The 72,089-nt window shown below is 42.6% G+C and overlaps 2 protein-coding genes across 2 annotated transcripts; both read right to left on the bottom strand.

The window, feature by feature from the left end:
• Positions 1–18,916: 18,916 nt before the first annotated feature.
• Positions 18,917–20,409, bottom strand: adirf (adipogenesis regulatory factor; the record flags this gene model as incomplete). Its single annotated transcript, XM_080773336.1, has 3 exons — positions 18,917–19,020; positions 19,749–19,811; positions 20,331–20,409. The coding sequence occupies 3 exons, from the start codon at positions 20,407–20,409 to the stop codon at positions 18,917–18,919; spliced, it is 246 nt and encodes an 81-aa protein (XP_080629462.1).
• Positions 20,410–21,313: 904 nt separating this feature from the next.
• On the bottom strand, positions 21,314–41,832 carry sncb (synuclein, beta). The gene is made up of 6 exons (XM_080773623.1): positions 41,803–41,832; positions 40,411–40,541; positions 33,835–33,864; positions 33,369–33,454; positions 26,655–26,741; positions 21,314–22,042 (listed from the first exon to the last, which is right to left on the bottom strand). The coding sequence occupies exons 2-6, from the start codon at positions 40,529–40,531 to the stop codon at positions 22,016–22,018; spliced, it is 351 nt and encodes a 116-aa protein (XP_080629749.1). The 5' UTR covers positions 40,532–40,541; positions 41,803–41,832; the 3' UTR covers positions 21,314–22,015.
• Between the last annotated feature and the right edge of the window lie 30,257 nt (positions 41,833–72,089).

Below are 72,089 nucleotides of genomic sequence, written 5' to 3'. Positions count from 1 at the left end.
TATATATACTGTATATATATAAAAAATGTATATTATAAGAGATGTGGTATATATATTTTTTTTTTAATCATTTGAATAGACCGTCAAAAGTATGGTAAAATTAAGTAATAAAGTACAAAATGATGGCAAGCCACACACACACACACACACACACACACACACAGGACGGTGGGCTATAGCCCATATCGTACGGCATACTATAGCGCGCAGTTTTTCATCATTTTTGAAGATTTGAAAAAAATGACGAAATGACAAAAACGATGGGTTATAGCCCATGTTTTTTGAAATTTTGAAAAAAAAAATTAGCCTTGTTTCTCATCATTTTGGACGGTGGGCTACCGCCCATATCGTACGGCATACTATAGCGCGCAGTTTTTCATCATTTTTGAAGATTTGAAAAAAATGACGAAATGACAAAAACGATGGGTTATAGCCCATGTTTTTTGAAATTTTGAAAAAAAAAGTTAGCCTTGTTTCTCATCATTTTGGACGGTGGGCTATAGCCCATATCGTACGGCATACTATAGCGCGCAGTTTTTCATCATTTTTGAAGATTTGAAAAAAATGACGAAATGACAAAAACGATGGGTTATAGCCCATGTTTTTTGAAATTTTGAAAAAAAAAGTTAGCCTTGTTTCTCATCATTTTGGACGGTGGGCTATAGCCCATATCGGGAGTTCAAATGTAAACTCACCCTAGTAAGGGGCGAATCCTTCTCGGACATGTCGATGTTGTAGTCCAGAGAGTTGAGGCTTGATGGGGAAAGAACAAAATGTGTTACCGTTACTCTTACTGAAGCTTTTCTCAGGGAGCCTATATGTAGTGTTTCATGTCAGGACTCCAAAATGTATACGTATAATATTGACCCCCCCATCTGAAAACATTGTGCCATTTTCTTACTAATAAAAGTATTCAACCAAACAATCAATCAATGACTACAGTAAAGTGGACACCATTATGCGTATTAAAGTAGGGAGCAGTCAGTGTTCCATCATCACAACACAGGTATCATGCTGTATAGTCGAGTGAAACCACTCGGACATAAATATCGCGTAGCTTGTCGTGGAGAGCGACGTCTCCACCACTCTGTCACTTTGCATCAGCACGATGGCTGTGGAGAACGCTGCGGAAGGGTCGTTGGTATACCTGACTTTGTCTGCGTTAGAGTTTTCCTCATCGAATCCCAGGTCTGTGGCCGTGTCGATGTTGAGGTTGAGCACCGGGTTAGCCCTGTCAGTGCACACACAAAAGCGCACGCACGCACAGACAGAATTAAATATAGATCATATCTACACATTTGAGATGGATAGGATATATATACTGTATATATATAAAAAATTTATATTATAAGAGATGTGGTATATATATTTTTTTTTTAATCATTTGAATAGACCGTCAAAAGTATGGTAAAATTAAGTAATAAAGTACAAAATGATGGCAAGCCACACACACACACACACACACACACACAGGACGGTGGGCTATAGCCCATATCGTACGGCATACTATAGCGCGCAGTTTTTCATCATTTTTGAAGATTTGAAAAAAATGACGAAATGACAAAAACGATGGGTTATAGCCCATGTTTTTTTAAATTTTGAAAAAAAAAGTTAGCCTTGTTTCTCATCATTTTGGACGGTGGGCTATAGCCCATATCGTACGGCATACTATAGCGCGCAGTTTTTCATCATTTTTGAAGATTTGAAAAAAATGACGAAATGACAAAAACGATGGGTTATAGCCCATGTTTTTTGAAATTTTGAAAAAAAAAGTTAGCCTTGTTTCTCATCATTTTGGACGGTGGGCTATAGCCCATATCGTACGGCATACTATAGCGCGCAGTTTTTCATCATTTTTGAAGATTTGAAAAAAATGACGAAATGACAAAAACGATGGGTTATAGCCCATGTTTTTTGAAATTTTGAAAAAAAAAAGTTAGCCTTGTTTCTCATCATTTTGGACGGTGGGCTATAGCCCATATCGTACGGCATACTATAGCGCGCAGTTTTTCATCATTTTTGAAGATTTGAAAATAATGACGAAATGACAAAAAACTATGGGTTATAGCCCATGTTTTTTGAAATTTTGAAAAAAAAAGTTAGCCTTGTTTCTCATCATTTTGGACGGTGGGCTATAGCCCATATCGTATGGCATACTATAGCGCGCAGTTTTTCATCATTTTTGAAGATTTGAAAAAAATGACGAAATGACAAAAACGATGGGTTATAGCCCATGTTTTTTGAAATTTTGAAAAAAAAAAGTTAGCCTTGTTTCTCATCATTTTGGACGGTGGGCTATAGCCCATATCGTACGGCATACTATAGCGCGCAGTTTTTCATCATTTTTGAAGATTTGAAAATAATGACGAAATGACAAAAAACTATGGGTTATAGCCCATGTTTTTTGAAATTTTGAAAAAAAAAGTTAGCCTTGTTTCTCATCATTTTGGACGGTGGGCTATAGCCCATATCGTACGGCATACTATAGCGCGCAGTTTTTCATCATTTTTGCGCAGCCTTGTTTCTCATCATTTTGGACGGTGGGCTATAGCCCATATCGTACGGCATACTATAGCGCGCAGTTTTTCATCATTTTTGAAGATTTGAAAAAAATGACGAAATGACAAAAACGATGGGTTATAGCCCATGTTTTTTGAAATTTTGAAAAAAAAAGTTAGCCTTGTTTCTCATCATTTTGGACGGTGGGCTATAGCCCATATCGTACGGCATACTATAGCGCGCAGTTTTTCATCATTTTTGAAGATTTGAAAAAAATGACGAAATGACAAAAACGATGGGTTATAGCCCATGTTTTTTGAAATTTTGAAAAAAAAAGTTAGCCTTGTTTCTCATCATTTTGGACGGTGGGCTATAGCCCATATCGTACGGCATACTATAGCGCGCAGTTTTTCATCATTTTTGAAGATTTGAAAAAAATGACGAAATGACAAAAACGATGGGTTATAGCCCATGTTTTTTGAAAATTTGAAAAAAAAATTAGCCTTGTTTCTCATCAGTAGGCATTTCACCTCTGCTTTGCACTCCCTCGCCAGGTGAGTGTTAGAGGCGCAACACCTGAAGCAGATTCCATTTTCTCTAAGGAAGGTGATGCGCTCGTTGTGTGACATGATCCGGAAACCTCTACACTTTTTAAGCGCATGTGGCTTCCTGTGAAGGGGGCAGTGATGGTTTATGTCCCTTATTTCATCTGACTCAGGAGCAGAGTGGTTGTTTTCTACCTCTGCCTTGTAAGTGGAGATGTGGGTTTTGACATTCCCAGGTCTACTTACTGCTTCTGGCTTTGATGAACCTGTGATGGGTCTGTAGGAGCTGCTTGGACCCGTAGAGGCTGTTGAGAGGGTGAAACTTGGGTCATTCCTTCTGCGTGCCTCACTGCAGACAAAGGTTGTGAAATATGAAAATGGTGGAAACTGGACATGGTGCATTTCCTTGTACTGAGAGCCTTGAACCATCCACCTCTCCTGTAGGTTGAAAGGTAATTTTTCAACGATAGGCTGGATGCCCCTAGCGCTGTCCAGACATGCAAGTCCTGTCAAGTAGCCATCTCTTTTTGCAGCATTCAGCTCTCTCAGTAGGTCTCCCAGTTCCCTGAGCGTTTGTGGATCCTTTTGATTTATTTTAGGCATCCTATCCAACCTCTCAAAGAGAGCCCTTTCAATCACCTCAGAGGCGCCGTAACATTCTTCAAGGCGATCCCAGGCCATTTCTAACCCGGCGGCAGGGTCGTTTACGTTCACAGAATGGATTCTCATGACATGTTCAGAAGACTCGCTCCCCAGCCATTTAGACAAGAGATCGAGCTCTTCGCTTGCAGATAAGTCCAGTCCTCCTGTGGCATTCCTGAATGAGGACTTCCACGCCCAGTAGTTTTCTGGGCGATCGTTGAACTTGATGAGCCCCGTGTTCACAAGCTCCCGGCGCACCAAGTACCTTGCAATGTCACTCAGACAAGACCTGTCATCCATAGCTCTGTGTTGGGAAGCATGTGAATTAGGGGAGGGGGCCTGAGCAGAAGAGGAATGATTCTGAATGTGTATGAAGACTCTAGACTGCTGTACATCTTTGGGTGAGTGATGTGTGTAATGCGAGGCACGAGGGTCAGGGAAGGTGGGCGTTGCAAACGAGGGACGGCTTGCATGCCGCCCCACATCTGGGAGGACGTTGCTCGCGGTGGCCTGTCGGTGAGATGCGGGTGGTGGCACGCTCAGCTGCTGAGCCGTATTGACACCATGACCGTTGCTGTCCCGATCCGCTCTGGAGTCGACATGTTGTATCTGTCTGCTTGGAGATGCATGCCGCCCCACATCTGGGAGGACGTTGCTCGCGGTGGCCTGTCGGTGAGATGCGGGTGGTGGCACGCTCAGCTGCTGAGTCACATTGACACCATGACCGTTGCTGTCCCGATCCGCTCTGGAGTCGTGGTCTCCATTTGAATGGGAGTCTACAATGGGATTAATGAAAGGAAGTGATGGCGTGTAAGGTTGGAGCTGCGGGGGTTCCTCCCCACTAGGAGACTGAGGATGTTCTGTGTGACTAGGAGGCTGCTGAGAGTGACGTTGGACATAAGCTTGTATGCGTTCTATGGCAGCTTGGGTTGTGTCCTCCATGTCCTCTTCGCTTTCAGCGTCCGCTGCCGCCTCTAGAACCTCAGCCTCTGCTTCAGCTGCTGCAGCATCTCGTTCAAGCTGTAATGTAGATAAATCAGCAGCTACAGCAGCTATACGAGCCGTCATTTCAGCTTCTTGAACCTTCAAATCCTTCTCTCTCTGAAAGAAGGCAACACGTGCTTTGGCACCCTCAGCCTTAGCTCGTGCCTTGGCGGCTGCTGCACTGGCAGTGGAAGATTTGCTTCCTTTGGAAGAGGAGCGCTCACTAGCATGGGAAGGTGTGCGTTCCTTGACTGGGTATCCTGTAGTTGACAAGGTGAATGCCTCTCGGGGGTGGTTGTTAGACGATGTAGGTCAGAGCGATGCTGTAGTATCCTGTTTGTCTTTGTAGTCATGCCGGCCGGGAAGACGTCTTTTTACTGTTCTGTTCTCAATGTGTGTGGAGGGTACACAAATAAACAGACAGCTAACACTTGACTTGAGAGATGGTCAGAGGCAGAGTAAAGTTTTGAAGGGGGTTTTACTTCTCCAAACCATGTTGTAGGTATCAAGGCAAATTTGTAAAACTGAAAACATAAGGACACAAAAGAAGCACTAATTAAATAATGCCTAATTGTACAAACATTCAAAGAAATAATAACAGCATAAAAACATACAGCTACAAAGTCTACAAGCATTATGCATTACAGAGACAGTAGACTATCACTTTTAAATGACATGAAATGACTATAGAAAATGTAAATAGCTTGTAGGTATATGTAAATAGTTTATAACCTGTTTTTACAACACTACACATTACTGTGAAATTAATTACAATATTACTGTCGATAGGAATTGAACCATGAAATATAAACAGTATTAGAATTGTTATGAACTGTATCATTGCTGTACTATGTATGAATTGACAAGAAGTCAGAAAGGCTCTCTAGAGCTTGCATAAAGCTACTAAAGCTGACAAAACAGTGAAACTGTCACATCATAGCAATGCACGGAGAAACACCGAAACCAGTATTAGCTTAGAAACCTGTATGCTAGCGTAGTCTCAGCACCAAACACAACTTGCAAAGAAGAAATGAAGATAAATCAAATGGCTACAAACTCAAACATGTCAGAAATGGTTGCAATCATGTTACTTACAGACGATTCTTTCCAAGACATGAACAGAAAGTTAGAAGGAATAGAGCAACAGTTACAAAGACCGCAGGGTCTGACGTTTAGCTTTGGAATGAATTTGGTTGCAAGTGAACCCAATCTTAAGTAGTGTCCAGCAGAGGGCGCAAAAACACAGAAAAGTTTGGTGTGTTCTGGAATAGAACATGACAACTACATTGCATTCGCCAAAAATGTCTTATTTACTGTTTAAATATTACTTTTCTGACCTAATAGACAGGGGGTACATGAGCACATGGCCGTTCATTCATGCTCTATCTCCGACCAAACCACACTTCCACCACACATCTCTCTATGCAAAATAAAACCTGCACACTCCCACAAAACATATAGACTACATTGCATTGGCCAAAAATGTCTTATTTACTGTTTAAATATTACTTTTCTGACCTAATAGACAGGGGGTACATGAGCACATGGCCGTTCATTCGTGCTCTATCTCCGACCAAACCACACTTCCACCACACATCTCTCTATGCAAAATAAAACCTGCACACTCCCACAAAACATATAGACTACATTGCATTCGCCAAAAATGTCTTATTTACTGTTTAAATATTACTTTTCTGACCTAATAGACAGGGGGTACATGAGCACATGGCCGTTCATTCGTGCTCTATCTCCGACCAAACCACACTTCCACCACACATCTCTCTATGCAAAATAAAACCTGCACACTCCCACAAAACATATAGACTACATTGCATTCGCCAAAAATGTCTTATTTATTGTTTAAATATTACTTTTCTGACCTAATAGTAGCCTGTGGAACCTAACCCCAACCCTAACCCGGCTATAATCCATGGTCAAAAATGATGAAGTGATTTTGTCTTTTTTACAAATCCCCGTTTTTCCAGGCCATGGTCTCGGAGTGATTTTCGTCTTTTTTTCAAATCCTCAAAAATGATGAAAAACGGCATGCTACAGTACCGTAACCCTAACACTAACCCGGCTATAATCCATGGTCAAAAATGATGAAGTGATTTTGTCTTTTTTACAAATCCACAAAAATGATGAAAAACGGCATGCTAACCTAACCCTAACCCGGCTATAATCCATGGTCAAAAACGATGAAAAACGAGGATTTGAAAAAAAGACAAAATCACTTCCAGACCATGGGCTATATAGTCCATGGTGTTGGAGTGATTTTCGTCATTCTTTTCAAATCCTCAAAAATGATGAAAAACGGCATGCTACAGTACCCTAACCCTAACCCTTGATCGTAGGAGATATTAATGTAGGACTCTACAGATCAAGTGCTATCCAGTCATAAAGTTGGTCATAAAGAACAGTCATAAAGAACACTTGAAGAAACTACTACAGAAAACTGGAAACACTGCATCCTATCTGTAGGAATGAACAATCGACAGCAGGGGACAACAGAAACAGGACGGAAGACAATGAGGGCGGACACAAGTGTGGCCTAATTCGCCCAGCTGGTACCCACTTAAGGCCCAATCAGATCCCAGTTCAAACCCAGGCAAACACAGGTGGCACACACATGGTTCTGAAATAAAATGGCCCATTTGGACCCACTTAGAAACCCATCCACACCCACTCTCTGGCCAGACATATATTACATCGGCAGTGAGATTAGGACAGCGCCACGGCCCATCCACACCCACTCTGTGGCCAGACAAATATTACATCGGCAGTGAGATTAGGACAGCGCCACGGCCCATCCACACCCACTCTGTGCCATGGCCAGACATATATTACATCGGTAGCGAAGTTTAGGACAGCGCCACGGCCCGTCCGCACCCACGTTGCGGCCGGAAAGGGTACTGCGCCCGTAGTGAATTTTCACTACCATAGAGAATGCATTGGGAGCCGTTGTGTGATCAAGCCCGCATCAACGCGTCTGCGGCTGCGCCGTATTTGAGGGGGGGAGTCACTTCCTTCCGGTCTGAGGCTCCGCCCACAAGTTTTTCCCACGAGAGCTGTTGTAGTCATTTGTAGTCCTACTATGTTACGTCCGGGTCCTAGTAGGAAGTAGGAACCAGCTCCCGTCCGCTTCATTGTAAATACTAGCAACGCGTGAATCTTTTTACAATGACGTTATTTTTTCAGAAAGGAAGGGTTGGTTGAGGGTTAAAATGGGTCTTAATGCTTCCAACCCTAACCCATGACAAAAAATATATACAGTAGGTCTAAATGCAGACAGGTCACATGAATCAGACTTAATTATCCCCCTTTTTGAAACTAGCTCCTTAATTGCCACTCGCCCTACACACTTCCACTTGGTTTGAGCAGAGACGGCACTGGATGGGAGGGGAATCCTGGTGCCGTCTCCATTATTTACATATCTATACTCAAACCGAGTGGAAGTGTGTAGGGTGAGTGGCGAAGAGCTAGTTTCAAAAAGGGCCATATGGGAAGTAGCACCAATAGGTAGCACCTTGCTGGCAAGATGGCTGCGGTCTGAATAAAGACAATACCATAACAGAAACGGCTTCACATTTACAGTAAGAAAATACTTCACTGTACCATGTACAGTATGAAAATCTCAACCTACTGTACCACCTCAAGAAGACAGCAGCACTGGCTGCAGTTCATCTTTAAATGTCTTCACTTCAATTAGCTTAATGGAACCCTACACTTCTACACATCAACTTAACACATTGTTCACAGGTTTACTTTTAATAAAACACCTAAATCAATAATTTATGATTAAAGCTCCTTCTGACTGGAACAATACCTGTCCATATTCGTTCAACAACATATTTTCAATATATATATTTTTATCCCACGATTTTGTAACCCATTTTTCACCCCTGTGCCAATCATCTACTGTGATCCTGGACTCTACACACCCTCCGCCAACCTGGGGAGAGCAACGGACTTAACTCATGCTCCCTTCATGCCTGAGTGTCCAAGTTGCTCCTTTACACCTGACAGGGGGGAGTTTCCCTGGTTGGACGTAGCGCGTGGAAGGAACACGTTATTCCAACCAGTTCCTTTCCCCTCCATCAGGCGCCCCGGCTGGCCAGGGGGAGGAAACAACATATTTTCACTTGTTTAAAACTGCGCTGTCCTCTTGCAGTTGTGTTTTGGTATATTTTGTTTTGTCTTGTTAGTCTGGTTGATGTTGTTTGAATTGTCTGTAAAAATATTTTGTCTCAAGTAAGAAGTGTATTTTGTAATTTGCAGGCCCAGGTTACTCCAATTTAAGACATTTCAGACTTTTTGGGATGTTTCTGATCATCAACCTTTCGGCGGTCCGTGTCATTAAATAAAATAAAAAAGAACAATAAAGCCACTCCCTAAAAACAAAGTGCTATATGCTGATGTCAAAATCCCTCTGAGAAGTCTGCACACTGGATCATGCTCCAAAGCTTACATAATATTGTCATATTTATTGTATATTCAAAATGTTACGTTTCGACCCTATACCAGCTCTTCATCAGACTCACAGACTGATGTCTTTACTCGTCATACATTAGATTGTGGAGAAAGCAAACAAAACACACGATTCTTGCACACATGAATCACTTTATTTCTCAAAAGGTATAATGCAAATGTTTGAAAATTGTTTTAAATCACATCATTATGCCTGCATTGTGGCATTGTGAAAAATATTAATATTACAGACTGTGACAAGATGAACGGAACCATTCATTTTCTCACAATGTTATTCAAAATGTTTCACTTTCTCTGCCCGACTTAGACTGAGATATTCCATTAGTGAAATAAAACCTAAAGCAACATGACTTTCTTTTTGCTACCATGTGGTGTGGGGAATCTGGCGGTTGGCTGAACATTTTACTGAATGATTCAATGCAAATTGCCATGTGAATGTACTGTACTGCAAGTGCAACATTAAATAAGCAAATATGCTTTTTCTCTTGAGCTCATGAGGTGAATGAGTGAACATAAACATCAATGACACAGTTATATAACCTTGGAACTGAACATACAAAATAGTTTCATCACACAAATTTACAATTGAATCACTAATCATGGTTTTTGACTTAAATTGTTATGATTAAATACCCTTATATTGTGAATTATTACTATTCTTATTGACATTGATTGCACGGTTGTCATAAGTACATGTTAATCAATTTCACAATACAAGGTACATTTTAAGACATATTGAACACAAAAACATATACAGAATAAAATACTTACACCCAAAGGAACACAATAATAGTAGCAATCTCTCATACAGATCAGAAATGTTCAGCACTGATTGTAGATCAATATACATTGCTATTACAATACTACTGTCATTCCTTCCTGCACAACACTGCCTGAATCTATCAGATTGAACCGTGCAACTGCCATACTGTAAATCACACCGTTGAAACCGTCAAAGTGGGCTTATAGCCGTTAGTACAGGTATCTATACTGTATCTCTGTAACCAGGAAATGGCGTATCTGGCGTGTGAAACGGGGAAAAAAGGAAAAAATAAAGAAAAAGGTGACAAACATATTACACCTATTTCCATAAATACAAGACGTTCCACTTAGATGCCTAGATGCTGTGCACTAGTCATCACACTAACTAAGTCACATGAAATAGTTTAAAAAACAAATCACTGCAAAAGAAAATCATGTAGCCTACAGCAAATCTTCAGCAATAACTGGAAGTTTCTGTTACAAATTGGTTATGAAATGTTGTCAGTGGTGCTTTAGCCACTCCTATAGACAGCAATGTGTGTCTGTCCCTGTGTCCGTCCGAGTACCGTCTGTATGTCTTAGTACGGAAATAGCGTTTGTTGACCACCAAGTGTCACTGTTGTCACTGCAGCCCCACACTCACGCACGCACGCACACGCACGCACGCACACACGCACGCACGCACACACACACACACACACACACACACACACACACACACACGCACACGCACACGCCAGGGAGGAGAGCTTGTATACAGTACAGGCACGAGTACAGTACCACTAAGTTCAGACGGGTCTGATTTATTTAATTTTAAAGAGAAACCTTGACAGAAAAAGAAACAGGAAAATGAAATACTCAGAGCGTCACTGTTCGGCTCCTTTTGTTATTGTTATATTCCACAATGTCAAAAAAAAGAAAAAAGAAAAAAAGAGACTGTGATGCAGTTAGGGAACACCACATGTGATCAGTTGGAAGAGAAGCTCATTGTTTCCCTGCTGTCTGCAGGTGTAAAACTGGACAGTAGTGCCATCTGTCACTCTGCTGCATGGGCTCTGGAACAGCAAATTGGCTGCTGCATGTGTCGCAGCAGCAAGCGGAAGGGATTCTGCCTGCGTCGGCCCAGCTTCCCGTCACGCTTTCCCTTTTTCGACCTCCTCTTGCCAGACGCCGAGGCCGGTGGAGAAGCAGAGGTCAGCGGGACGGCTGTGGGCATGAGGGGAGGAGGGGGAGGCATGGAGGGCTGATTTCGGTGTTTCTTCACCTGCTTCTCTAGGTGCTTCTGGATGGCCGAGCCCAGCACAGCCACTTCCACCACGGCGCCGTACACCTCCCAAGTCATCCCCTTCTCATCCCAGTTCACCTTCTGCACTGGCTCCTCGCATTTCTCCTCGCATTTCTCTTTGCCAACGGTCGCCGTCTGTTTTTCCGCAGCAGTCTCCACTTTTTGATCCTCCTCCACCTTCACTTTATCCTCCGCCACTGTCTCCGTGCAGCTCATTGACTCCTTCTCATCTTTATCCTGCTCCTCCTCCGCTGTCCTCTCTTCCACGCTCTTTTCCAGCACGATCTCTTGGAAACTGGAGGGTGCAGTGGGTGTTCTCGGTGTCATGGGCCCTGTGGCAACAGAGCGGAACTCTACCTGCCGATCCACCGGCAGCTCGTGGTCTTTAGTCTCTGGTCCCGTGGCCCCGGATGGCCCAGAGGAGGTCGGGAAGAAGACGAAGGCATTATCCCCCTGAGGAGGCGTCATGGGACTGGTGGCCACAGAGTGGCACTGGACCACCTCAAGGCTGACCTGGGTCTGAATGTGCTGAAACCCTGCAGTTCGTACAGGATCTGGCGCCATGGAGGACTCTGGTTGGCAGATTTTCTCCAGCTGCTCCGAAAAAGATTTGTCTTCTGTTGCTTTGACCCCTGATTTAGTAGACGTCTTATCTTTGGCCACGTGCTCTTTTTCTGTTGGAGGGGGTTCACTTATTGTTGTTGGTGCTTCCTCTTCATGGTCTGAATCAAAGTTATTTCCTTCATTGTTTGCTGTGGGGACTTCATCCATGGGAGTTTCCTTTTTCTGATGTCTTTCAGAGTTCATGGCTTTCCCCTTTTCCTCAGTTCTCGGTACATCAATCTCATTGCACTCATCTATCTTCACTTCTTGCTCAATGGAACAGAGGGATGAATTAGTATGCAACCCCCCCTCTTCAGACTCTGCCATAGTGCCATGGTGTGTCACTAGGATCGTGATCTCTTGATCCATACTCCCCATTTTGTGTGTGCGCTGCTTGGATTGTTTCCTGCTGCCGTGTAGTGTTGCCTGTGAATCCGCTGACCCAATAGGAGGGCCGTCGACAGAGCTCTTTGGAGATGCGGTTGTTGAGACGCAGCTTGTTGCTTCAGGCACATCCGTCTCTGTGGTATCCTTCACCGCAGGGGTCCACTCCAACTCATCACCCGTCTCAGAATCAGCGGCGCTTTTAATCACAGTACCATCATGTGGCACATGGCCAGTCCAGCCCTGCAGCTCCATGCCCCCTCTCGTATTCTCCCCCATTTGCTCCGTCTCTTTCCCGCAGATCTCTGGAAAGGTTGCGGAGGTGGGTGTTCTGGGGGTCATGGGCGCTGTGGCGACAGAGCGGTACTCTACCTGCCGACCCACCTGCAGCTCAGCATCTTTAGTCTCTGTGGCCCCAGAGTGCCCAGAGGGGGTCGGGAAGACGAAGGCATTATCCCCCTGAGGAGGCGTCATTGGACTGGTGGCCACAGAGTGACACTGGACCACCTCGAGGCTGACCTGGGTCCGGATGTGCTGAAACCCTGAGGGAGCTGGAGAACTCGGTACGGGATTTGGCGTCATGGGAGGCTCTTGCTCGGAAACGTTCTCCAGCTCCTCGCCAAAAGATTCCTCTGCGGTTGCTTTGACCTCTGAATGTGTAGATTGTTTATCTTTGGCTGTCTGATGAGGCTCACTCATCGGTAGGGAGGAGCTCACATGCTTTATTTTGATTTGTGTTTCTGTTGTTGTTGTTGCTTCCTGGCCAGAGTCAAAGTTCTTTCCTTCATTGGTGTTTGCTGCGGGGACTTCATCCGTGGGAGATTCCTTTTTCTGATGTCTTTCAGTGTTCATAGCTTCCCCCTTTTCCTCAGTACTCGGTGCATTCATCTCATTGCACTCATCTATCTTCACTTCTAGCTCAATGGAACAGAGGGACGAATCAGTATGCAACCCCCCCTCTTCAGACTCTGCCAAAGTGCCTTCATGGTGTGTGACCAGGATCGTGATATCTTGATCCATACTCCCCATTTTCTGTGTGTGCTGCTTGGAATGTTTCCCGTTGCCGTGCGGTGGTGTGGCATCCTTCACAGGAGGCGTCCACTCTAACTTAGAACGCGTATCCACGCCCCCTCTTGTATTCTCCTCCGTTAGCTCTGGAAAGGTTGCAGGTGTGGGCGTTTTGGGGGTCATGGGCGCTGTGGCGACCGAACGGTACTCCACCTGCCGACCCACCTGCAGCTCAGCATCATTCGTGGCCTCAGCCGACCGCCCAGAGGAGTTCGGGAAGAAGAAGGCATTATCCCCCTGAGGAGGCGTCATAGGGCTGGTCGCGACTGAGTGACACTGGACCACCTCAAGGCTGACCTGGGTCCGGATGTGGTGCTGTCCGGAAGGTGCCGGGGAACACGGGTCAGAGGAGAACTGAGCAGAGGACTCTGGCAAAATGTTCTCTGTACCCTTGTCCATTTCTTTGCTCTCCGCTTCATCACACGCTGATAGATCACTGAGGACATCGCTGCTGGCACTTGATTGTAGTGGGATCGTTACTTCATTCTGTATGAGTCGTGATTGAGTGACCACTTGGTTTGGACTGGGGCTCATCGGAGGCTCCTCAGTGGCAAGGCAGCCACCGGTGGCACCAGCTGGGTGCTCTTCATCCTCTGTCATTTCACAGCGCAGGCTGCCCTCTGCAGGATGGCTGGTGGTCTCATCCTTGACGCTTCCCATTCTCTCGCGCCGCACAGAAGTCTCTCAACAGTCACCTATATACGAGACACAGAGCATCAACATTATTTTAATTCCACATCACCTGAATGAATCAGCAACAGCAACAACGTGATGAAACAAACAATCCAATATTTCCTGTTGATGCATATCCTTGTGAAACAGAGGATGACTATGAAAATGCATTGAATAATTTACACAGCTACAGTACCATAAATGTAAGCAGCTAACCCTAAGTACATTTACAAGGCTATTGGTTTCCTAATATACCAGTAATCATATTTAAAATAAGGAATATTGAATATTACTGAATATGCATATTTAATCTAATATGCTTAATCATATCACCATCAGCAAATTATCATAACATTCGATTCCGTTTTCCATTTCAGTTATCAACATTTTGGCAGTTACTCTAACTGTATAGCACTGCATGCCAGTGGAGCAGAGATCAAGCTGTGTGATTCAATACAATCACAAGAAGAACACATTATACATATAGAATCCACAACAGTTTAAAAAACAGAACTGCACATTTGTGCAGTTCTGTCAGAAAAATGACGGAGATTGGATAAGGACTCAAAGGTTACATACCTCAACAGTTGAAGTCAGACTGAGGTCTGTCCATTGCTCTCGCTCATATCCATGTCCAATACCGTCATATCTCACTGTTAATAAAAACTCACGGCTGCTATCTGTACTGTATCTCTCTCTCTCTCTTGTCGATGGATAATGATTGCTGTGGCTACAGGTTTGCCTCTAGAAGAATCTATCTTAGGCACTCCTTGGGCTTTAGCTGTGTCTGTGTCTATCGAAAAGATTCACATTCCCAGTTTCCACGGAAACCACAGTAGGGATCTGGCAATGAGTGGTAATATAATGACATAATCTCTGTTCGGCTCTCTAATCATTGGCAAATCATTGTAATTAACTCCAGCTGCTCATAGCAACACGTACAGTGGCAACAGTATGCAAAAGGGTCATTGGACACGGATCATCATGCTGATAATGATTTTATGTAATCACAGGTTTGCCCCACCCCCCCTGAACTTGGAAATAATTCGTCACGATTATTGACTAATTGTCAATAATCATCACTGCCTCACCTGGCCACAATCCTTTAACACAATAATAAAAAAGAGAGAACATTGAACAACAAGAAGCCGGAAAGTAATCTGAAAGAAAAATGGCTTTAGCAACGAATTCCAAAATGTGTGGAGTGTATATTTAAAAAAATAATTATCGCTCAGAATGATAATTCTGTTTCTTTGTTTAATGTATTATGCAATCAATGTGTTTCTGTAACTATGAAGGTGCATAAAGACACAGTGCTTCCATCATATCCATATAAGTAGCCTGGGGGATGCAGATATAATACTCCCACACACTTCTGCACAGCACTGTCCCACGCATGCACGCACACATACAAGCACACACACAAACACACACACACACTGACACACACACACCTCATTTAAGAGTAACTTCCCATATACAGTACTATCCCCATATTGTTGCAGTGGGCCATAGGCTTGGCCCCGGAACACTGTGTACTATATAGCTGAGAGCAGAATTGTCATCATCCATTCAAAAGGCCTCCGCCTGATCCGAGATCACCACTGGGATCTGTTGCCTAGCAACTCAAGAGTTCTGTGTGTGTGTGTGTGTGTGTGTGTGTGTGTGTGTGTGTGTGTGCGTGCGTCTGTGCGTGCCGTGCATACATGTGTACTTGTGTGTGGCCCTCAGGTCCTCTTGACATTGCAATGATGATAATGAACTCATGCACTGGTATAGTAAGAATAAAACAGGATTCATGACACTGTTGTCATTCATCTTTTCAGCTAAATTGTACACATATAGTTTAAAGTCATACTGTGTAACTTTTTCCATATTGAACAAAGGTTATTTTTTTTAATATAATATTTCACTGGTATATTTTTCACCAGCTGGTGGTTTCCAGTATGCCTTCATGTTTATTAATACATGTTTCAAATCCACAATAGCCTACCCTGTTTTTGTGGGTCCAAGTAGTCTCTCCTCCAAAAATGTACCTTTTTAGCTGCAGTTGCTGCTAGTCCTTTTGCTGAAACCAACAAACAAAATCTATTATTTAGTTTTATAACATCATTTGAACAACGTTTAATTCCCAGATTTCAAATCAAAACATCCACAGTCATGTGGATGGTGGAGGACATGTTGAACTATGAGAAAAACATAAAGCAAGCCATCTCAGCATATGTTTTCTTTTCTTTAATAAATACATCTTTATACACCCCTTTTCATCCCTGTCACAAGAATGCTTTCCTTCTGAATTTCTTTGATATAAATACCTCACCTACCTTTAGGCCTACATAGCTGATGTTTTAATAAAAACATAATGGTGGATATTATGGTTGAGCACATGGCTAAACCTGTTTAGGTGTTAGCAAGGATTTCAGTAACGTTTTGGATTTACATCGTTACTTTCTAAAGTAACGTCGTTAGGTTACTGGATTACTGCCCATGAAAAGAATCCCTTACCGTTACAGATTACCATCTGAGAAAAGTAACAAGTTAGATTATTTTCCATTATTTTTCGTTACCCGACAATTAAAACCCATTTTGAATACTTGTGCAAGTTGTTTACATTGTAGGCCATTAGGCTACTGCCTACCGTCATTGCGCCGCATTATTACGGCCCTAATTAACTCTATGGTTAAAAACGAGAATAATACACACCATGAACTGACCATAGACAATATCCCCTTTACAGCTCTTTTTATTAACTAAAATAATTCGCCACAATCGCCAGCCTATACACGTAGGACTGGACAGAAAGGCTGTTGCGCTGCGCTCCAACCAGCCAACAGCGCGCATGATCAACAACAGCCTGTTGTTGATGATGAATGTTACTATGAAACTTAAACAATTCATTAAACTAGTACTCACCTAATGACGCCGCCACGGAGGATCTACCATGTTTAACGTAATTCCAAAGTGTTTAGCCTACATTGTTTAAGTCAAAGACGCATGCGGTTTTTACTTTGGCTTAAAGCATGTTGTTGTTATTATTCTGCTTAGAGTATATTCCACCACCACCACCGGCACTGTCATAGCAGCTGGCTACAACCGAAACAACTTCCTCTTCCTCTTCAAAATAAAATCTACTTGTAACAATACTTTTATTTCTTAAGTGAACTTACAGGATGTAGTAGACGCAGGATGTATAGTAGGCTATACTATGCGCTGCGCGTTGGGGCCATGGTTGGGGCTTGGGAACTGGGAAGATAAATCACATAGAAGGCAGGAGAAATAGACTCCGGGCAGTCGGGGTTTTATTATTTTTAAATCTTGCACACAAAATGAACAGGGACGCATTATAGTAACGGGATTACTGTTTTGGAAAAGTAACTAGGTAACTAACTACTAAATTGCAACTACTAAATACAACTATTTCATTATTTTCTGGGATACTTTAGCTTGTCCTTTAAAAAAAACATGTAAAAACAAGCTTAATAAAATGACTCACCTTTGATGTGTCCTCGTGTCATGATTAGTCAAATGATGTCACTTCCTCTAAAAGTCAGTTTTAAAGGCACATTGCACACTTTAGTGTTTATGTTACATGTGACAGACAGACAGACAGACAATACTATATATGTATAATTTCATGTTTTCAATCAAATTATGTAAATGAACCCATGACGAACCCAATGATGAGTAATTCAGGAAAATGCAGTAGTCATCATCAGCAACGGTCACTCACACACGTTCACATTTTGATGGCTGAACACAGTTTAAAGGGGTAGTTCACCCAAAATATTACTAATTTTTTATAAAGTGAGTGGCAAAGTATATGTCGTTTAACGTTTAATGCAATCAGATAGGACTATTCTGTTTGGATGTATTGAGTGTGTCCTGCAGTATAGGCTATTGACAGATGACCCGGTCATCAAATTATTGGCAAAAAAAACTATATATGAACTATTATATATATATATATATATATATATATATATATATATATATATATATATATATATATATATATGTATATATATATATATATATATATACACTGTATATATGAATGCAAGGCTTCATGGGGTGCGGGGTGTTTAATTGATGGGAAATATGAAATGTTTCGGGGCGAACTACTCCTTTAAGGTAATGTTAATGTGGGTGTAGGGTTTCTTTTCATAGTGTCAGATCGGCTACTTTTGATGCTTTGGTGTGATGCTGTAGTATGATCTAGCAGGGCGCTAATTTACACACACACACACACACACACGCACGCACGCACGCACGCACGCACGCACGCACGCACGCACGCACGCACGCACGCACACACACACACACGCACACACACACACACACACACACACACACACACACACACACACACACACACACACACACACACACACACACACACACACACACACACAAAAGAAACACCAAAAGTTTAAATATGGACATGAGAGTTTTCTACGTGACACCGACAAGCTATCCACGCTGCCACACAGTAACAGGTGTCACTTGTCTGTGTGGCAGCGTGCCATGGACAGCTCATGTTTCATTTAATTAAACACACCCACAATGAATCATGACAATTTGATCTCTTGGTGCGGTATAGGCTATACTGTATGTCCTCCATACAACTGAGAAACAACTTGACATCTAATCTGTCTTTATTTGCCAAAATAATAACATAATGATTAAATAGAATCTATCGTAAGGCGATAGAGGGGGGGGGGGGGGGGGGGGGAAGCAGGTATAACACAAATGAGGGCGAGGGGGAGAAAATGACCCATTTGTAAACTTTTCCCAGTGGAATGTTTGCTTTGAGATAATGAAACTCTTTTCAGTTTTCCTTCGGTTTTTCCTTTCTTCTTGTATACCTCAGAGTTCTGGTGCAGTATAACCAGACCAATACACACAATAAGTACATACAGTACTACGTCAGACAAAGTGGCTCCGCCGGGTTTGGAGCAGAACCGAGCTGAGTTCTGGGCGGGGCTCACTTGGTCTCAAGTTTCTGTCCAAACTCCTTGATGGCGTCTGTAGCTTTGTCCGCAGCTTTCCCTATGGCTGCCTGAGTCTGTCTGCCGGCCTCTTGAGCAGCTTTCACGAGTCAGAGAGAAGCACAGACAAATAATACAATCAATACTCCTATACAAGTAATAATGACATTTTTCATAGTAATTAATGAATTGCCTGAATTCATTTTATAAATGTCTCCATGAACAGCATCAAACTGATACCTTAATATCATCTCATTTGATACAAGGACTTGAATTTCAAATTATATGAATCCATCCATCCATCCGTCTACAAGCTCACAACTTTGAGCGTCTATTTTCACTATTAGAGATCTATAGATATAGAGGTCAGGCGGCCCTCACACCATATTTCGCACCATCAATCCGACCAATGATGCCTGTTTGTCTTTGTCAGCAGTCCCGTTCCATATTTGGGCATTGGGAACATAAATATGGTTATGGCTGAGTCATAGTGACGACATGGTTCACAAGCCTGCTGGCAGATCCTTCCTTAAGCCAATTTGAATATATATATATTATTTTTCTTTATGTCAGAAATAGTTTTATTTCTTTTTTCGAACATCAACAACAATGCTATCTAAATTACATAAATTGAGCCTTTGCATAGGCCTACGCCTGTGAGGTCGTCGGGCAAGTGCTATACGGGCTAAGATGTCTAGTTTGAAGAGGTGGGTTTTCAGACTATACGGCCGAAGATTGGGAGTGAGTCTGCAGTTCTGACTGCAATGGGAAGTGCATTCCATAGTTTTGGAGACGGAAGGGAGAAGAGTTTGGGAGTGAGTGTGGTACCTGTGTTGGCCGTTTCTTTGGAGGACTCTGCCACCTGCTGCACGGCGTCCTGCGCTGCCTGCACTGAAGTCACATGACATGGGGACATTTTATCCACATATAGATCCAGAATATCCATACTTATACGCAAACTTCTATTTTGTTAAACTGCAATTGCATTCACGAATAATTGACACTCTCAAGTTCACGTGTACGTGTGTGTGTGTGTGTGTGTGTGTATATATATCTAGAGAGAGAGAGAGAGTATGCATGATTACAAGATCATTGGGTCACAGGTAAAAGTGTTTACATTCTGAAAATCAATATTCACATTTAGCGTAACATGTAAGTCATCTCAAAGGTTGTTGTAAAACAAAAGGAACAAGAAAAAAAGGTTAAAGGTCTGATAGTATCAGCTTCAATCCCCCCCAGTCTCAGGTTTTTTTATTTCACAACATCCAGATTCACTTTTATCCTGTGCGAGTGCACTCGCACAAATGGATATCGACAACACGAAAATGTATTTTCCGTTTACTAAAGTGACGGAGAAAATGAGAACTGTTCTAGTCTATGTGTGTGTGTGTACTGTATTGTATACTGTACCTGTTGACTCCGTCACTCCCCTCGCCGCCGAGTGGCCGCTGCTTTTAAGGCCCTCGAAAGACTTCTTGAACGAGGCCATGGCTCCAGTCTGTGTCCCTTTCGTCCCCTGCGGCGTCCCACACATCCAGTCTGACCAGAATGTGGCTGGAACGCCTGTTTAATACCCTCTGTCTGGGCCAGACACCACCCCCCCCCCCCCCCGCCGGCCCGTACGTTCCGACTGGATTAGCACAACAAAACCCAGGCAAAGAGGCCCGTGATTAGCCTGGCATCCCGACTATGGGCAGAAGTTAGAACCCTGCCAAGGGCTAGACAGACAGACAGAGCCCCATTGGACCACCTCAGCAGATTCTACACAACATGGCCCTCATCAACAAGGCTATAGCTCACCGAGCACAGAGAGAAAAGACAGACAGACAGACACAGACAGATGGAGAGACAGAGAGGGGGTGTGGGCGAGAATGATACAAATCGAATGGGTAAACAGAAGTCATGTGAGCGTCTCCATATTGCTGTCCGACACATGCAGCACAGAAATAAGTCTATAAAACAGACATTATACCATTTTATGGCAATGCTGAGTGGAAGGGGAATAAATATGGGGGGGATCCGGGGGTTCTCTATGAAGTGGTCTCCATATAGCAAGAGGTCAGGGACAGTACTGTAGGTGCATGGTAGTAGTGCACTTTGGGTATATAGGCTATACAATCCATATAGTTTTACATTTACTAATCTGCGGTGAGTTTGGAAATTACGATTATTTTAAATAAAAGTAACACCAATGACTTTTTTTTCTCACTTTTTTTATTTACATAGGATTGTTTGTCTGGCGTGACACATAAACCTTTATATAGACATGTCCTGCAATTTTAAAGCACATATTGTTTATGACAACCATTATGATTTCAAGACATAATATACCGACTTTAACTTGTTAAAATCTCCAGTACACATGAACACACACACACACACACGCACGCACACACACACACACACACACACACACACACGCACACACGCACACACAAACATGTATAACTTGTCCATCTCTAAACGGATAATACACTGGAATGGTTTCACGAGCAACTATAAAGATACAATGTATAAAACTCTTACTTCAAAAAACATTAAATAAATAAATAACTCGCTTTCAAATCAAATGCAAAAGAGAAACCCACAAACAGGCATTGTAGACACTTAGAGGATATTATTGTAGTTCTGTTTGCAACCGGACTTAACGTATTCATAATGTTTTTTTTTTCTCTTCTCATTCCCAGCGTTATCATTGGAAGATGATGAACATCTATCACACGTGTTTCTAAATATAGATACGCACAAAGTACAAAGTCACAAGTCCTCGTTCAGGTCTCACTTCGTTGGGAGGGAGACAAGGAAGTGAGACCGAAAGGACATTTCCTACGCATCAATAAATACCTACACCCAACACATTACATTAAGAACATGACATTTACAATATATATATATATCATAATAAAAGATTTGTCTTGAAGGAAGAACAATTTTTCAGTGGGAATGCTTTTTTTCCATGGGTTTTTTTTTGCAACGGAGGGACAGGGGTGGGGGTATTAATCGTGATCGTTTCAGCATTTGTCCTTTTGTTATTGTTTGTTAGAAATAGAAATGTTATTGTGCTGCTGGTTGGATGATCATTTGGAATGATGCTTCTACGCTTCAGGCTCGTAATCCTGGCTCTGCTGAAACAAAGACAAAATCACTAAGACACACTTCTACACCGTTAACACACAAAATAAACAAACAAACAAGGTCTATATTGACCTGAAAACGTTTCTGTAACCCACATCATGTATGCCACCTGGCACAGAAAAGGTATACTTATGTAACTTTAGGTCTTAAAAGGTTCAATATGGAACTACTGTATATAGAGACCCCATTTTTCCCCCCTTTTAGGTCTAAAAAGATTCTACAGTATGAAACCTCTTTAAATATAGTTCAGAACCCACATGATACTTTGCTCAATAGAACTAAATGTTTCCATGTGGAACAGAAATGTTTTTTTGAACCATGGTTTTATAGAACCTTTGTAGGAAGCCAGTGTGTCAAGCAAGCGATTGAACCTGCTTTGGTAACAATATACAGTAAGCACTTGTGTAAACGACTAAACGGCAGTCAGATGTAGGATAATTCTTTGTTCAATTTTAGGAGACAAATAGTGGAGACTATTATCAACAGCATGCAATCAATTAGGGCTACAACTATTGGTTATTTTCTTAGCAATTATTCTATCTATCCATTACTTTTTCGATTAACCAAATAATCTAGAACTGTGTTTATTCATTGTCAACAAATTGGTTGACAACTTAAGCCTCATTTTTTAGACTTTGCCATAAAAATAGCTGATCTACAAACTCAACTCGGCTACTAATCCAGAAATGTTTCGAAACATTTAGCCTAAAATGACAAATGGGATCTATCCATCATTTAAACGAATTATCGATGATAAAACAAAAACAAAAATGATTAAATAGATTAGTTTGATTAAATAGATTAGTTTGATTAAATAGATTAGTTTGATTGAATAGATTAGTTTGATGAAATAGATTAGTTTGATTAACTGTCGCACCACTACAATCCATCCATCTCTTGTGCAGTATATAGCCTAGGTATTGATGTCACTGTACAGGTTGAGTGCGTCTCTCTCTCTGCCCTGCAGAGGGCAGCACCGCCCCACAATCAGCAGCCTCAAGGACATGTAGCGCTCAGCATCACCCAGCAACTATCTCCCTCCCTCCCTCCCTCCCACAAGCCTCCCTCTCATAATATATAACCATAAAAACAACACATTTGCCTCCGACCATCATTCACCCAACCACACTTTCTAACCATCCGTCCGGCACGTTGGACAAAAGGGAGTATGACGCAGGATGGGGGGGCTTATTTATTCACAGTATGAGATTTCAGCGAAACGGTGATTCCTTCGGGGGGGGGAGACAGAAATGCTCGTCCGGCTGCGACTGAGAGTGGCGGCAGAGAGACTCCATATTTACAGCAATGCAGGGAGACCCTGAGACACTACCCACAATGCATGGAGCCAGCCAGCCAGCGTCATCACCACACCCATTCAGGCAGAACCTAGCATGCTGCTGGTGTAGCGAAGGATGGGGGAGGGGGAGACACGTGCATGTGTGGAGGAGGGACGGATAGGAGAGAGAGAGAGAGAGAGAGAGAGAGAGAGAGAGAGAGAGAGAGAGAGAGAGAGAGAGAGAGAGAGAGAGAGAGAGAGAGAGAGATGGCGGAAGGACGTGAATGGAATATGCAACTCTCCCTCTGGCGAATCACTTTTAATTTGCAACAAGAACAGGCACCTGCCTAATGCATATATATATGTGTGTGTGTGTGTGTGTGTGTGTGTGTGTGTGCGCGTGTGCGTGCGTGCGTGTGTGTGTGTGTGTGTGTGTGTTTATTCTCTATAACCGACTGATGAAGTGAAAGGTCTCATGTTCTCAACTATGATCATTAACACGGTTAAGATCATATTATGCAATCAATGTTCTACTGCAGCAAGCCAGCTGGTGTCTACAATTCAAAAGGGTTTTAACTTTTAAGTGACGTGTAATCCTATATTAGTATATACACCCATTAGTGTAACCAGTTTCACCGATTATACCATCTAGCAGAACGATTACATTAAACGTCGTGTGACCTAGTGTGATTTCTTTTATTTTTTATTGCCGTGTGTTTACTGTGGGGGAAATCGATCTGATGGACAAGGAATGGCTTCAGTATCGTCTGCCTCGCCCTTGAGAGCCGCCTTCCAAACATAACCATCCGTCTCACGTTCACATCTATTCTAGCCACACCCACATACTGTACGTGCACATACACGTGCGCAGACACACAGACGACTACATGCCCAGACTTGCCAAACTAAATGTATAGCCTAAGCCTGGGCTATATCTTGTGCCACCCCTTAACCCTAAACTAATTTGCCATCTATTTAACCCATTTTGACCTGAGATCAGATTAAAAAAATGTCTGTTTGAAAATGACAGTTTTCTGAAAAAGCTATGTTTCTATGTCAGTCGTTCTTCGAATTTTCAAAAATGGCAGACCTACAGTACAAGCTCGTAGAGCGCCACTCTTGGCCTACTAGTGCGCAAGCAGAGCGCGCAAGTACTGGCGACCGCTACAAACGTTCAAATCTCAGCCTCCCGTATAGCAGCATATGACGTGATGAACATATGACGTGATTAAAGGACATGCCTGTATATATAATTTGTGAGTTGATTAGTGGTACACTGTGGTTACTCGGGTCGTTTGATGCTTATGTCCCTTTAATCCACCCGACACTGAAACATATCATCGTTAGGTCACCAGCGTAAACCAATTATACCCTGGCATTGGTACATATCTTCATCACGTCATGGGACATACCGGACAACAACATATACCTGCACGGTCTGCTTTTGTATGTCCCGTGGCAGCGTATGACATGACTACTTGTGCTTGTTATGGCAGTGGTGTCAGATTACATACATGTATACATAGGGGCATTACCTTTAATCCACCCGACACTGAAACATGTCATCGTTACGTCACCATCGATAACCAATTATACCCTGGCATTGGTACATATCTTCATCACGTCATATGCTCATATGCTGCTATGGGACATACGCATCGTAGCACCTGACGAAAAACATTACTACTTGCGCAAGTAATAATAATAATAATAATAATAATAACACAATAAAAAAGGGTTTAATGATTTTAGAGCACATGCTCGGTCATATTGGACTCCTGTTTAACAATATGAGCAAAGGCATTTTTATATCAAAGTCAAATTGTGATTTGTTCCAGGTGGCAAATTTCAACCAATAATATGACCTGTCAATCGAGTTGTATGCAGTTAACGTATCCATTGTGGCTGCTGCTTTACAAACTTAAAATCACAACAAAAAGAAATTCACAGTGCGTTCACAGTGGTTGTGACTGCTTACACAGTTACAACCACTGCTTGTCGTTTGACCAGGTAAAACAGATTCCATCCTTTTTGGTTCCAACCATTCCCTTAATAGGTTAATTTTAAGGTCAGTATTGATGACATAGTAATAGCTAACAAAGAAGAGGTTACATATCTGGTCTATATCCTGGACAATAAACTGACGGGTGAAGGCATGGCAACAAGAGCGATCAGAAAAGTAAAGAATTTCCTCATTTGTTAACAAGACGGCTCTCAGGACACTAGCTGGGGCTCTCATTCAGCCCTTATCTGACTATGCATGCACCTCCTGGTATTCCAACATCTCAATGTCACAAAAAAATAAGCTCCAGACCTCCCAAAACAAACTAATCAGACTTTACTAGGATTAGGGCCCATGACCCACCTCTGTGCAACACAATTTGATAGCATAGGTTGGCTCAGTGTTGAGGACAGAGTTAAACAACTGAAAATGGGACTAGCATTCAAGATTGTAAATGCAGCTCTGCCGTCCATGCCCACAGTGCCCATTTACTTGACTGATTACCTCAAAAAGGTGAGCAACTCCCACAGCCATAATACTAGAGGGAGTGTAAATAATGATCTGGTGCCACGCATTTTTAGAACAAATATGGGTAAATTCACATTTCACAGCACTGCCACTCAAGTGTGGAATGCCCTGCCCCCTTCCCTCAAAACAAGCAGATCACTGGTTTCCTTTAAAAAGGGTCTGAAAACTCACCTGTCACTGTCATCAGGTCAAAGGGAGAGAAGGTGATTGGCTCTCCCCCCCCCCCCCCCCCCCCATTTTTTATGTTTTATAATGTATTTCTATTCCAACCTGTACATATAGATCTAGTGTGTTTGAGAAACGTATTGTTTGTTGTCACTGTTGTCATTGTGAATGAATGCATGGGACCCGAATGGAAACAAGACCGCAAGGTCTTTCTTCGGTGCTGTCCTTTTGGACCAATGCTGTGCTTGACTGTACCCTGTACTGTTTGCATCTAATTGTCTAAGAAAATTATCAATCAATCAATACCTAAATGCAAATTACACTATGCCGATATAGAGGGTTTCGTTCAACGTCATTTAATGCAATCAGATAGGACCTTTCTGTTTGGATGTATGGGCTGTCAAGGCCAGAAAGTAGTTTTTTGCCACTAGTAACGGGTATGATGATGCTATCAGGTTTATGCCACCTCTATGGTGGTCTGGTGGCAATGTATCTTTATGTTAGAGTACATTAAAATGTGGCATGATTTCAGCAGTAATATCACCGCTGTCAGGCTGAGATTGAAGATCGGATTAAGAATGAGAAAAAAGGAACGGTTTCAGGTAATGGCATTCTGTGGTGAGGTTACCTGCTGGGATTCATCGTATGTCTCTCCTTCTGGCTCCAGCATCGCCTCTCCCTGCCCCTCCATCGCCTCCTGACCATACTCCTCAGGCTGAGAGGGATACAGACAGACAGACAGACAGACAGACAGACAGACAGACAGACAGACAGACAGACAGACAGACAGACAGACAGACAGACAGACAGACAGACAGACAGACAGAGACAGTGAGACAGAAGCATGCAATTTACTTTAATCTGAAAAAAATAAATGGACCGTTAGTTTACAGCAGGGGTGCCCATTTAAAACCCCCCACAATGCAGTGCCTTGTTTTCAAGTGTGGGGAACGCTCTATGGGGGAACGTCGGGTCTGTTCTGTTGTTAAACAAACACATTAAAAGGATATCTATCCATCATTGTTCATATAGCAAGATGCGCGCGGCAAAGAAGCCTAAAACATATCACTTCCATGCAGAGTGGGAAGAAGATTATTTTTTCACGATGTCACATTCCAAGTCCAACTGTGTTTGCCTTACTCGAGCCCATCGCTACATTCATGTGCTTCCCATTCAGAAGCTAATGTTGATTCCATTGCCTCGAAAATAGCAACACTTTTTAACATGAACTCTTCTGCGTTGAATGAGATCATGGCACTGCAGGCTGACATACAGTTAAAATTGTGTGCCCACGATGGAGAATTTGGAGCTTACTCGTGGAGGAAAAGTATCCAAACATCAGGACTTGTGCAGCCTCGCTCACAGCGTTATTTGGCTCCACATATTTATGTGAATCAGCGTTTTCCCACATGAAGATAATTAAGTCCAAATATCGTTCCACATTGACGGACGATCATTTTGAGGCCTGTTTAAGACTAGCTGTCAGCAGTGACTGTCCGGATTACGCAGCGCTGACGGACTCCATTCAGTGCAAGGCTGCAAGCAGTCATCTGATTAAAGGGATAGTTCAGATTTTTTTTAACTTAAATTGTATGAAATACTTTCCATTAATATAGTGGTTGCAACTGTATTAATTGATTGCCAGAGTCCTGTGGTGGGAGTTATGCTCTGGTTGAGTTGAGTGGTGCATTATTCCTTCATGTGATTGTGTATGCTTTTTATGTGTGATACTTTTAATATTTGTAACATTTTATGAGCAATATGTTATTACAAATTGAAATTGATTGACGTTATTACAAAGAGTAACTTTAACAAAAAATCTCTTCTTTGCAAGGTGGGGTAACTGAAAAGGTAAATAAATAGAATTGATTTTGAAACAGTCCTAATGCCTTAATGTTATTTATTTTTAGTATTTTAAGCAATGGGATAATATTTTTTTGGTTGGTAGATCACCTTGAGCTGGCAATTTTAAAAGTAGACCTCAAGTCAAAAAAGTGTGGGCACCCCTGGTTTACAGCCTGTATGAGTTTTGCCAAAACATATCACTCGATAACTGAGCTAACATTGAACGTCTAATTATGACAATTATGCTTCTTAACCATTCCACTGTATCATAGGTCATATCTCTTACTAAGAGATGTATGAAGCACCATGGAGTATGTGCTCATCATTCCTGCGCCTAGTACAAAGGACCCTGAAAATAAAGCCAGTGGGCCATCACACTGTTATTTTTAAACACTGCGCTAATCAAGTCAATTAGGTCAGAACACACTATAATCCCGTGTGCTGTATCGAAGCTGATGTTATTACTGTGGGCCCACCAATGCAATTAGCACGACCTAACCTCAATACCATGATAAACAACTTCATGAGATGGAAAGCTGTCTGGAAGTTATTTTACGTTATATGTTATCTAAAGCCAAGGAAAAATCTTCTTCCCTGGGAGTCGAGTATGAAATAGGTAACAACAATAATGGTATCAACACTAGGAGTGGTCAAATGAAATAGTATTTGATGATGCAAAGAGTGAAGTAAAACTTTTATTACACGCTAGCCACAGTCGAAACCCCCCCAAAAAAGAAACATTATTTAGTTAACTAGTTGCTATCCCAACAGTGTTCCGAGTAGTTACCAGGGTCTCGTTTTGAGAAACACCTGTAACCCACAGCCGAGGCCTTCAAACAAGCCTCTCAAACGAGGCGGTTGGAAGATTGAATAGATTAGTGAGTCAGATGAGGGGGAGGGGTGGTGTGGGGCCCCTATTAGAGACCAGCGGGTCGCCGATTTAGCCGCGGGTAACCGCAGTTTAGGGTGGATATGGGTCATTAAAATATATCATAAATTAATATTGGATGAACCGCGGGTGAAATAATGCTGGAAGTAAATGAATGGCATCTATCTATAGGCTTATTATAGTTTTTAAAAACGCACAAAATCTCGGCGTGCGAGCGTTAAGAGTGGACCGCTAGCTGCTAGGCTAACAGGCAGTCGAGAGTATGGAACAAACTTAAAACTAACTAAAACGGAAGGTAGGAATATGAGTTTGGCGTGCGAGTCGGTGGGACTGCGTGGGAGCGAGGGCTGGATATGCCACGTGAAAAGACGGTCGTTGCGACGTGAGAACGCGAACGACTGAATAAACGGACGTTGCAGCCTTGTTGCCATGGAAATGAGAATATACAACCATGGCACTATACATCACCTTGGTCAACTGTCGACAGTGGTGAGTGACAACTTATAAATAACCCATCTACAAGCTCACAACGCGACGCAGCGAGCCAGCAGCGTCACACTGTGAGCTCGTAGATTGGCTATATACACTGTGCTATCCCTGCAGCGGTTTGCGGGTGGTTGCGGATACATATAAATTGGATTAATTAATTAATGCGGTCGGTTAACGGGCGGATTATAAATACACACACTCTGATGCGGGTGGCAAAGAAAGCTCATCCGCAGGGAGGGCTTACGATAGGAAGACCATCCCGTTACTGAAACACCCATGCAAGCAAGGTAGGTGTCACTGTTTACTGTTTAGAAGTTGCTGCTGTCCCCCTGCCTCTCCTGTCCTCGCTAGCTTCCCTCTCCTCTCTACTATAGCCTTGAAGAGACCTAATGTATATGCTTTCAGTGGCATAGGCAAATTAGGCATCTCCCGGCAGGATCCGCCGGCAGAAACTAGACGCACCTGGCTGCAGCAGATGTGCCTGATTAATTAGAGAGACGGAGACAGAGAGGAGTGCGTGCGTGTGTGTGTGTGTGCGTGTGTGTGTGTCAATTGAATAAAGCTGCAGACCAACAGTAATGAGCAGATATGCGAGATACGCGTTCGCACTACTGTATGCCACAATTGAATGGGTCTTCGCCCCGAGACTTATTTCTTCTTCCTGGAAATAAAACCGTCTGGGTTTCCGAGGCAACCCCTCTACTATGCTATCCGGTCCCCATCTCCTGTCCTTTTTTCTGCTCTCCTCTCCTCCCCTCCCCTCCCCTCCCGTCTCTCCCCAGTCCCTCTTCTCCCCTCCACTGTGCTGTAATGTCTTCCCCACTTCCCTGTCCCCCCTCGCCTCGCCTCGCCTCTGCTCTGCAGTCCTGTCCTCTCCCTTCCTGTCCTGTGTTCTAACTGAAGGTGAGCAGAGACACTGAGCACATTGAGTCTATGTTTGTCTATGTGCAATGTGTGCTACATTATAAATAAACGTGACTCGACGTGAGCATACTGACTTTGACCAAGTTCACCCAGGGGACAGAAAATAATATGAATTATGCTAGTGGAGAGAGCTGACACTGGGACACTGACGCTGGCTCTGGTTCTGTAGGTAGGGCAATGCCATGGTCTTCACATTTTCACACACACCCCTTTGAAAATCTTTGGTTCCAGGGATCCCGAGAAGAGGATATCGTAGTTGTTAGATCATTAGACTAAGACTCATTCTACAACTTGTCTGCACTGTAGGTATAGGGAGAGGGAAACCTACAGTATGATCTGAATAATCATTCGTATACAGAACATTTACACTAGATACATTCATAGTAGCCTACAAGTAATAGTTAAACCCGGTGCGTCCCTATTTTGTTCATGTCATGGGCACAGACTTGGGAAATAAAATGCCAGCTCACAACAACACCGCAACACAGTGTGAGCTGCAAATCATAATACATTTTTATTTATTTATATTAAGCGGTTAAATTGTTGCTGGGACAATAGAGCTGGCACATCTATAAAGCTTTTTTTTGTTTGTCCCTTTTATTGGTCCTGTTAATCTACCTCTGTAACACACAGAGTTCAGGGCTGTATATGTCCAAATGAATGTGTCCGGAACAAATCAAAGCATTACGACCTTCTCACATCCGCTAGGCTAGACTAAGAGACATTACGTTACATTCTTGTGAAATGACGTACAATGTCACAAGAGCTGTGACAGAGCTGTGTACTGTTGTATGTCTGCTAGGACATTGACTCCCAGACAGTCTGTCCCGCAAGTGATGCTTCAGTGGGACAAACAATGAACAAGCCTAGTAAAAAGCCAGAGAGAGAAGCATCGTCTATTCATGATGTTTACTTAGTTTGCCTCCCTACAATTGAATTGTATTTACAGGAAGTTATTCATATTTTCTTAAAGGGCCACTTCACACCCATTTTCATATAATTGATCCTCAATGTATAATAAACTTATATTTTCTCTGTATATTTTCTATTGAGGTAGATTTCTTAAGATAATTGAAAACGATGCATTACATTCACCATTCGTCCCAACCGAACATAAGAAGCAGATCATTAGGCATAATGAAGATATATATGGCTTTTTAAAAACAATTCTCTCAGTCTGTAATGGCTATGATAATTGTGTTTTCCCCTATTCTCAGAGAGCAAGCTAATTAAATTAATATGTTCTTTCTGAACAACACAACAGCTAAATAAAAACAAGACTAATCTAAAAGGAAGATTACGTAATATGGTAGCCAAAAGATGGGGTGCAATACATACAGTACACACGGCGTTGTGTCATCGGGGTGTCAATATAGCTGGGTGTGGAGCTTGGGGGAAAGTTCAGAGTTCTCCCAACCGGAATTAACAGTGGGGTGTTGGGTTTTCAACTCGAAATAATACTACTTTAAAAGTAGGTGTCATTGTATCTAGGTGTCATCACCGGCAAAGATCCTTGTATTTTTCAGAATAGCCAAATGGCATTGATCACGCCTCCAGGTCCTAAGTTAAGTAATAAGACCTGGTACTTAAGACATGCAAAATACAGCCCTCTGTCTCTACCAGGCGATTAAATGTTTTGTAAGATGAAACAGATCTCCGTAGTGCTTGTGCAACTTGACACATGCAACAAAGTATAAAGAGATACGGATAATCTGACTGCACCACTTGAACCCCAGTTTCTATATATCTACAAGCTCTACAACGCGTCGCAACACAATGCACTTTTTATTGAATAACTAGACTGGTGCCCGGCTGTGTAGAGCACATAGTCGGTAACGATGGAACGATGGAAGTTGGGGCTAATGGTTCCCGAGTCACGTGCATTACAGCCGTACACACGTACGTACGTACGTACATACAGAGACATGGTGCATTTATAGATAGATGCGGACGATACGGATACCGGAGGAGAATTGTAACATCTGTGGATCTGGGGCGAGCACTTTATATTTGAAATCTGAACATTTGTGTATAGACCTTAACGCTGTCAATGGAAAAAGTCAGTAAAACAGGTTGAAGTTCCGCCATGACAGACGAGCGCCATGTGAACTATGGCTAAATAGGCTTGTATTTCTTAATAATAAGTCAACGTTCCGAGGGCGAGCATTGCATTGCAGATCCAAAAATTAAAAAAAATCCATCAGAAGACAAAAGTGAGGACGCAAATTGTGATTGGCCGGAATGAGAAGATGTATGATGATAAGAGTGCCCCTCACATATTTTAAGAATGTATAAATGGACAGTATACAGGTCCATTTATACATTGTGAAATTAAAAATTGTAATTCTAAAGGTTGCTTATACATGTGAATGAGTATTTAGACTGCTGTTGGTGGTGACAGCAAGAACCCCAGCTTCATATGCATTGGGCCACAACCCCCCATTTGATATACAGTATATATATATATATATATATATATATATATATATATATATATATATATATATATATATAATATTCAATTTTTCGACCCGGAGTTCCAGATCCATAAGAGTACATTTGGTTCCTAAAATATCAATCATTTAGTTGGGGACCCCCTGGACCTCATGTTGAGACCAGGGGGGCAGTCAGACAGATATTTTGTGAAGCCACTAAGGAAATCGGGATTTCCTGAAAGTTCATATAATGGCCTGTTGTGTGGCGCTGTCATTGGGCCCAGAAAAACCCATAGCCCCATAGAAGTCCATGTATTTGGGCCCAACTTCACCTAGACTGTATTACCTTAATAAACATGGTCATGAATACTTTCTGCTTCCAGTCACTAGTTTAAAGTCTCTTCTTCTCTTCTTCATAATATTCTTTTTGGAAAATGATGGTCCCATTTATAAAAAAAAAAGGCCATAAAGTCACGTATGTTCTGAGGGGCGTGGCTACCGTTACAGTCTATGATCGGGATTCCCCTCCCACTCGAGTCAAAATAAAAACCAACTAAGAAGAAGGGGGGGGGGGGGGCTCGTTGTCTGGGCCAGCCAATGGGCCAGCTGGGCCCAAACGCATCTAGAAAGATGGCCATTTACAATTCAAGGACTGACGACAGGCTTCATTTTACGTTCACGTTAGACCCGGGGAACGCTTTGTCCATATTTCTTACAGTCTATGGTTGAGACCCAGTGCTGTTCGGTCCGGTATACATACGTTCATGTCAGTAGGGAACTCGTCCTTCTTCACAAGTCCAGTGGCCGCAGCAATGTTCCCCATGGCCCCGGTGGTCTTCTCCGCCACTGCAACACACATGCATTATGCATCAGCACACAGCTGGCGTGCACACACACACACACACACTCAACATCTTTGGCCACAATAATGCAGGAGGTTTTTATAGCGTTTTTCGCACGCACACGCACACGCACACGCACACACACACGCACACACACACACACACACACACACACACACACACACACACACACACACACACAGCAGTCTCATCCTGTTGTTCTTATAAGGTCATGCCGCCACAGTTAGCGACACAGTTTCAGGCTATAGACGCTCCTTTTTTTAATCAGCTCTAAGTGCCTTGTCACTATAATCTAAGCTTCTTAACACCGTCGCCGACAATGATGATCTCATGACCTGGGCCCACAGGCGGAAAAACACTCACCTGAACCGACTCCGTCTTTGGCCTTGGAGCCTGTGGTGAGAAAAAAAAACAAATGGTTTAAGAAAAACAACTACAGTAGTTTGAAGAAAACACACAGTTTACAAACAAACTACGGCATTCAAACAGTCTGCAAAATGTGTTTGGCCCTTATATATTTTTTTATACTTGCACTAAAAACTCTAAACGTGTAGAGCTTGTAGATCTGCTATTTCCGTATGAATCCAAATTATTACTACACCATGTACAGTATTTGGAGCATTACGTCTCATGCTACGTTATATGCACAGTGCACAAGGGACACGCTGCTCTCACACTGAGTTGAAAAATGTACAGGTCAAAATAATGTAATCTACTTAGATGATATAGAGAAGCTAGGTCATCATGGTGTGCTGTACAGCTATAGGGCCTTATATAACGATGTAGACTCTTATTAATTCCCCCCCACTCAAAAACTAATTGCCTCAAGTGGGATTAATATATCCGCTTGAAGTTGAAGACGTAGCTAATGTTCAGAACTTTGCTGACGATTAATTAACGTAATAAAAGTAATAAAGGAACAACGTGTAACATTGTGTGCTGAACCGGAAAACACCAGGGCGTGATTATATAGTACAGCGATGGGGAAGGAATCACTCCTATGTTCTCATTGTTGCAAGCTGCCGCGGCATAGTCTATACTAGGAACAGGCGTCGACTCAAACCGTTCCCGTTTTATCGATCGTTGATTTATCAAGCCGACAGCTGATGTGGATTGGGTTGTCAGGTTACCATTTCTCCAGAGGCAGCCTTAAAAAGGGACACTCCGCCGTTTTAACCTGAATCCTGTCATTCTGTCGTTTTGGATGACACGATGTGGCAAGTGAATCTGGCATCGTCACACTTTCAAGTGTCGTCTGTATCTCTTGCTCACAATAGAAGGACAAGTTACAGTATAAACACTTAAATCCTATTATACTTCAGTTCATACCACATTGAGCTTTCAGTTTGGATGTATGGGCTGTCAATGCCAGAAAGTAGGTTTTTTTTGCCACTCAGTGGGCGTTCCCGCATAACTTCCGGGTATGATGTTGATGTCACACTAGTCTTGCGTTCCCAGACTGTTGTCTCTCACAATTTCCCTTAAGAGTATATATTGATAGAGAGACGGCACCCTTGAGGAAACCCTGAGGCGAAATGGACGCAGTGGCCGAATTTGTCATTCGCAGCTCGAGCCGGCGCTGGTCCGTTGACTATCATTGCGCAACGTTCATGTTATTGGGCCCCTGACACGTGAACGAATGTTTCATACGTGAACGGCGCAATGATAGTCAACAGCCAGCGCGTTCATGTTATTGGGGCAATCCATCCCAGAATGCACTCTGTTCCTACCCGGAAAGAGGAGTGAAATCGCCTCATGCGCTTTTGAGCAACTTAATGCAAGTGGATGGGAGGAGAAATCCGGTGCCGTCTCTATTAATATATATATACTCTAAGCTATTTCCAAATGCTTTCATCATACATACGTCTGGAGCAACGGAAGTAATGAGTAAAATATAAAGCGGAAGTGGAGACTCCTCCCCACTTCCGTTTCGTCTTTACAGTCATGCACATTTATCCTAATGTAAATAGAAAACATCTAAGCATATATAGCTTGCTGCTTAGCAGAAAAGGAAATAAAATAAATTAAGCTCTAAAGATATTCTAAAATATATTTTCGTGATCGGAAATGGCAGCCTCCTTACTCGTATTTCGGGAGGTGTAGTTCCAGACTCTATATAGCATTCGGACGGAGATTGTGGAATAGTTGTCTGGCTACGCGAGACTAATGTCCCACGGACACACACACCCTGAACAGGGACTCTATAGGGTTCATGTGGTTAGAAAACCACAGAAAATGGTAGCCCTTTAAGAGTGAAGCCGGCTGAAACGCAACCAGCTGACCTTTTGGGTCATGATTCATGACTAGTCTAGTTCGTGTTCAAGCCTTCTATCTGAGCAGTCTACTTGCTGCACGGCACGCACTCAACTATATCCTCGCTATAGCGTCCATCTCTCACTGCACCCTTGGGGCCTCTAAAAAGCCCATTCAAAGAAAGAGAAGAAAACATTATGAAGCGCAGGAATGGTTGTCTTCAAAAGACGAGCCTCCAAGCACCACGGACATCCGAGAGGCGTCCATTTAAAGTGCCGGTCGCCTGTGAAGCACTGAGGTTGCACGTGAAAATGGCACTATACACGGAGGTGTAAAACTGAGGCTCAACAAGCACCAGCGAAGCACTCTCTGAATGACTAAATTAGTAATGCATTATTAGTCGCAATTTTCATCCTACAGTCTGACGATTTTAGCAGAGGATTCATCTTGGTTTTTAAAAAAGAGTTGCGCGGCAAAAAGAAAATCTGTGGACATTTCTGCAGTATCGGAAGCAAGCTCTAAATATGCACTGAATACATGAGATGAGATTCTTTATCACATTATGTCATGATCTCAACAATACAATGGGATTTAAAAAAAGAGAAGTTTCAAATTGGCATAGTATCCTTTTAAGATTATCACATGAATCTGCAATTATGACCTTATTGAATTGTTTTACCTGCTATGGTGGAAAGAAAATAAAGACGTTATTTTCAATTATAAAAAAGTGATTACTGAAGCAAATGAGAACAAAGTCCGAACATCTGAAATACTTATTTTGATAACAACATGAACCCTAGCATCCCTATTACCAAGGACATAGCAAGGAAATAGCAGATCACACAGTGATGACCTACATATTACAATTAAAGTAATATCGTTAAAACAGCAATACTAGTGATCATTACAACAAGTCACTTGTCAGTGCAGTTTCCATTCTGTTAACCTGTTGAACAGTTACTGAGGATTACATGGCAATATATGACATGTTGTGGTTTGTAGGTCTGCTATTTTGCCATTTTTTAAATTATTGTCACAATATTTTCATCGCCATTCTACCCTAAAATATGGTGATATTTGATTTTGTCCATATCACCCAAGCCCTAGCTAGAATTGACTGATTAACATTGTGACTTATAGAGACAATTAGCTTATAGCATTGCACCTTCGACAGGGTGGCACATGCTCTGTGAGACTGGATAGATGTGATATTAAATGGTGTCTTGAATTAACCCATTCTGGGCGTTCTGGTGTTAGCACTATGTTATGCTTTAGCTATTGAAAAACAGCAGATCTACAAGCTCATAGCGCGCCACCGAGTGGCGCGCTACGAGCTTGTAGGTCTGCTATTTTAGAAAGATTGAAGAACGACTGACATAGAAACATGGCTTTTTCAGAAAACAGGGTCTTCTCTGCCTTCCTCAGACAGGCTGCTCGGCGCAGCTGGGTGGGCGGGTGGGCTACAGCCGCGGCAGCACCAAAGGTGGGCTGCAGCGGCGGCCTATCAGCTCCCTCTCACCCCTCCTCCACAATGGGGCCTTCCCAGCCAATCGTGTGTCGCTTTCTAGGACGATACTATATACGTTGCTCAACAAGCAGAACACAGATGCACAAGGATGCTACAGATAGCACGAATATCCACTCACCTCCTTGCTAAGTTGCTACTACAGCATGGGCAGAACTCAAGAAAAGACCTAACCTAATGTTGTTGTTGTTATTATTATTTTTGTTTTTATTTTTGTTTTTATTTTTATTTTATTACTAGCACCTAATAAACAACCACACATTATTATTGCAATATAAACAAATTGTTATCCAATCCAATAGTTATTCATGCATTTCCGGTCTTTTTTTTCTTTTCTGTTTGTCTCTACATTCACTGTATAATGTATATGTTATCAAGTAGCATTTTTAACATCTTCAACACACTGTTGTCCAGCCAAATTCTAACAATACCTCGTTAACATTGTGCGTGTCATTTATTGAAAACAATTTTATCGAGTGTCATTGGACATAGTCATACTCATTATGGAGTAGTAGTACTAAGTAGTAGTAGTAGTAAATCTATTTGGGGGCATATATAACCCATTTTGGGCGGGAGCCCCTTTTGGTGTTAGCATTATGTTATGCTTTAGCTATTGAAAAATAGCAGACCTACAAGCTCATAGCGCGCCACTCGGTGGCCTACGAGCTTGTAGGTCTGCTATTTTAGAAAAATCCAAGAACGACTGACATAGAAACACAGCTTTTTCAGAAAACTGTCAGGATGTAGAAGACATTTTTTTTAGAATCTGATCTCAGGTCAGAATGTTGAGTCATATAGAAGTGAGAGAGGAAATGTGGAGCGTACTCAGTATAGGGGAACGAATGGTCCCACTCATTATAAATGCTCTCAACGACCAGGAATCAAACCAGGGACTCTGATCAGGACATGTTGCATCCACATGACACGAGCCCTATATAAACACTCCCGGGCCATGGGAATTATGACAGTTACTCATATATTACAACAGCACCCAATGAAAACCAACACAAAAAAACCATCTGTTTCCGTCTATTTGTGGATTTGTTATCTTTTACCGGGTGACGCAGAAGTATGCACAAATCCACGGGCTGTCGCTCCTCCAAGGGATGGACACTCACTGTGAATCTGTTGTCCACAATCTGTTGCAGTTCCATTGACATGTGGCATGAACCTCTATACACCTCCCGTGAGCTCTCATATCACCACCACCCAGCAGTCTACTGCCCCGCCCCCACATTCCCTTTCTCCTGCCCCCCTTCAGAGGACAGAGAACGAGGCCATTATCCACAGTACACACACAGCCTCATGGCATCCAGTGCACTGTCTAACTCAATGTCACCCCAAGTAGTGCCACTGTCCATGTTTCCCAAATTACGGATATTTTCTCAGTCATGCTTTTGTTTTAACCACATGAAGCCTATCTGCCCTATACATGTCACCGGAACATCCAGATCCACAGGAACGTGCCACGAAATATTTACAGTATGGCGAAAAGGGGTGGGGGGGGAGACGTTTTTTTTTGTAATGAGGGCCAGTTTCAAATTGCAGCCGTTTTGAAGGCGTCAAGGGATTCACGTGTCTTAATGGCTGTTGGGTAGGGCGTTCCACATTTTAGTGGCATAGGAGCGAAATTAATTAAATCCCTTGTTTGAGTCGAATCTGGGTTGTTTTAGGAAGTCTGGATCCTTGTTTAAAGAGCCTTTGATGTGCTGTGGTACCAAGAGGTGCATATAGTCGAAGAAACCTTGTACAACACGTGTTAGGGTCTTCAAGGTGTTTTTGTTGACCAGTTAGGAGACCCCGTAGAGGAATCTTTGGTTGACTTTTTTGATTACGTTGGTGGCCATTTTTATCACCGGAAAGATTTGCCTCCTATTATAACACATTATTTGTGTGATAATAATGTCACCCACTTTTACAGAGAAAATATGATATTACAATTTGAACCAAAGAGAATTAATTCAGTTTTGCCCAGGCGTAAAGTTTGTCATCAGTGAGACAGGTGCAGAGTTCAGAGCTGAGGGCCTTTTCAACCTGCAGTAGACTATATAAACAGAGGGGGCCAAGTACAGACCCGGTAGACCCTGATTCTTTTCAAGTGAACCTATAGTGTATAACTTAGCTTCTTGACTATCAATCACAGTAAACATTTTTCCAAAGCAAACCGTAGTTTGTTGACTTTCTTTAAGTACAATACGAAGATCAGCTTGCAGAGAGATTATAGGTAATACAACAATATTATTACGACTTGATTTTTTTGTTTGTTTAAAAGCTACATTATCATTTCGTTTTTTCATTCATTGAACCACTGAAATCCTATACCGTTAACTCCTTTTTCCCCTCTACACCAGATCTCTTGGCCGAAAATAGCAAATAAAAAAATAGGGACGATATGGTTACAGACTGATTTTTAAATGTCTATAGCCGTCTGTGCATGAAAAGATTATTTGACCAAGAACAATGATGATGCAATCAGGTTAAGCCAGCACTGACTCAATTATTCAAGTGTTCTACGCTTATAGGCTATACAGAAACATCTGAAGTGAATTGACAATGACAAAATTAAAAAAAAAATCTAATTCAAATGCACTAAATTATTTTCGCTCCTATGCCACCAAAATGTGGAACGCCCTACCAACAGTCATTAAGACATGTGAATCCCTTGACTCCTTCAGGCTGCAATTCGAAACTGGCCTCTGTAAAATCTGAATCCCCCCCCCCCCTTTTCCCCTCACTGTACATGTATCTTTTCCCTTTTTGCTTCCTATATGATGAATTCCTGTTCTGTTCTTTAGCTACATAGAAGTGTCTATTTGTATGTCTCTAAATGTTTTGATGAATTGAACAATGTGGACCCTGTTGCAAACAAGTGTAATGCTTAATTGGGTCGTCCACTCACAGTTAAGTCTTTGTATTGAGTCTGTGCTTGAAATGTACTGTAATTCTGCAAACTGTTCATAAATATTTCAATCAATCAATCAATCAAACAACGCTGTGCTACTAAGCATCTAGTTTCATTGCAGCCAATCAAATTGGGGAAGCTGAATGTTCTCACTCTAATTGGTCACCTCGCTAAGAGAGTCACCTGCATGCATTCTCATTGGGTGCATGTGCGTGCGTGCGAGAGAGAGAGAGAGAGAGCAGGTGGTTAACCATCTTACCTACAAACATCACTCCTTCTTTAGTCTTTTCAGCCGCCGCAGTGACGCCCTCCTTGGTCTTCTCGGCAGCCATCGCCACCCCTTCCTTCGCTTTAGACAAACCCTTCATAAATACATCCATCTTGGCCAAGCTGTTGTGCAGAGAAAGGGAATGGATGCTATGTGTCGTTATGTGTAACTTACAGGACATGAGCATGGTTTATTTACACTTCGTCGCGGGACGGTGTCGCGCTGCGCGCCGGGGAAAAAGAAAAGCCGACCTACAAGCTCATCGTGTGATATACACTGTGAGCTTGTACATCTACTATTTTCAGCAGTAGTAGTAGTTTCTATTTCTATCCCTACGTCGCTGTCACAATCTCTGACCTCGGTGTAGGCGTGGTTTATCCGTAAACCCCCGACTGACAGGAGCGTACGCAATTAAGCATAATTTACTCAATCTCGCGGTGGGTGTCGTGTCGCGTGCCAAATAAGAACGGATATGCCAAGCTATTGGTTTCATTTCATGTAGATCAGTTCTTTTTTTTTGGCAATCGACACCGCCGTATAGGCTACACCACGGAGAATAAATTAAGCATTAGGCTGTATAGTGTATACCAGCCAGGACGCGCTGTCCCGCTATTCAATGACGCGCGTCCAGCTCCCCTTTATCCTTCCCCGTCATTGCATGAAATATTCAGGATATCAGTGAAACGGTTAATTGTGTACGCGCTCATTAATTATTGGTCGCTTGTAATGCTATATCCCCCAGTGGCTGCCAAAGGACATGGCTTTAATTGGAAGGAAAAAAAACGCAGGCTATATCTGCATGGTAGATAATAATAATAGGCTAAATAGATTTATATGGGGGGGGGGGGGGGGAGCATGATTTTGACATCGTTTTGGTATAGTTCAATTGTCGTCACTATTACATAAAATCACACATTTATAGCGAATTTGTTGGTGTAGGCTGCTAAATAAAATATGTGGCCTATACATGTCTAAAAAATAATAATAATAATAACCAAATCCCGAGCCCTTCATAAATAGGGTGGCATGCTGTGAATAACCGATCCAATCCTGTCGTGGACATAGTAAAATCCAGTCACTATAAACGCTGTCGACATTTCATAGCCTGCTCACTCACTGTGAATATTAAATATTCCTCGGATACATAGCCTGCTTAAGCCACGACTATTGCATATAGCCTAATATGAGAAAATAAGAAAAAATAATAAGCACATGCATGAGCACATATTGTGACGGGCCTATTTGGCTTGTTAACAGCCTTTCTTCGAATACCGAAGTCCTTTTAGGCACGGTGCAAACCAGTCCGTCCCTCACGACGATTTTTATGGTTTGTAAATACAAAAGCCAGCGCAAATTAACGCCAGAAAAAGTGTTGTTACTTACTATAAGCTGCCTTTGACTCGTCCCCTTATGACAATTGCACACAGCCGATTCAAAATATGGAGTAAATGGGAGATATCTCCAAATGATCACTATAGGCGGGCCTTCCTCTTGATTCTCTCCACCAATAAGCACTTCCCCCTTCACGGTGCGGCTCATACAATCACGACTCCCCCACCCCACCCCCAACATCACTGGAACATGTCAGCTGTTAACGGCTACAACAGAGTTGGAGATCTATCGAATATAGCAACTCCAGGGGTCGCGGTTTTCCAAATAGCTGCCGTGGGTATACACAGAAAGATGCACATGGCAGGCATCAAATCAACATGTTGAATATCTCCGTTAAACCAGTCAAGTGATACACTGTATACTATATACTGCACCGTCTTAAATGCATTGCATTCGGCTTGTATTTATGTATGCAAATTCTGCCAGAAATTCTACATGGAGAAACGCCATGGCCAAAGCCACGAAAGCCACATTTTCACGGCGAACACAACCAAAATAACAAGAGTGACCCCATAGCTGAATATAGGTCACAAACGTCTGTGTAACACCTGGCATGGTCGTGTGCAGGCAATATAGGTGCACCACGTCACGCTTATCTTTCTGATATTCTACTTTTCATGAGTAGAACCCTTATTCGTATTTCCTACACAGCTCAGTAATAACTGCACTGGTATAGTGGCTCGCCACCTTGGAGGTTATCACATATCTTCAAGGACCTCTTATCCATTAATTGGAAGACATTTTTTATTGAGTATATAGGGCCTAATCCCAATTTTAATTGGAGTATAGCCTAATAATAGCCTGTGAATCAATTGGACTGACCTCTATGAAAATTATTGGGTATATATTGATAATGTATCTGGCCACATTATCAATATATATCTTCTCAGTCTATATGCAGCTAAATTAAATGATATTGATAAGGGTGGGGGGGGTTATCCCAGATTATCTGGAATCCCCTAAACTATCAAGGAACCTGCAGGGATTGGATTTATAAACTATACTATGCTGTTAATGACGTGCTCGAACCTGAATGGACCAAGTGTAAGGGGCGGGGGGGAATCCAAGGACATACCATTTCCTGCTCCAGAGGGTTTATTAAAATGTTGACATCTTCACGATTTCCTTCCTGAATCGAATATCGAACAGGATTGATGTTGTGGGGGATGCCGATGCGTCAAAAACTCTACATATATGGTTGTGTATATGAACTGATCGGTATAGAATCAGGGAACGGTTCAAATAACCCATTTGACCCTGATGTGCGTGAAGCGATGTCATGCTTGGTGGTATAGTGGGTGGTGAGTGAGTAACACTCCCTCCCCCTCTAAACCCCAACCCCCCCTGGCCAAGGAATTCCCAGCTATCACAGTGGATTCACTTGAGTTGTGGACTGTGTAGCTCAATATCATTTACTGTGTGTATAGTGTAGGCTATCATTTTACACAATATACTGTACAATATGGTATCATATTTCTACAGATATGCTCTGTTTTCCAGTTGATGCCCAATTTCTTCTTTCAATGCTTTCCTCCTTGATCCATTCCATCCTATGCAATCACAACCTTTCTGGGAGTGGGCCGTTATCCTATACACATCCCTGAAATAGAGAGTCCACACACAGCATTATAGCGCATTCATTTGATCAATACATACACTGTGGGAGCATGATCCAGTGTGCAGACTGCATCTTTTCGATTTTAAATGTGCTCTGTCCATGCAACTGGGTTTTTGTTGCTGGACAGATTTTTGTGTATACTACAAACTCCACACTTATTTCTGAGGGCAAAGTCCATTTGAAACCATTTTTAGCAAGGCGCAAGCTTTAAACTTCAACCTGGTGTGAGAATTGTCAAAGACTTTCAGAGATAGCTATAAGTGTAAGCTCACAACTGAGTATATGGATCTCAGGCTAAGGGCCGATTCATTTCATACTCCTTTTTTAGAGCCGAATAAAAGTCGGTTCGGCTCTGTTAAGCCTACAATGTGACGTAATTTGAGGTTCGGGGGGGGCGGGTACCGTCCTAAAGTAGTCTCTTTGGTGCTACTGACATTTTCTGACGAGCCGAAATCATTTCGGCACTACAGCGCCGAAACAGCGGTAAAATAGGAGTATGAATCGGCCCTAAGTGTGACCTGCAGTGTGACGCATCAGTCGTGATGCATTATGAGCTTGTGTTATTTCGGCAAAAACAGGGGGGAGTCTAGAGTTTAAGTATACTAGTGGTTAAATGTTTTTTTATTGGCCAATTTGGCATGTCAACCTATTATAATGCACGTCGTCCACATTCCATTGTCAGTCACGTGACGCAGGACTACACCAGCGTTGACTTGAAATGTGTCATGTCAAATACTGTATAATGATAGGACAGTTGATGCCCGTCAACAACTGAGAATGTGCAGCATGCAGACAGAACCTCTTCTAGACCATGTGGCTCCCAAACTATTCAGCTCGTGACCCAAAACAGAAATGAGATATTCGCCCTGGACCCAAACTAGCGAAAATAGCGGATCTACAAGCTCACATGATGTCGCTTCGTGCCACGTTGTGAGCTAGATTATAGCTATTTTCACTATATCTTGAATATTTGTTCTAATTCATGGAATTTCTTCGATTTTTCTTTCATCTCTTCATGGCATTACTAATATTAATTCATGATTTTTTTTATTTTCTTTTCTTTTTCGGGAATGTTTTCTGAATTTTTTTGAAATAATAATTAAAAACCAAAAACTAAGGGGGCCCATAATGTGTCCGCGCCCCACTGTTTGGGAAACGGTGTTCTAATCTAGACAGTAGACAGCCACACTGTAGTAGCACCAGCAGCACTGAATGAGCACACTGAGATGTGTCTCTGTCCATGGTGCTGAACTGGGAAACGTGTATGTGGCGGTGTCTCTGTCCATGGTGCTGAACTGGGAAACGTGTATGTGGCGGTGTCTCTGTCCATGGTGCTGAACTGGGAAACGTGTATGTGGCGGTGTCTCTGTCTGTGTGTGTGTCTCTCCATGATACTGATTACTGAAGAGGCAAGGCAGTGCTGGATGTAAAAGAAAAAATATGAATGAATTCAGTTCAGAATGCAGTATAGGCTTTGTTTTCAGTCCCTGTGACTTGTGAGTTGCATCTGCCCTCTTGTGGTCATTTTAAAGAATGACACAATCACTTCTTACTGGCAATACAAAATATCCAACGGTACATCAAAACATTTTTTGACGACCTTTAAAACTTTACATGTAGCAATAATTTAAATACATATGGTACTTTAATCTAAAAGGCTTCTGTGGAAATGAATCATGTTCCTCTTGCATTATTACCACATTAAGATTATTTAATATTTTGGGTATATTGACGTTTGATTTATTTGCCATTATCCCATTCAGATTTCTTCATGACCATCTTGGCTTAGTACTGAGGTAATATTTAATCAAAAAAGTGCAGCTATACTTTCAAACTTCAGACTGTGTAAAAATTACGGCCAATTTTATGACTGCATGTAGGCAGAAACTTTATTAGCCTCAGGCACTCTGCCACAAAGTACACCACAGACACCGTGCTTCAGCGATGCTATAAAAAAATCGATGGTTTGCACAGCTCGCCATGAGATAATGTGAAAAAGAATATTCTTCGCTTTTCTCAAATGTAAGACTGTGGGTGAACACAGGGGGAGTGACTCAAAGGAGCGTCGCCGGGGTTAGTTGATCAGCCGATGTAAAAGCCGATTGCGATTTTCAAATTGTGCTCTCCTTTTACACCAGGGAAGAACATTGTGATGATGCAATATAGGACAGTTCATATGTCTTGATTCAATTTCAACAAAGTAGGCTCTGTATGTGGGTAACTATCCAGGTATCCAGGACACACATTAGTACAATAGGACATGTCAAATGTAAATTCAAGCAGTGTAGGCTAAAATAGAGTTTAGACAGAATAGTCACAACTTAATTATCAATTGAATCTTTACCAAAGGTATATTTCCCCTGCAATCCCTTCAGAGTCTCAGCTTTTGGATGGGTCATTTTTGAATTTATTTCAAATCCAATGAGAGGAGTCAGTCAGTCAATCATGGCAGACGTTATTTAGTTCCAATCAATCTGAGTTATATAAAACCTAATAGGCCACAGCTGATGAAATTTACAGCCATTTGGATTGCAAGTCATTTCCCAATGACATGCTGTGCAAACACAGCTCATCTGGCGGAGCCTGGAACTGCACGGAAATGCAGATCACTCAGTCTGTCAGAGGTGGAACTGAGCCGTTCGTATTTCGCCCATTTAGTCATTTTCGATGACTTTGTGCCCACAGGACTTGTTTATGGGGTATTGATTGGTCTTATCATTTGCATTCACCACTTTTCAACCTGGTGTCCTTATTTTGAGCATGCCATTATAAGTGAAAATATATTTTAAAAAAATCACACCTGTGTGAACTGAGTCAATGAGACAATCCACCTCTCTCTATCTCTCATTAGCAGGCAGCAGGCACATCACTATCCCTCTCAGTTTCTGGCGCCCCCTACTGGTACTAATAAGTCACATACTCGTGCTCATGACAGACCACTGATACATACTGTAGATACGCACGGACATTGCTGGTTGTAGGAGTGGTTGCACCACTCAAAAATTGAAAAGAAATTGGGGCAAAATAGCCAATATAGAAGTATGCATTGCATCCTTGTAGATCGGTTGCAATGTCATTACGATGAAGTATAATACAGGTTAAGTGGTTAAAGGACAAGTGAGTGAAATCTCCCTCAACACCACTAGGTGGAAGCAGAGACTACTGATGCTCTCTAATCATCATCATCATCATTTTTCGACCCTGGTCGAGATCATGGATTTCACAACGCCACGCCAGCACTTCCCCGGTCCTTCCTTCATTGCCATCCCCCAGTTCCTGCTTACTGATGCATGTGTCCCTATTCCATTTGCTCGGTGAAATATTTCGGGGGCATATTTAGAATGTGTGCAGGCTTGAGTATGTTGAATCTAGTTTGCATTAATGAGGATTTAGTTGACGCAATAAAAGAATAATGGCGATAGTATTCCATGTGGGGCAGACGGCCTGCATGTCACAGCCAGATTTGGGAGAGCAGCGCAGCTTTGTTGTTGCGAGGAAAGCGGTAAAATGAGACCTTCGTGGTTGTTTTCGTCTCAGATTTATAGCCCGACGGAGCGTCACAGAATGACTCTATGGGGACACAAAAGCGACACAAAAGTAGGACCCGGAAGTATCTCAGGAGGAGGCGCTCACCTCACGGCTAAAATACTGAATAGCGATGTAGTCTCGTCCAGAGAAGTCCAGAGAAGAAGGTAAGATGTATGTTCGGGCCAATCATGAAGTTCCACTACGGCTCAAGAAAGGACCTCCAAGTACTCTAACGGTTACTGCGCGAATACTGTAAACCAGTGGTTTGGAGACGCCCAGGGGTCCTTGAGGGGGTCCTTGAGGGGGTTCCAGGGTCGTCGTCATCATCATCATCGGGTCTCCTGCTCATGCGTAGAGACAATCAGATTCACTAATCTTCTCCACTTGGGCGCCGGTCCAGTGCTATATAGGGGCTCAGCTTCAGCCACGCAGCGACAGGCCCATTTGGTGTAGATCCCTGCTGATGACATCGATCTTTGGATTGAGTGTGTGTGTGTGTGTGTGTGTGTGTGTGTGTGTGCGCGCGCGCGCGCGCGTGTAAATACATTAACAACAAAAAAGTTGTATTTGTGCCCCTGGCACAACATATTTCCAGATGGGGATACGCAGTCAAATCCGCAGCCAAGAAGATGTAAGAACCACTGCTGTAAACAACAGCAAAAAGCCGTTATAAAACAAAAGTATGCTTACATTTTGGCCTAAAATGTCTGGTGTTGACAAAATCGTTATAGGGTTCATCCTGCACTCCGTTTCACCGAGTGGCGCGCTATGAACTTGTAGGTCTGCTATTTTTGAAAAGTCGAAGACACTTTTAGAATCTGATCTCAGGTCAGAATGGGTTAATAATGAAACTGTCAGGATGTAATAGACATTTTTAGAATCTGATCTCAGGTCAGAATGGGTTAAATCAGTTGGGTTCATCCTCCCAAGGACTGTGAAGGTTCTCAACAAGTTGTATGCGGCTATCTATCCATCTATTAGATGTTCAGATATATTGTGGTGGGGAAAATGTTCAATTTGACCTTGTTGGGGTCACCAAAAAACCAGCGATGGGTTAATTCACCCGGTGAGAACAAACGTGCTCGGCTGCCAGGCCTCTCCCATGAGTCATGCAGGACACACGGTCAGAGAGAGAGAGAGAGAGAGAGAGAGAGAAGGGCACTGTGTCAGGCATCTGGAACTGGTATAGCAAGCAAACTGACACCGTGGAAGATAATGCTAGGCAGTTGAAGGCACAGCTTGTGGGGAAAGAGGCACACCATCTACTACACACACTGTGGGGTGACAGCAGAGCTAAGGACACAGGAGCGCTCGAGACCTTGACGCTAGACAGGAGGCTGTGTGGAGGGCAGTGATGCAGGAGAGTCACCAAACCTGCCACACTGTGAAGTCACAGTTACCTGGCGGGCGTTAGGCTATTTTGGGCACGTCATGCAGTGTATAGGTCAAAAGACAAATATGACATGATTAAAAAAAAAGAGAACCATAAGCTCCCCAAACATGATGGATTGTGAGTGTGACGCTTGTTGAGCTTGTAGATATGTCATTTGTCGTACGACGAAGTACATCCTGTTGTACGGTATATATAGGCCATGTTTGAAGTGGTTAAAGATGGAGTGCCACAATTTATTTTATTTTTTCCAGTTTTTCATGTGTCTATGAGGTGACGGTACTTCATTAGACACCCTGGAGTCGTTTTTTATGTGCAATGGTGTATTGACTTTGTATTTAGAGTTTATTCCTGGAGGCTGAACCCTTGACAGTCAAACGGGCCAATGAAATAAACAGTAATATAGGGACATCACATTATCAGCCCCTCCCCTAACCCCTCCCCCTTTATCATACAACTACAGCTGTGGGTGCGGCTTAAGTTCAGGTGGATCACCACCCATCACCACCCACCATGCAAACCAGGCATATACTTAATGAACTGGTGGGCGTGTCCACAGAAAAACACGATTTTAACAAATACCGTACGCTTTTTGGAAAACGTTATTCCTCCTTATATTATAATAATACCTGCATGGTGATCATGTTTTAGGGTGGAAAGAAATGGTGGCACTCCATCTTTAAGTCCCTCATAGTACAACGTCATATCATGAGGATAAGATGCTCTCCTCGGGACTACCGTCCGGTTTGTTGTACAGTATATACAGTATATACAGTTGTACAATATACAGTATTATTCTAATCTGAACCGTAAACATACAGTAGCGCAACCGTTTCACGGAGACATTTCACCAGACACCGAACAACCTATATGGAAATATTACAATTATCTTATATTAACATATTGGTTTAAAGGATATTTCACCCCTGCATCAATTAATTATACATAATTGTAGACATGCCGATATGAGTCTTCCGCTAAATGTATATCCTTTGGGCCTAATAAAAGATGCGCTGAGATTAAAACCATTATGCAAATTGGACATACGAAGTGCTTAAAGCAATGCCTCCATCTTCTGGGCTTTACTTCCAGTGAATCTGTATGGGGAAAAGGGAAAGTTTTCGCTGATGTCAACCTGAGCTCTACACACAACAGCTGTCTGCAAGCCAAGTCGTATCAATGAACGATGTGACATACTGGCAAATATGATAATTATGTCACTGCAATTTATTAAACTGTCTCCCCACGACCGACCACCACGAATGACAATTTACACTCAAGATGTGTGGTTGGGTGTACGTGTACATGTACGTGCAACACAGTAGCCAGTATAGCCTGCGTGCATGTGTGTGCGTCGCTGTGTATATGAATCTGCTAACCTCATATTACGGTTGCCAATCCTTTTTTCATTTACGCGTGTCAGATCTTGTCAGTTATATGAAGTCATTTCCAGCTGGCTGCTCGGCCTGCACAATTGGCTGCTATTAATGTTGATGTGTAGTGATGTATATAGATGCATTATGCATCCTGCTGTCTTTCGGGGGAAGTCAAACAAACTACAGTATGTTGGCTGTCTGCGCTGTATACACTGTGTACAGTGTACAGTATCAAATGCTCTCTCTACTGGTACACGGCAAAGCGACTATAGCCAACCATAACATTTCCCAGCTCACTGCTATTTCTGGTGGTGTTTCACTTAGCCTGCCCTATACTGTACTTTCCACTGTAGTCCACTTCACACATAGAGTGTGTGTGGTTGCCAGATTTTATTTGAGCCTATATATAAAGGGCATTTTGATCCCTATTATCCCATTCTGGGCGGGCCACCCCTTTTGGTGTTTTATAACTAAGCATTATGTTATACTTTAGCTATTGGAAAAATAGCAGATCTACAAGCTCATAGCGCGCCACCGAGTGGCGCGCTATGAACTTGTATAGGTCTGCTATTTTTGATATATTAAAAAAATCGTGAAAATGTAGCCTCAAATCTTTCAATATATATTATTACAGAGTGAACATTTTCAACTCAAATCTTTCTGCTTCTTTCGACGTCAGGCCTAAATGGGCTATTCTTCCATGGAGGCGCGGCTGATGGACGGCGATGTAATCTCATCCGATCCATTTGTGTCACAGTCAGAGCAGTGACTGGTGGTGGTGGGGTTAGAGGTTGTGAGAGACCACTTGATGTGGACTGACAACGGCTCCGTTGTCTCACTCACCCCCCAGCAGATGGCAGTATAGCTCCACAGAGGATCCCTAGCTTTGCTTGACAAGTGACGATGATGATGCATAGACAAGCTGTCTGGAAACACAGAATGGCTTGGATTCCGGGGTATACAAACCCTTTTAAATGGGCATCGGTGACAGTGTGATTTCTCACGTATATAATACCGTCATTGCAGACGGCAGGAGGCCGCGTTTCAAAGCGAACGACAGACTTATTAATGACTGTGCGGCGCATCCATCAGCATCTCCCATATGGTGCACCCTCCCGGAGACGATTAACCCATTCTGACCGGAGATCAGATTCTAAAAAAAATGTCTTCTATATACATCCTGACAGTTTTCCATTCTGACCTGAGATCAGATTCTAAAAAAATGTCTTCTGCTGTATGTCAGTCGCTCTTCGATTTAAAAAATAATAATAGCAGACCTACAAGCTCGTAGCGCGCCACTCGGTAGCGCGCTACGAGCTTGTAGATCTGCTATTGTTCAATAGCTAAAGCACGACATGATGCCAACACCAAAATGGGTTCCTGCCCAAAATGGGTTAAAAGTGGAGCACGTTGATAGCCAGGGTGCACTATAGCTGGATGTATATGTGCATACACAGTACATTATGGCTGATACACAACATTGTGTATCCAATCACTTGAATGAATGAATTTACGTTTTGTGTCCAATAATAATTTTCACCCCAGAAGATTAAGTCCTCTGTATACTGTATGGTGGTGGGGGGGGGGGGGGGGGGGGGAGATAATGATATCGATTTGGGCTTACAAAATGAGATGGGAAGGAGAGAGTATACACACAACCACAAAAATGTGTTTCTCTGTCTACGATAAATCAAAACGGTGGAGTTGTTTTTTCCAACGGCATCATTTGCATTACAAAGAGCTTGTTCTGTATATAGGGGCGGGGGATTGAGCAAAAATTCAGGTATAATCAGTTTGTTTTTGTGTTTTTTCTTTAAAGCTATTTTAACTGGAAGTTGCAGGGGGCATTTTTCTATAAAACACGTGCGATTGAGTCAAGTGTGACGGGTGCATGAGATCTAAACAGCTGCTGCGTGTATATCCGTTCAGATTTCCAAATCGCCGTTTGCCCCCCCAAAAAAACAGCACTGTTTTCCATGACAGTGTATTATTATTGCCTGCAGGGAAATCACTTGGCTGACTTTCAGCCCCTGCATAAAGCTATGCGTTGGAGGTGCACGTGCTGTATATAGGCCTATACACATATTATGTTCCAAAAGGTGCTCGGATAAAGTGCAAGTGGGAAGGGGAGGTTGTCGTAGCACAAAATGGCCTGCAACAAGCAGCAGGAATTGGCCATGCATATTGCATAATAATGCATGAACGTGTGGGCTATAGTATAAGCAGGGCTTTTTTACAGAAATGGAAATGGCAGAATGTTATACACGCCGGCGATGGATGGAAGTGCAAGGGGTTGTTGATTCATTGAGTAATATACGCTGAAGGGTCTTTAAAGGTGAAAAATATCTCGCTATCTGTGGGTTCTGACACAAAACGCGTGAGCGCCAGCAATATAGCCTTGAGACGCGAGGCAAAGATTGTATCCTTTGAAGTTTCGTTGCAAGATATGCCATCAGATGAGCGACAATGACCGAGATGTGTGTGTGTGTGTGTGTGTGTGTGTGTGTGTGTGTGTGTGTGTGTGTGTGTATATATATATAATATGAGCTGGGATTCGTGTGTGTGTGTGTGTGTGTGCATGAAAAATATATATATATAATTTATATAAAGGTCTGACTGTTCAGATCAGCAGTTTCTGAAATACTCAGACCAGCCCGTCTGGCATCACCAACCACGCTTTCATGCGTTCAACCTCAAAGCCACTTAAAGACAGAGTGCCGTGCTCCCCCTCCCCCCCCCCCCCCCCTAAAACATGATCATCAGGTATTATGATTACACTATAATCATTGACACATACTGTACATAATAGAAAAAGTTAAAAACTATATGGCACGCCATCTTTAAATCACCCGGTTCCCCATTCCGATGCTCGGTTTGAACTGCAGCAGACCGCCTTACAATGAAAATGTCTAAAAAAATGCATTGAGTTGCTGCCATGCGATTGGCTGATTAGACATTTAGCGTTAAGGAGCTGTTGGACAAGCGTATACCTATATACACATCCAGTATACTGTGTACGCACGCACGCACGCACGCACGCACGCACGCACACACGCACGCACGCACGCACGCACGCACGCACGCACGCACCGTGAACAAAGGAGGCAATTCCAGTTCCATAATATGATGTCCTATAGAACACCGTTTACATTGGCACTGCCTTATTGTCTGCCCTCTACTACCCAAACCGTGCAGCTTAAAACACCTCGCAGAGTTCAGCAATAATGCAAAAGACTGTGTAAAGAAGTGGGAAACTGACTGTCTTCAGTTCTAACCACATGCTCAAAGACACGAAAAGAAGAAGATGCAGGGCAAGATCACAGCAGTATACTGCACACTGCAAGAGCTGCTATAGAAAGAGCTGAGATGAAGCTGCTGAGGGAGGAAGCCGAGTGAGATGTGTGAAGGTCTTACGTAGTGGATAGGTAACAGGTAACACCCAGGTAACACCCATACAACACACACACGCATGCACACGCGCACACATGCACACGCACACACAGTAAATCCTCTTTGATTGGAAACCTGGTATAAGCTAATGAGTTTGCACTTCTATCTTGTGCAATTTGCAGGGGCTTTTGTGCCAAAGGGCCTTTAGGGGTTTTGAGTGCCAAGTCTCGTAATGCTGTTCTCATTGTCCGGGCCCTGAGAATCTCGAGTCTTCTTCACAGAACTTTGGGGGGGGGGGGATCCGTCTGCAAACTCTTTCACATGGGGGGAAAGACAACGGCGCCAGCGAAAAGAAGAAAAAAAAAAAGAATTACAGATATGCGGCTGCAGTGGAATTAAGATGACAAAGAAAATGGCAGGCAGGGAACAAATCCTGCCTTAAATGGCTTCCAAAGGGGATGTCATTTAGAAATGGCAATAGAGCCGCGCGACAGTGTAAGTCATACGTTATGCTCTTGTTGGGGGCACTCGACAAAAGCATATTGCTCTGTCCTCCTTGACTGGCCCCTCTCTCTACTGATACCGTGTGTGTGTGTGTGTGTGTGTGTGTGTGTGTGTGTGTGTGCATGTGTGTGTGTGTGTGTGTGTGTGTGTGTGTGTGTGAGAAAGAGGGTCAGGGAGTGGGGGGGACCTTATAGTTCTGGGGGAATCTTTTAGGTCACGGCTATCTGCCAGTATTAGCCTCCTGAATAATGTGCATAATGCTCCCGATTCCCTTCAGTCGCCGCTGAACCATTTAACTCATTCTGACCCGAGATCAGATTCTAAAAAATGTCTTCTACATCCTGACAGTTTTCATTCTGACCTGAGATCAGATTCTATAAAAATGTCTTCTACATCCTGACAGTTTTCCATTCTGACCCGAGATCAGATTCTATAAAAATGTCTTCTACATCCTGACAGTTTTCCATTCTGACCCGAGATCAGATTCTATAAAAATGTCTTCTACATCCTGACAGTTTTCCATTCTGACCCGAGATCAGATTCTAAAAAAATGTCTTCTATGTCAGTCGCTCTTCGATTTAAAAAAATAGCAGACCTATACGAGCTCGTAGCGCGCCACTCGGTGGCGCGCTACAAGCTTGTAGATCTGCTAATTTTCAATAGCTAAAGCATAACATGATGCTACAACACCAAAATGGGTTCCCGTTCAGAATGGGTTAAAAAGTGGAATTAGATACTGTGGGGCTGCAGTCATCCCTCCATTCTCTTTCTCTGTCTATTCTCTTTCTCTATACTCTCTATACTCTCTCTCTCTCTCTCTCTCTCCCAATCCTTCTCATTCTGTTCTGCTATATAGTGTCTTGGCAAGCTGTGCCAGCTATCTGATGACTGCTTTACAAGTGCACAAGCGGTGGTGTGGGGGGAGTTCTTATAACTTCTTACTGTACACCCGGGTGTCATTTAAATGACTGCATTGGAAGGGGAGTTGAGCAGCTAGTGTTTGTCCGAGTCCCCAAAAAAGCAGACTGTCAAGACTTTTTACCAGGAGCAAAATCTCCGAGGCTGGTCGTGGAGCTCTCCACTATAGGCTTGTCCGTTCCCATCCATTCAACCATTAACGCCTGTGACGAGAACCGGGTGGAAACATTACAAGCATCTCATCAACCAGTGTCCCCGCAACTTCCTTTTCCTCCCTGGAGCGTTACGTAACTGCTTCTCTGGCACTAGCCCCGCACAGTTCTTTCACACGGCAGGACGGACGCGCATCTCTGCCTGCTATTTTTAAACTTTTATGATAGTATTTAATTTAACCCATTCTGACCTGAGATTAGATTCATACGAGGTTTCCACTGGACACACACTGGTCTGATGAACCCATTCTGACCTGAGATCAGATTCTAAAAATGTCAGTCGTTCTTCGATTTTTCAAAAATAGCAGACCTACAAGCTCGTAGCGCGCCACTCGGTGGCGCGCTATGAGCTTGTAGATCTGTAGATTGAAAAATAGCAGACCTACAAGCTCATATACATATATGTAGATATGCATTTATTTTTTTGCCACAACGTCTTTGATCCCGCAGTGAGCTACTGTACACCCAGGTATAATTTGCTGTACACACACACACACATGTACTGTATATGACCAATGTATGTGTACCGTACTGTAATGCACTGTATATGACCACGTGACCAATGTGTGGGTCAATATTGATGAGGCTCTAGAAGACAACTTACTGAGATACTAGAAACAGTACAAAAAATTATACAGTAGTTCTCGCCGTACAGTACAACACACACACACACACACACACACACACACACACACACACACACACACCATTCTTTCTTCTATTTATATGTCTGTCCGCAGCCCCTCCCCCAAGATAGAGAGAGAGAGACACACACACACATACACACACACACACACACACACACACACACACACACACACACACACACACACACACACACACACACACACACACAGAGAGAGAGAGAGAGTAATTCCACGAGGCTCAAGGTTGTCGCGCGCTTATTGAATATATCAACTTAACCAGTGATGTCATTGATCAAAAAGCCAATTCCAGTTCTATTATTCCGTTAGAGGGGAAAACAATTGCCAAATGACTTTGTAAAGGTGCACCCACTTGGTAAACAGATCTGAGATCCATTAACCCATTCTGACCTGAGATCAGATTCACACGAGGTTTCCACTGGACACACACACACTGGTCTGATGAACCCATTCTGACCCGAGATCAGATTCTAAAAATGTCAGTCGTTCTTCAAAAAAAATTCAAAAATAGCTAAAGCGTAACATGATGCCGACACCAAAATGGGTTCCCGTTCAGAATGGGTTAAAGCTCTGGGAGATTATCAAAGCCTCAGTCCAACAATTTGTGGAGATTGTTCTAAACACCTTTTTGCACGGTGACCTTCCCTCTCGCGCGCCTGGTTGAAAGTCAACGGTATATACGTGGCGAGAGGCCTGCCAACAGCACAGTGCACCCCCCCCCCCACCACCACCCCCTACTTTAATTACACTGCAACTCTCACCAGCTCTGCAGCCCCCCCCCCTCCCCCTCATCTCTCTTATGGATCCCTATCAACGCCGTGGTCCCACTTATAGAGTCCATGTGCCTTAAGCCGTTCTGACCCGAGATCAGATTCTAAAAAAAATGTCTTCTATATAATATCCTGACAGTTTTCTTGAAAAAGCTATGTCTCCATGTCAGTCGTTCTTTCGATTTTTCTAGACCTATACAAGCTCGTATGAGCTTGTACATCTGCTATTTTTCCAAAAAGCTATATAAAGCATAACATAATGCCAAAACACCAAAAAAAAAAAGGTGGTTCCCGGCCAAAAAGGGTTAAGCTTAATAATCCCCAAGATACTGCCGGCCACACTTAAACCGCGGCATTTCCAGCTCCATGATAAATATGCCATAGCATGGACTCCCAACTCATCAATATTAATGGCCGTTGCTCCGGTGGTATGTGTGTGGTGGTTCACTATAACCGCCTCGCGCTGACCTGAGTAGGCACCCGTTGGAGGTTTAATCATAACGCACTCTCGCTCGTGCATTGATAGGTTAACCCATTCTGACCGGGAACCCATTTTGGTGTTAGCATCATGTTATGCTTTAGCTATTGAAAAATAGCAGATCTACAAGCTCGTAGCGCGCCACCGAGTGGCGCGCTACGAGCTTGTAGGTCTGCTATTTTTGAAAAATCGAAGAACGACTGACATTTTTAAGAATCTGATCTCAGGTCAGAATGGGTTCATCAGACCAGTGTGTGTCCAGTGGAAACCTCGTGTGAATCTGATCTCAGGTCAGAATGGGTTAATGTACCCTGCAAGGATCAATACGGGGCCTTGAGGATGTCTGGTGTAGAGTACAACAAAAGTTTATAGGCTCAGAGGGGGCTTTAGCAATCTACACAGTCTGACTGCTCTATAAGATCTCAATCTGAGGGGGGTAGGTAGGTGGGTGGGGGAGTTAGCCGAGCTGGTTCCTGTGGCTGGAACGATGACTTGAAATGGGAAAAATTGCTAATTGAACCAGTATAGCTCATTAGGGAACGGCCCCCGTGGGGCAGTGAGATTCTCCTATAGCTTTTCTTTGTGGGAAAAGCTGACGCAAAAGATAATTTTCATTTCATTATAAGGTTCTTGAAAGCCAGGCAGAAGATATATATATATAGAACTGTAAATATTTGCCACTTTTATGTCGTCAACAACTTAAACCATATACTGTACACTGTAAATACGTAGTTGACTGTACGGTCTCCCAGGGCTCTATGCTTATAGGTCCACTCCATTTTTCTTATTATCTTAATATAGCTGATCTACAAGCTTACACAACCATATTATAGCATACCCCTCCTCTGGGGATATTCAACACAAATAGCAGATCTACACAAGTTGGCCTCACAGAGTGATGAGCTTGTAGATCTGCTATTTCCAGCAAAGAGGTTTGGTGTAGACTGGGTAAAAGTACTGAGCTGACCCCGGTCAAATAAGTATATACGTTTACTATGTTTAGAAGGTTTTATCCACTTTAACACAAAGACAGGTGGGTCTGACCCAGAAATGTATATCGGTTTATTTATTTATTATTAGGGTAAAAAATATGCTATTTTCAAAAAGATTCAATTTTGTTCATGTTGCCCAGCCCCAATACACCATGTTGACTTGTATTAGTAGTAATATTAACAAGTTCTACGAGCTTGTAGGTCTGCTATTTTTGAAAAATCAAAGAACGACCGACATAGAAACATAGCTTTTTCAGAAAACTGTCAGGATGTAGAAGAACATTTTTAGAATCTGATCTCAGGTCAGAATGGGTGATCTGATCACACCCTGCCGACAGTACAGTACATTCTGCCTGGCCAAGACTCGGCAGCAAATAATACCGTACACGGTGAATGTATATCGCTATAATCTCCAGAAAACGTCATGGAAAATAATTTGAAAATGGATGACTTTCATGCTTCGTTTCAGAAAAACGAAGCAGTAGTTGGAGTCGGAGAATACATAGCCCTCACCGTGGCAAAATAATACTTCAAAGCCACCAAGGCTATGCTTGAGAAAAGCCTGATGTGTATACTTCACCGTACGACAGCGTATAAATACACTCTCACAAACAACACGAGGACGCTATTCTCATATACCTGCATTCATTTATGTTTTAACCCATTCTGAACGGGAACCCATTTTGGTGTTATAGCATCATGTTATGCTTTAGCTATTGAAAAATAGCAGATCTACAAGCTCATAGCGCGCCACCGAGTGGCGCGCTACGAGCTTGTATAGGTCTGCTATTTTTTTTGAAAAATCGAAGAACGACTGACATTTTTTAGAATCTGATCTCAGGTCAGAATGGGTTAATCAGACCAGTGTGTGTGTGTCCAGTGGAAACCTCGTATGAATCTGATCTCAGGTCAGAATGGGTTAATGGCACCTGCTGCGGTTGCTTCATCTTGGTCCTCTCTGAACCTCCTTGGCGCGGGGGGAAAGAGTATATACACCTCCGCGAGGCTACAGAGGAAAACATTTGCTTCCAATGAATAAATGATGAAAGGAAAAGTACGTGCTTGCATTAATTTACAAAGCCATCAAAAAGAAAAGAGCCAGAAAATTTCACTGAGTTTTGAGCCAAGTTTTATATTTTTTTTCCCTCCCCATCGGATCATTTACTTCTCAGCGGGGGGTGTAACAATACAGCTGCCAAAAATAGCATTACTTTGCAGCAGGAAAACATCCGAAACGCTGGCTTATACAGTGGAAATCCTGTAATATAATGTATGCCTTATATAGTCAACATTATCAAAATTGATGTTTTGACGCAAAGGCTTTTGTGCAGCAATGTGTTAATCATATTCATAAAGTCTATCTGGATATGCATACGTTTATGTATACATCGTGATTACATAGAACCATTAGAAGCATTGTATTGGCTCTGCAGTGTCCGATCTGTGACGCTGAGACCTGTAAGGGTCCATTTGGTTCCATGTATACACTCTCAGAGTAAGAAAAGAGCACTTTAGATTTGACTGTGTGTACCAGTTACTGTTACACTGCAGATGAAGGGAGCTCTTTCTCAATTCCCAGAAGACTTGTGGGTATATCTGTAGACCAATTGTCTCCTTTACTGTCTGGCAAGAGGGCCTTAGAATTCCTGCGTTGGCCCAAGAACTGCTGTCTTGACTTGTCTTGGAAGCAACATGGACGATAAATGTAATATCGCGACTATATAGCATATTCCGTACGCTCGTTCGTCTTTGGAAGAATGAATGCTTTGGTCCATTACCTATACTGTAATGCACTATGCACCATAGTTAGTAACCTCAATGCCTCGATTCTGTGCTTACGTATAGGAAAGAGCCACCATCTATCTAATATGTGCACATATTATGTAGTTACGTCATTTTGTACAAAACTCTATGTGTAGACTTGAGACCTTAATCCATGGCAATGATGTGTTAAAAAAAAATCTGCTTCCTCACTACCTGCATGCCGATAATGGAAATTGGCCTCAGTTGGTCAACCAACTGAGGACAAGAGTGCCCAGTTTTCTTTGCCATTTTATAGGATAGGAAGGAGGATAGATTCTAATACAATTCAAATTTAGACTTATACAAAGTACAAGGTCAGAATGATGCACCGTCCCTGTAGTCACAACGTGCTGCAATATGTGACGCATTGTGAGCTTGCAGATCTGCAAATTAAGAAAACGAACAAAAATAACTTCCAGAAACGTTTGGTCTATAAATAAATGATGCCGTGCAGGTATATACAGTGGTCAGGAAATTAGAGTATATTTTTGCTAAAGTTACTAAAGTAAAGTAACTCAATCTATAGCCTTTGGTTTGAGTGGGGTTTAGTTTTTGCAACAGTACATTGAAACCGTTGCTTTCCACAATCTTGCACGAAATTATGATTCATTTGAATAAACATTTTGACATTATTGTCTTTGGCAAAGGATATCAGATGCGTTAATGGAAACAATGATACATCCCATGTGGAGAATTATGTGTGACTATGAAGCATCGCATCACTTAACCCATTCTGAACGGGAACCCATTTTGGTGTCGGCATCATGTTATGCTTTAGCTATTGAAAAATAGCAGAACTACAAGCTCGTAGCGCGCCACCGAGTGGCGCGCTACGAGCTTGTAGGTCTGCTATTTTTTTTTTAATCGAAGAGCGACTGACATTTTTAGAATCTGATCCCAGGTCAGAATGGGTTAATCAGACCAGTAGTGTGTGTCCAGTGGAAACCTCGTATGAATCTGATCTCAGGTCAGAATGGGTTAAGAGAAAAGAATCATTAGGTCCTCCAGAGTACAGAAGGCAGATCCAAGTTTTCAAGGGTAAAGCGCAGCCAAACTCAGCCAACGTATTATCTCTCACATTAGTCAGTAGTGCTCTGGGAAGTGCTTTACGGCTTTCATTTAGAGAAATACAATATGGCAGGTGTTGATGCATAAATGCAACCCTTGGTCTTACTCCCATGTTTAATTAACCCATTCTGACCCGAGATCAGATTCATACGAGGTTTACACTGGTCTGATTGACCCATTTTGACCTGAGATCAGATTCTAAAAATGTCAGTCGTTCTCCGATTTTTCAAAAATAGCAGACCTACAAGCTCGTAGCGCGCCACTCGGTGGCGCGCTATGAGCTTGTAGATCTGCTATTTTTCAATAGCTAAAGCATAGCATGATGCTAACACCAAAATGGGTTCCCGTTCAGAATGGGTTAACCACATTGCAATTAAGCCACTCGCAGACCCATCTCACACCCATTAGCGTGTGCCGCTTTTGCTTTTTCATGTCCTAGTTACTGTAGGTTAGGAGAGAATGTGAGCGTGCACACTATACGCCCACTTACAGATCTCAGAGAGAGTATACATGTAACCAAATGGAGTCTAATTAAAACGGACGATTGTACAGTGTAAAAAAATGTCTCAAAGAAATAAACAATCACGGCCTGTGTATAGCAAACAGGTCCCTTGTTCTTATAAACAGGATGGTAAGAATGTGCCATACGCTATCTGTTCAGAAATGCTCCCTGAATCATCTACTAGGGGTGAAAAGCGATTGAGTCACGTGGCCGTGGCCTGTCAGAGGCCTGAGAATTCTTTATTGGCATATGATTGCCTGTCATGAGTCATTGCCGCAACGGTGGATGTTTTTCAATCACATCCGTTTGCATGCGTGGGAATGCACTGGTTCCAACAGATGGCAACATTGCCCTTTGGAAAACTTCAGCAGAACAGGTTATACTTGACAATCTGCCAGTAAAGGCATGAGAGCAGGGGTTGCACTGGCAAAAACCTCCAAAAATAAAGAATCAAAAATAAAAAGAGTCATCTAATGGAGGCACACGCATGCAGTGATGGTTGGTGGGACTAATTGTTGCCATGGTGATAGACTTTGAGATAGCACTGTGAGGAGAATATGGAAATAGAAAGGGGGCCTGCAGTGGACAAGATGGAAGAGAGAAGAGAGGAGAAGAGAGGAGGTGTTTCTTGTGAGACAAAGAAAAAGAGTGGTGTGTGTGTGTGTGTGTGTGTGTGTGTGTGTGTGTGTGTGTGTGTGTGTGTGTGTGTGTGTGTGTGTGTGTGTGTGTGTGACCCTATAACATAGGGTGAATTCAATGTCGTCCACTCAATTCAGTGCAGTAAATACCTTTCGATTAATTTATTTAAACACTGGCTTTCATCCATCCTCATTCAGCAGTTCTTTCTCCACAATTACTGTATCTGCCGTTGTGAAATTGATTTTTCCTATACCCCAGGTCACCATCACCAAGGTTATTGCTTGTTCGGATATTTTGTCTGGTTTTTTTTTCCCTCCTTCTTCTCCTTCTCCTTTTTTTTTTATTCCCTGCAATTTTGCATTTTGAAAGCTTTTCCTGAAAAGAAACTTTTTCCCTTTCTAAAAGAAACACTGCTGTTATATGCCTCCAACGACTTTAATGTATTCGCTTCACGTAAAGCCTACAGGGTAGGAAGGAGAAGGGAAGGATAAGAATGGTTACAGTGCGTTTTTAACTCTCTTTGCACGAGTCCTCCCAAAAGGGGCGACCCTGTGGGGGTACCGTACACGCTCCAGCGTCTGTCAGAGGAAAGTGGATTTTTACCTGCTATCATTTCCACTCTGCAGGATCTCTCTATCCATTCGGGTTCTCTCTCAAATCTCTCATCAGTATAGAAGGTTGTGTGTGTATGTGTGTGTGTGTGTGTGTGTGTGTGTGTGTGTGTGTGCGTGCGTGCGTGCGTGCGCGTGCATGTAAGCGTGTGTGTGTGTGTGTGTGTGGGGGGGGGGGGGGTAGAAATTCAGTAGATTCTTTATTAGTCTGTTAACCACTTTAAACCTGCTGTCGAAAATTGCGAAAAAGCAGGGCTTAAGACGCTCAAAGTATGTAGGCTACTTCTGTGTCGAATTGTGCTTGTTGAGTGTTTGTTTGTGTGTTTGTATGTGTGTGTGCGTGCGCGCGCGCGTGGCGCCATCAGCACGTGTTGGCCGTGTGCGTGCCGTGCACGTGTCAGGTGTGTGTGTGTGTGTGTGTGCATGGAGGTGTGCACATGCGTACGTAACGTATGCATGTGTCTAGCAACACTGAACAATGCTTTCCGGACAGCCAGTGCTGAATCAGTGTCGCTGGTGTCTGTGTTGTATTACTGTAGCTATACAGACAACTGGCCACAGGCTGTTGCATCAGCCCTTCCTTCTATTTAACCCGTTTAGGCCCCGACGTCGACATTTAAAAAAATGTCTTCTAAATTTTGACCGTTTTCTGAAAGATGTTTCTGTATCGTTGGTGCTCCATATTTCACGTCAAGAACCCCCCAAAAAATGATATGTAATTGGCCAACCAACCCCCATCTGAAAAATATGTTGTTCCAGGAACCCCCCCTCAGAAGCAAGATTTGAGTTAAAAAACGTTTTTCTAATAATAGCAGACCTACAAGCTCGTAGCGCTATGAGCTTGTAGATCTGCTATTTTTCAATAGCTAAATTATAACATAATGTTTAAAACACCGAAAGGGGGTTATCCCGCCCAGAATGGGTTAACGGGACAATGCAGTGAACGTGCATTGTATACTAGTGAAAGAGACTTACAGAAAGACCAGAACAAAAAAAACGCAAAGCAGACTGACGGAGGAAAGAGAGAGAGAGAGAGAGAGAGAGAGAGAGAGAGAGAGAGAGAGAGAGAGAGAGAGAGAGAGAGAGAGAGAGAGAGAGAGAGAGAGAGAGAGAGAGAGAGAGAGAGAGAGAGAGAGAAAAACCGAGCAAAGTATAAAGAGGCACAGATGCCCCTCATTTCAGCAGCACGACATCACCTGCAACTCTTTGTTAAAAAAAAAAGAAAAAAAAAAGGGCAGGCTAATCCCAATTTCCCCATGGCCAAGGTCAGCTCTTTAATAAGGCAGATATGAATCATTTCCAGATTCATATTTCCCCTCTGTGCTATCTCTGTGGGACTCATGCAGCAATACAGGTGTGTTACAGTATGCCCTAACTGTCTAACACATGGGAAATGGAGGTTTTGTGGCAAACGTCGCAGCGTGTCACAGTGCTGTGTGTCATATGACAAGCTAAGCGATAAGGGGGGGGGGGTGATGATAAGGCCTCTTCCATGATGCAACCCAGTAGCCAGGATTAAAGGCGGAAAACAACAGCATATGCATGCTGGGTGACATTATAGCTTGTCATTAGACACATTTGGACTGAACTGAACAGTGTCACACTATACTAACTACTAGTACTAATAACTAGTCTAACTAGTACTGAGTCGGTGTGACTCCATTGTGCCTCAGAATAACATTGTCAAGTTCTGTTTTCTTCTACCAAGATGGCTAAGAGCTTGGCACTGAGACAGCTGTGAAATTTAACATTATGCATTTAGTATTACTGTGCGGGAGATTGATCGTTTGAAGAATGTATTAACAGATTGGAGAATTACAGTACATTTCAAGCGCAACTCAATACAATACTGTTAACCGTGGATGACACCATGAAGCATTACACTTGTTTACAATAGCGGGTCCACCATGCTCAATTCATCATAGCATTTAGAGACGTACAAATAGAGGAGGTATAACTCTGTGAAACTGTCGCTTGTCGCCTGTTTTTCATCGCCGATACCACAACGAGGAAAAGGGGGCTGTTTTTGTCGTTTGCCAGAAAGAAGCTTGTTAGATCTGTTATTTTCTGTGAAAGTTTCCCCCAGAATACGGATGCTGGGTTTTAACTTATTAAAACCGGGAAGCATCTGTGTCATTTTAGATTTATTTGCAGATCTTCAAGCTCATTATCGCACCACAAAGTGACAATTAGAAAAATCTGGAAAGCTTGCGCAAATCATTGAATATACATGTATAGTTTTAAAGTGAACATTTTAACTCAAATCTTGCTTCTGGGGGTCCCTGGAACAAAATATTTTGAGGTGGGGATCCACTCAAATACATGGGGGTCCTCGACATGAAAAGGTTTCAGCACCACTGATTTAGCCGAATACTGGACAACTCACCCCGGTGCGTGCGCGTTTTTCCTCCCGGAATTTTCACCAGTGAGGGGGATGCCTATGTAATATGCTATTGGCTGATACTCCTGTGGAAAGGCTATATTATTTTACTTATATTGACCCTATAAACAATTTAGTATTATTTAGTATATGTAAGGTTTTGCCCACTCAAATGGTACCTCGTCAGATAATCCCCACATATCCTACAACAACTTCTGTGAACAGACTTCACTGTAGTATCTTTTCATAAATTATATTTGTACTTAGGCATGTCTGCTGTCATGAAAGTTTATAGTTCGAGAAATTCAAAGTCCAGCCGTCTGCTGTCCAGCCTCTCCCACCCCTCACTGGGGAAAATTCTGGTAGGAAAACAGAAACGGGGTGAGTTGTCTTGTTACTATTTAGCAATTAACATACGTTCTTCAGAAAACTGTTAGGCATTAGAAGACATTTTGTAGAATCGGCCTCAGGTCTTAATGGGCTAAGTGGTTAAGCCTATTATAACGGTGTAGTGTAGTTAGTAGGACAACCCCGATTTAGGCAGATTTCATTTGGCTCATTGACGTATAACGGAACATCGCACATGGCTGTGAGCAACTTGGCTCATAGTGTGTACCTCCTGAAATATCTAGTGGCTCACACCACTGCCATGGACACAGAACGCTTGTCAGGGAGCTGCATGTGTTGCGTATAAATGCCCAAAGGTATGAGCCCATGAGCCAAATAAGCTTGTCTAACGCAGTATAACCACCCATACGGTTGAGTGGAGCCTGTGTCTTCTGCTGCAAGCTGTGTTTTGTTCTGCTTTTAACTGTGTTTTTGTACTGTTTTTAACCTGTACGGCGACCTTGAGTGCCCTGAAAGGTGCCTTATAAATAAAATGTATTATTATTATTATTATACCAGTGTATTTTTCCGTTTTCAGTTGTGAGCTTGTGGATCGGCTATTTTCAGCGAATGCTTTCCCCACAACACGGATACTGTGGTTTAACCCATTTCGGTGTTAGCATTATGCTATGCTTTAGCTATTGAAAAATAGCAGATCTACAAGCTCATAGCTTTTTAATCGAAGAACGACTGACATAGAAACATAGCTTTTTCAGAAAACTGTCAGGATGTAGAAGACATTTTTATAATCTGATCTCAGGTCAGAATGGTAAACTGTCAGGATGTATAAGACATGTTCAGAATCTGATCTCAGGTCAGCATGGGTTAAAAGTGGTGAAACTAGGCTTCATTGTCAGAGAGCAGTGTGAAGCTCTGAGTTGTGTTGCTAATTGGCTCGGCATTTCCAGCCATTTTATTACCACATCGAGTCACCATGCACTTACTAGCCTAACCCTGTCTAACTTGCATTATACAGTATGTATCCTATCTCCCTTTATAAAGAAAGAAAGAAAGTTACTATGTTTACCCAGGGTAACTGGACTAAGCTCAAGAACTTGTTTACAGCCAGGCCCTGCTCATAGAACATTTCATGGTAGGGGTTCAATGCCTTGTTCAAGGGCACTTCAACGGTGGTAATTTTAAAGTGCCGGTCAGGGGATACGAACTAGCGACCTTCCGATATCAAGACCGATCCGCAAACCGTTCGGCCACCGCTGATTACCAGTGGTACTCACTAGTTAAAATTGTAGTCATTAAGTTCGAGTTAATTAAGTTATCTAAATCAGAGAGATGGAGGGTAAAGGTCATTACACACTGGCAAATTAGCGACGCGATGCGAAAAAGCGATCTGAAAATGCGAAATATTGCATGTTGCAGTTCGCCTGCGAATCTCTGCAAAATACGACACCAGAGCGAACAAATAAAGAGCGAAAACGGTCCCATTTTCGCACATTCGCCACTGATGTGGAAGCTTGCATGGACTTCAATTTGTTTTTTTTTAAAATGCGAATTATTCGCACGAATATATCGCGTCGCCAATTCGCCAGTGTGTAATGACTAATGACCTTAACTGTCATGTTATACAATCATACACTGCAGGTTCCAATTATTCAAATGGGTCAAATAGTAAGATTATGTATATGAAAAAAAACTAGCAATAATCTGGACCAATCAGTGTCAAATGTCTTGCACACATGCCCACCGAAGTACTTCCACTATTTATTTATTTGTATTTACATTTTTTGACACACAGTATGTTTTGTACTACTGAAATATTTACATTTAATTTAAATGTGATATTGGAAGTCATGGGGTCGTGATTACACTGAAACCCAAATTTGATACATACAGTAGAACTAGATGCTGATCACATACAGACAGATCCTCATTGGAGCAAGCTATTTCCATGTGGATTCCAAGATCCACATCATTTCCTGGATAATCCAACTTGAGCGAGATCCCACGTGTCAGTTCACAATATGAGGGCAATCTACAGTACTATAACTGCCAGAAAATGTAAAAGAATACAAAGGGAGAGTATCAAGTAGTTATTCTCTAAACATTAAGCTAAACATGTGGCATGGATTCTTTTTGCTTTATCTGATGTTAATAGTTGCACATGAATGAGTATAACATATTATACTACTGAAAATGTGTTTTAACAATAATGTTCGAATTGAATTGAGAACATTGCATACATGAATGTAAAAAAGAACAGAATTAAGCAACCATTCCGTTTATTTAGTTCAGATTAGTGTTTAGGAACGTTATGTTGGGGGCTCGGAACAGTTCTACTTGGAACGAACTGAAAAAAATAGTATTAATAATAATAATAACTAGAAAAGTCGCAATTTTGAAAATTTGCAAAGTCGCTTACATAGGCCCCTCCCACTAATATCGCCAGCCAATTACAATGTCACGTCACCCCTGTGATCCTGCGTGAGTAATTCGGAGGGGATTTATCCCCCAAAAATCATGTTTTTGGGACAAACTGTTAAATTTTTCGCATTTGCGGCGCCCCCTATGGATGAAAATGGAATTGCTTTTGGAACTTTGGAAATGATTGAACCATCCGCCACATGTGATTAAAATTTGGGATGGATTGGACTTTCCGTTTGTGATTTAGGCCTTTTTTTTGGTACATTTTAGGCCCCTCCTACTAACTTCGGACGTCGATTACCGATAACATTATAAGTTAATTAATTTTTGTAATTATTATGAACCTACCCTCCAAATATATAGTGCTTTAGTGCTTATAGTCTCAGAGACGAAATGTTTTTATAATCGTCATTGGGGCGCCCCTCCCCCTCCTCCACCCGCTAAGTTGTTTTTTTCTTTCCACCCTAAACCAAAGCTTTCTAAACACTTACTTGTAACACTCTTTAAACGTGTCACAGTGTTTAGATTAATAAAGAGCATGTTTGTTTAAATGCCATGATTGCGGCACTGAGTCATCTGGTAGGCTACTCCTTTTCATTGTGAACAAAATGGTAAATGGTGCCATTTATATAGCGCCTTTATCCAAGGCGCTTTACATATAGATTGTGCATTACACGTACATTCACCCACTCACACACACATTCATACACCGATTGCGGCCTGAAGCCATGCAAGGTACCAACCAGCACATCGGGAGCAATTTGGGGTTCAGTGTCTTGCCCCAAGGGCACTTCGACATGTAGCCAGGAGGAGTCGGGATTCGAACCGCCGACCCATGGATCATTGGACGACCTGCTCTACCTCCTGAGCCACAGTCGAACAAGTAGCCTAAGCAGAGTACAGTACTGTACCCTACGTGGCCAGGTAAAAACAAGATTAGCATTTGAATGCCTGATCTGCATGTGTGTACAAGGGGACAGACAACGCAGGCAACGCGGACAAAAGAGGTGTTACCGTGCGTTCAGACTTGGATGGTTAGAGCAGCGCGATTACATACAAAGTCAACGCAAAGACGAGAATGTCACATTCTCTCTCCCCCTCAGTCTGTGACTCCACCATGGCCACTCCCACAGTCATTTCCGCCACACTGCAGTCCCATTTACACACCTGTCTTCAACTCCCTCGTCAGCCCACCTGTGAACACTCACTCATTGTCAGTTCATAGTTTGTCGTCATGGTTGCTTGTCCCTGGATTCCTGTTTTGACTATACTTTGTCCTTTTGCAATTGCCTGATTCCTGCCTATACTACTTCAGTGTAAGATCTGCCTTAGTCTTTATTAAATACTTAAATACTATTCTTGTTTGTCGTTATACTCTGCACTTGGGTTCGACTGATCCGTCTACATCCATGACAGAGAATTGCACGAACGACGGGCGCGGCGCGACCTGGAACGAACCGAACCAGGCGAATACACTGCGTAGGCCTACATATTCAGGTCTAATTCATCATGGGGGCTCGAGCCCCGCCGCCCCCACGGAGTCGTCGTCACGGCTCCAATGTGATTTATTTTCCCATTCGTGTCAAAGGGGGAAATTGAATGCACGAATAAATTTATATCAATTAAACTATACAACATTTCTCTTAGCAAAATACAAGCACACCCATTTTCCGGTCGATTTGACATATGGCTCCAAGTGCGTATACAGTCGAAACTGTGGGACTGGCAAAGTTTAGTCTTAGGCCTACTCCCAGTAAAATAATAATAATAAAGTGTTACAATAATAATAATAATTATTATTATTATGTAAGTACCGTATTCTCTTTTTCATTTTTTGCATGTGTAGCCCATTGAATACAAGTCATGCATACTTTACTACATTGCCTCAGACAATTTTCCAAAGCATACCATAGCTTTTACGATTCCGGAATGGGTACTTAAATGCAGACAGACTGTATTTTGATTGCTTTCCAGCTGCACAAGCGCTGTGAAGCGTGTTTGTCATGTCAAGCACTGCTGTGGCCCGGACTGGTTCCCCTTATATGTTCGGCACAATTTGCGGCTCACCTCAACTCTCAGGCCTCTGATTGTCACGTGTTTGTGTTTGCGTTTGTGTGTCTAAGTGCATTTTTTTATGCATGTAATATGCATTTACCGGTATGTGTGTGTGTGTGTGGCCTACTGTACGTGTGTGCATTCAAGTGCGTGCGTGCGTGTGTGCCAGATTGTGTGTTTCTCGTAAGCTTAAGCCAGGCAGCTGCGAGAGGACTCGACGTAATAGCAATCAACCAAGACTTCATTAAAATGTAAATTCTATCCAAGCCCCTTGTGGGCCTTTATAGTGTTTTCCAAAATAACCAAGCGAGGGCCTATACTGAGGACTTATGTATGATCTAATCTGTGTTTTTTTTCCGGTTGAAACCTCACTGCTACAGTATAGCGGAAGTGGCGAGCATCATGATTTAGAGGGAACAGAGCATTTGACTTACCCATGGCTGGCCGGCTTTCAGTCCATCCCGCTTTTACTGTTTGTTTGCTTTTCAAGAGCACCCCACAAAGCTAATTAGACAGCTGGTGTTGAGCCAATTTGTGTCCCTCAGTCTGTTGTTTACCCACTTTTTGCATAATGCAGACGTGATTGCTGACACGGTACGATGCTGCTACATGTCACAAGTGGCCATTTGGTATATTTTCCCTGGCCTTGCCGGAATGCATAGGACTGTCTTGGTTTGCGGAGGCACATGTGCCGTCAGTATGTGCTGATTGCGCCCAAAGCTCTCATCAGATGGCAATTAAGTCAACAATTAACCACCAATCAGCGGCGACGACTACGGGAGTGCCTGGGAGCTGGAGCACCCCTGAACAAAATAGGAACACAAATTAGCACCCCTGAGCTTCCCTCCCCCATGACTGTGGGTTTAATTGTCACATAGACACGCAGTCACACCTTTATACGGGCACAGGCATGCAAACGCTAATATGGTGGCATTTGTTTTAACCTGCCAGGTAGAGTATAAAAGTTGCAGTACAGTAGCCACTTGTCCTCAAGCCAGAAAACCCCAGACCACAGCAAATCTACTGAATGTTAGGACACCCTTTTTGCAAAAAATATATGTTAATGACGTTTAGAAGATTAAGAACACTTTCCTGGGGGTCTTTGTGTGTGCAATATGTGGTTTAAGATATTTTAGATTTTAGCAATGAGCCCCGTGTGTATCTGATGTCATCGACACTGGGCTCACTTCCGTCCTGGACTACAATTCCCATAATGCTTTGGTGCACTGCTCCTCCTTGTGGATTGGGGGAGGGCTGTCTCACTGAGACAACATGTAGTCCAAGGAATCTCTGAGAAGGAAGGGAAGTGGTCACGTGACTGGGCTGCGCCATGACACTTTCATGGACACTTTCATGGGAGCCAAACTCACACAGGAAGTGCAATGAATACATGGCAGTGAATGGAGCCGGCTGGACCAGCTCATAACAAACATTATTCATGACCATTTGATACCTTTTGTAAAGTAATTACTTCTGGAAAATAACAGAAGACATATCACAGGTTGTTTTCTAATCACTTACTTTTCGATGTGCACAGAGTGCAGTAAGTGCACAGTATATCATTTTATCTGAGGATCTAAACCGCAGCAGGTATCGTTTCTGGCTACGAAGTATCGGGATATTTGGCTGCCAGACAGGAACCGGTGGGAAGTCTCGCGATACTTGGTGCATTCAGAAATGTACTTCATGGTATCTCTATTTTTATAGATACCATACCTCTATAAAAATTACACAGTGTACACATCGAATAACAACACAGCAGACAATAATGTGTTACATGTCTTCTGTTCTTTTCCAGAAGTGATTACTTTACAAAAGGTCTCAATTGTTCATAAATAATGTTTGTTCATGAGCTGGCCAATGGGGTCTCATTGACTCCAGTGCATTCTGCCAAACTTCCGGGTAGTTTGGCTCCCGTGAAAGTGTCCATGAAAGTGTCATGGCGCAGCCCAGTCACGTGACCACTTACACTTCCTTCTCAGAGCTTCCTCGATGTAGTCCAGGAAGTTAGTGAGCCCAGTCATAGACATATAAACGTAGACGCCCTTTCTGTCTGTAAGTCCCGGAAAAGATGCGCTGTGATTGGCCAGTAATCAGTTGAGTGGCAGCGTGACGTGACATGCCTTAATTCCACACGTCCGGCGTACTTCCTTCCCCGGTGTGTAAATTATTCCGCCCCTCCTTCAACACACATCGCTCCAATGAACTGCAGCGGTCAATGAGGCGTCTATTTTTAATATTTAATATCTATGAGCCCATGAGTGTCCATGACATCAGAGACACTGGGCTCACTGCTAAAATATCTAAAACCACATATATTAGACACATGAAGACCCCCAGGAAAGTGCTCTAAATCTTCTAATCTAATCTTTCTTAAGTTTCCCTTTAAAAGTCTTTTGGGGTGCAATTAGCCGTTCGCTATAAGTCCCACCCAAGCAGTTTAATAGTAAATATTAGAAATAAAAAATAGCCTCTCATTGACTTATAATGTATAGGCTACAATGAAACACAGTAGTAGCAGTCAAGCAGACAGATGCTTGGAGGGATGAATATTGTGAAAGTATGTGTGTTGTCTTTAACAAGACGGGGTATAATAATGGCTGCACTAGCTTC

This window comes from Protomyctophum bolini, assembly GCF_963924005.1.
Source record: "Protomyctophum bolini genome assembly, chromosome: 10".
In the NCBI taxonomy this organism is placed as follows: Eukaryota; Metazoa; Chordata; class Actinopteri; order Myctophiformes; family Myctophidae; genus Protomyctophum; species Protomyctophum bolini.
The sequence above is the reverse complement of the archived record's forward strand: the minus strand, read 5'-3'. Positions and strand labels throughout refer to the sequence as shown.

What these genes read in the sequence shown, in the direction of transcription:
- sncb (XM_080773623.1), bottom strand. Translation starts at nt 40,531, where the DNA reads ATGGATGTATTTATGAAGGGTTTGTCTAAAGCGAAGGAAGGGGTGGCG. An exon ending in AGAAGGAGTGATGTTTGTAG is followed by an intron (nt 33,865 to 40,410) that starts GTAAGATGGTTA and finishes TTCTCACCACAG; the next exon opens with GCTCCAAGGCCAAAGACGGA. An exon ending in CATACGATGAATCCCAGCAG is followed by an intron (nt 22,043 to 26,654) that starts GTAACCTCACCA and finishes TTGTTTCAGCAG; the next exon opens with AGCCAGGATTACGAGCCTGA.